Below are 72,089 nucleotides of genomic sequence, written 5' to 3' on the forward strand. Positions count from 1 at the left end.
AGATTTCAGGAAGCACGTTGAGTACTATAGAGTGATTGCTGAAACATTTATATCTTATTTATTCCATTATAAAATTTTAGGTAAGATTTATCATAAGCCCATTCTTAGTACTTAAACTCATCATTTCTCTTAATCTTCTTTATATTCTTTTATAGAAAGTGATAGAACTTTGCAATCTCTATTTTGGAGGACAAAAGTATGAGTTCTCCTACTCAATGAGATTTGTCACTTTATCATGTGACATTCAAAGCTCCTGATGACCACAGATTCTTTGTGGCACAGTTGGGAACCTCTCCAACATAGTAACTCAGAGGTAGAAGCTAAGAGAGCTAGTGCATGGTTGATCCAAAATTTGAGTCCAGCAAGGAAAATGTACTGGCCAGTTGAGAGGTAAGAAAATTGAGGAAACTGGTAAAACAGAGGTGATCCTGGATTATGGGCAGGAAAGGCAGCAAATATGGTCCATATTTTCTAAACTTTTGGGTATTTATAAAATAGTGAGCCATGAAAAGGTTTTAAAAAATGATTTCAAACGACAGCCAGTGCCCACTATAATTTGTCTCAGGTTCAAATGAATCACTAAAATGTTTTAGCTCCCAAGTCCATCTTTAAATGGATTGTGCTACATTCTATTCTGAGCTTTTTGAAATAATATTTCTTTAACTTATTATTTTTGAAAAAAAAATTACTCAATTTATAATTAAGCATGATTTTGCAAAGTTTACAGCAACCATCTTGTGCTTAAGAATGATTTTGGGATCATGCTTCACAAACAGCAATTAAAAGCATTCTGTACCAAGTATTTCTTTGTTCCGAATTTGTGCCATCTAATAAAAACTGAGAAACAATTAGGCCATAATCTTAAATCCCAAGCTTTGCTTTAGTTTAGCATTTGTGGCTATAAGGAATACAAATTAACTGGCATTAGCTAGCTCAAGGAAAGGGAGTTTGCTGTTGAGGGCTCACACTGAAAAAGAAAAGGCAATGATTGGAATTACAATGGGACCTGGCCTTAGGGACCCTGGAGCTAAATGGCTGTTCAGTTTCCAGCAACTAAAATCTAAAATATTCATCCAAAGATCCTGTCAAGTAACACCACTTTTTTCAGTTCCACTATAAGACAGGAGAAGGCAATGGCACCCCACTCCAGTACTCTTGCCTGGAAAATCCCATGGACGGAGGAGCCTGGTGGGCTGCAGTCCATGGGGTCGCTAAGAGTCGGACACAACTGAGCGACTTCACTCTACTTTTCACTTTCATGCATTGGAGAAGGAAATGGCAACCCACTCCAGTGTTCTTGCCTGGAGAATCTCAGGGACGGGGGAGCCCGGTGGGCTGCCGTCTATGAGGTTGCACAGAGTCGGACACGACTGAAGTGACTTAGCAGCAGCAGCGTTAGAAGACTGGGCTTCCCTCTTAGCTGAATCAGTAAGTAATCTGCCTGTAATGCAGGAGATCTGGGTTCGATTCCTGGATGGGAAGATCCCTGGGAGAAGGAAATGGCTACTTACTCCAGTATTCTTGCCTGGAGAATCCCATAGACAGGGGAGCCTGACATGCTATGGTCCATGGGGTCCCAAGAGTTGGACAGACTTAGTAACTAAGCCACCACCATTAGAAGACTTCCTCAGAGTTTCTGCACCCTCCCCTCCCACCAACCATCCTCCCATGGTTTTGCACTGGGCCCGCTAGCAAATTCTTTAAATCTCCAAGAGGAAATACAGTTATCTCAATGTATCTTTTTGTGACAGTCAGAAATGGAGAGTCAATCTATGGGTTGGTTCCCAAAGTCAAGAACCCATCTCTAACTCAAATCAGATATCACCTGGGCAGCAGATCATCTGGGCTTTCCGTGGAGCAGTTCCCTCAGAAGAGGGATAGGTGTGGATGTGACTTTAATTACAATGGCCAACAAGGACCTACTGTACAGCACGGGGAACTATACTCAATATCTTGTAATAATGTATAATGGAAAAGAATCTAAAAATTGAAACTAATACAACATTGTAAATCGACTATACTTCAATGAAAAAAATTAACTAGTTAATTAATTAAAAAAAAAAAAAAAAAACAATTATTGGCAGGTCAGAGCTGAGAAAAAATGGGCCCAAACTTATCCAGGTGCATTTTGGGGTATATTTAAGAAATACAGTAACAACACTATTTAAAAAATTCTCTAGTCATTCTGTTGCCTGTTCAGATTCTGTCAACTATATTCTGACAGATTTGGAGCTAGGGCAGAGCTCTGTACACATACTGTGCTACATAATAGCACACTATGATTTTTATTATTATTATTAAAGTCTTTATTGGATTTGTTACAATAATGCTTCTGTTTTATGTTTTTTGGGTTTTTTTTAGCAGGAAGCAGGAGAAGGCAATGGCAACCCACTCCAGTACTCTTGCCTGGAGAATCCCATGGAAGGAGGGGCCTGGTAGGCTGAAGTCCATGGGGTCGCTAGGAGTCGGACATGACTGAGTGACTTCCCTTTCACTTTTCACTTTCATGCATTGGAGAAGGAAATGGCAACCCACTCCAGTGTTCTTGCCTGGAGAATCCCAGGGACGGGGGAGCCTGGTGGGCTGCCGTCTATGGGGTCACACAGAGTCAGACATGACTGAAGCGACTTAGCAGCAGCAGCAGCAGAAAGCATATGGGATCTTAGCTCCCTAACCAGAGATTGAACCCTTACTGCCTACATAGGAAGGCAAGATTCTAACCACTGGATAGTCAGTGAAGTCCCTATTATTTTTTGCTTCAAACAAAGACCTCCCACAATTGACCTTTGATCCTGACAGTATCATTGTAATGTAAGTGACAAGGCAATCACTTCACTATAAAAAAGCTCCTTAACAACAGACTCTCAATGCCTCAAATTTTTGCTTAATAATCACTGTTAAACTTATGGATAATTTATGCAGGTAAAACAAATCAGTTTAACTCTGATTTATTAAAACAGTTTTTAGTTGTACTAAAACGCACTTATATGCACATGTTATTTAAATGCCTAGAAATGCTATTTTGGCCTTTTGGATGACATTGCATTCAGATGTCTACAGGATTTGCCTTTTATTAAAATATTTTATCCAGAAGTTAGTTGTACTGTAATTCATTTGGAGCTATATTCAGGAAACACATTTATTTTGAACTACATTTAGAACTGGAACAGATTGTGTGAATTAAGTAACTTTAAAACTAAAACTTATGATAGTTTCCTACCACATAATGATTATAGATTATAGCCATCCTGGGGCTACTAAGGTAAGAACATATGTCTGTTTTTTGAGCGCGAGTTGTTCCTTTTTATAAGAGTTACTTGGGCATTATAGAATTTGGACAGTTAAGGGAAATTATTCATTGCTATTTTATTTTCAGTATTAATATGCTTTAAATGATTACCACATAGTTATTGCTCCAATAGGCATTATTAAATACTTCAAATACCTTCAACTATTTTCTCAGTATGAGTTAGGTATTTTTAGGATAAATTTAGTCTTAGATAGCTATGATGCCATTTATTTAAGAAAGTATTATAATGGACATTTGAGTTTGTAAAATTTTGCTTCTGGAATTCTTGGTCAGTTGAGAGGTAGGAGAGACCCCAGAAAATAACTGAAATATTCCTATTATTTTAAAAAATTGGAGGTTTAAGAAATTAATTTGAATTTTAAGAGATGTGACCTCCCAAGCAGTCATATCCAGTTACATATAAATAAATAATATAAAACTAAATAATGGTTTTAAAATATGTAGATTACAAATAATTGTGGTGAGACAGGAAGGAAGGGAGCAGGGCAGAACTGTGGCAAAAAAATGGCATTTGTTCAGTTCAGTTCAGTCACTCAGTCGTGTCCAACTCTTTGCGACCCCATGAATCACATCATGCCAGGCCTCCCTGTCCATCACCAACTCCCGGAGTTCACCCAGACTCACGTCCATCAATTCGGTGATGCCATCCAGCCATCTCATCCTCTGTCGTCCCCTTCTCCTCCTGCCTCCAATCCCTCCCAGCATCAGAGTCTTTTCCAATGAGTCAACTCTTCGCATGAGGTGGCCAAAGTATTGGAGTTTCAGCTTTAGCATCATTCCTTCCAAAGAAATCCCAGGGCTGATCTCCTTCAGAATGGACTGGTTGGATCTCCTTGCAGTCCAAGGGACTCTCAAGGGTCTTCTCCAACACCACAGTGCAAAAGCATCGATTCTTCGGCACTCAGCTTTCTTCACAGTACAACTCTCACATCCATACATGACCACTGGAAAAACCATAGCCTTGACTAGACGAACCTTTGTTGGCAAAGTAATGTCTCTGCTTTTCAATATGCTATCTAGGTTGGTCATAACTTTCCTTCCAAGGAGTAAGCATCTTTTAATTTCATGGCTGCAGTCACCATCTGCAGTGATTTTGGAGCCCCCAAAAATAAAGTCTGACACTGTTTCCACTGTCTCCCCATCTATTTCCCATGAAGTGATAGGACCAGATGCCATGATCTTCTTTTTCTGAATGTTGAGTTTTAAGCCAACTTTTTCACTCTCTTCTTTCACCTTCATCAAGAGGCTTTTTAGTTCCTCTTCACTTTCTGCCATAAGGGTTGTGTCATCTGCATATTTGAGGTTATTGACATTTCTCCCGACAATCTTGATTCCAGCTTGTGCCTCTTCCAGCCCAGCATTTCTCATGATGTACTCTGCATAGAAGTTAAATAAGCAGGGTGACAATATACAAGGAGCCTTGATGTACTCCTTTTCCTATCTGGAACCAGTCTGTTGTTCCATGTCCAGTTCTAACTGTTGCTTCCTGACCTGCATACAAATTTCTCAAGAGGTGGTCTGGTGTTCCCATCTCTTTCAGAATTTTCCACAGTTTATTGTGATCCACACAGTCAAAGGCTTTGGCATAGTCAATAAAGCAGAAATAGATGTTTTTCTGGAACTCTCTTGCTTTTTCCATGATCCAGCAGATGTTGGCAATTTGGTCTCTGGTTCCTCTGCCTTTTCTAAAACCAGTTTGAACATCAGGAAGTTCATGGTTCACATATTGCTGAAGCCTGGCTTGGAGAATTTTGAGCATTACTTTACTAGCGTGTGAGATGAGTGCAACTGTGCGGTAGTTTGAGCATTCTTTGGCATTGCCTTTCTTTGGGATTGGAATGAAAACTGACCTTTTCCAGTCCTGTGGCCACTGCTGAGTTTTCCAAATTTGCTGGCATATTGAGTGCAGTGCTTTCACAGCATCATCTTTCAGGATTTGAAATAGCTCCACTGGAATTCCATCACCTCCACTAGCTTTGTTCATAGTGATGCTTTCTAAGGCCCACTTGACTTCACATTCCAGGATGTCTGGCTCTAGGTCAGTGATCACACCATCATGATTATCTGGGTCATGAAGATCTTTTTTGTACAGTTCTTCTGTGTATTCTTGCCACCTCTTCTTAATAGCTTCTGCTTCTGTTAGGTCCATACCATTTCTGTCCTTTATTGAGCCCATCTTTGCATGAAATGTTCCCTTGGTATCTCTAATTTTCTTGAAGAGAGCTCTAGTCTTTCCCATTCTGTTGTTTTCCTCTATTTCTTTGCATTGATTGCTGAGGAAGGCTTTCTTATCTCTCCTTGCTGTTCTTTGGAACTCTGCATTCAGATGCTTAAATCTTTCCTTTTCTCCTTTGCTTTTCACTTCTCTTCTTTTCACAGCTATTTGTAACGCCTCCCCAGACAGCCATTTTGCTTTTTTATATTAAAAAAATAATTTATTATTTGAAATAACTCCAGAAAGAATGAAGGGATGGAGCCAAAGCAAAACAATACCCAGCTGTGGATGTGACTGGTGATAGAAGCAAGGTCCGATGCTGTAAAGAGCAATATTGCATAGGAACCTGGAATGTCAGGTCCATGAATCAAGGCAAATTGGAAGTGATCAAACAGGAGATGGCAAGAGTTAACATCGACATTCTAGGAATCAGCGAACTAAAGTGAACTGGAATGGGTGAATTTAACTCAGATGACCATTATATCTACTACTGCGGGCAGGAATCCCTCAGAAGAAATGGAGTAGCCATCATGGTCAACAAAAGAGTCTGAAATGCAGTACTTGGATGCAATCTCAAAAATGACAGAATGATCTCTGTTCGTTTCCAAGGCAAACCATTCAATATCACAGTAATCCAAGTCTATGCCCCAACCAGTAACCTTACGCTGAAGAAGCTGAAGTTGAACAGTTCTATGAAGAAGTACAAGACCTTTTAGAACTAACATCCAAAAAAGATGTCCTTTTCATTATAGGGGACTGGAATGCAAAAGTAGGAAGTCAAGAAACACCTGGAGTAACAGGCAAAGTTGGCCTTGGAATATGGAATGAAGCAGGGCAGAGGCTAATAGAGTTTTGCCAAGAGAACGTACTGGTCATAGCAAACACCCTCTTCCAACAACACAAGAGAAGACTCTACACGTGGACATCATCAGATGGTCAACACCGAAATCAGATTGATTGTATTCTTTGCAGCCAAAGATGGAGAAGCTCTATACAGTCAGCAAAAACAAGACCGGGAGCTGACTGTGGCTCAGATCATGAGCTCCTTATTGCCAAATTCAGACTGAAATTGAAGAAAGTAGGGAACACCACTAGACCATTCAGGTATGACCTAAATCAAATCCCTTATGATTATACAGTGGAAGTGAGAAATAGATTTAAGGGCCTAGATCTGATAGATAGAGTGCCTGATGAACTATGGACTGAGGTTCGTGACATTGTACAGGAGACAGGGATCAAGACCATCTCCATGGAAAAGAAATGCAAAAAAAGAATGGTATAGAATACTACAAAAACTGATTAGGCCCAAGATGGTGAAAGATCTGACTTCCTATTGATCTTGAACCTCATTACAGGCTCATTGTAATGCATGGGCAAGCTAAAGGACACCAGTGCCATGACAAGTGCCGTGACAGTTCCTAGGCTGACCGTAAAAGGCCAAAAGTGAGTGGTGGCCCAATTCCTGGAAATCTCTCCTCTTACCCCAAATAGCATATTCCTCCCATTAACCTATGAAATTACCTAGCTGAGATGGTCTGGTTTCTGCCAGTGAAATGTGTAACTCTAAATAAACCTGCTGTCACTTTATTAATACTTCGGCTCTTGAATTCTTTCCTGCTCCAAGTCAAGGACGCTCACTTACTGGCCCATCCCAGGAACTTGCTCCAGACCTAGGACAAGACCTGGAATGTGACTGTTCTCTGTTCCCTCTTCTCTTGCAAAAATGGCAACAGAAATATTAGTAGAAAGTAAAGTAGTGAGGAAAAAGGAAAGAACTATTTCGCCACAATGTTTTACATAATTGATAGTACCTCAGATTTAGTTCTAGGATTCCTGTCAGCCAAACTGAAGAACAAAAATAGTAAATTACAAAAAAGAAATATAAACCATTTCTTCAGTGGAAATAAAGATTTTTTTGCCTTACATTAAAATTTTAAAATATTTTTATTGATAAATATGACTCAGAAAAGTACATAAAATGACATGTTCAACTCAATGAATTATCACAAAATCAACAACTAGAATAAGACAATGAACAAAACCATCAGATACTCTCCTTCCATCTTGGCTTCTAATCACTGCCCTTCTCTCCTCCCCAAAGTAACATTATTCTGACTATTATGGTCATCACTTCCTTGATTGTTCTTTATAATTTTATCATTTAAGCTTACATCTCTATACAATATGGTTTAATTTTGCCTGTTGGAATTTATGTGAATGGAGTTACATATTATTCTTGGGGAGGATGGAGTGGGGAATATGGCTTCTTTTGCTGAAGTTTATAAGATAAGTTTTTCTTGTTACAAGGAGCTATAGTTTTTCATTTTCATTACTATGCAGCATTCTGTTGAGTAAATATAGCTCAATATATTTACCCACTCTACTGTTGAAGGGTATTTGGTTGGCTTCCAGCTTAGGGTAATTTTGAATTTAATTGCTAAAAGCATTCTTATAAAATATATCTGGATACACAAGTATGTGGAGTGGGATTGCTAGATCAAAAACTGTTTTGGAGAAGGCAATGGCACCCTACTCCAGTACTCTTGCCTGGAAAATTCCATGGATGGAGGAGCCTGGTAGGCTGCAGTCCATGGGGTTGCTGAGAGTCGGACACAACTGAGAGACTTCACTTTCACTTTTCCCTTTCATGCACTGGAGAAGGAAATGGCAACCCACTCCAGTGTTCTTGCCCGGAGAATCCCAGGGACCGGGGAGCTTGGTGGGCTGCCAGACGTCTATGGGGTCGCACAGAGTCAGACACGACTGAAGCGACTTAGCAGCAGCAGCAGCAAACCAAGTTATGTCATTACCAGCAGTGCTGTGACAGTTTCCATTGGCTGGGGCCTCTGGCTGTCCATTTTCTCGCATGATGCAATCAAGGTAGTGGCTATGGTCTCATCAGTTTTACTTCCTTGTTACCTCTATTGTCAGTCCTTAATTTTAGCCATTCTGATGGGTGTAGACGAGTATCATGTGCATGCATGCTCAGTAGCTTTAGTGGTGTCCAACTCTTTGTGACCCCAAGGACTGTAGCCCACCAAGCTCCTCTATCCATGGAGATTCTCCAGGCAAGAATACTGAAGTGGGTTGCTGCGCCCTCCTCCTGAGAAGAGTATCATATCCTTGTTGTAATTTTCATCTTCCTCATTACAAATAAGGTTGAGTACCTTTATACAAGTTTGTCAAACATTTTGATTTTCTTTTGCAGAGTCTCCTAAAATATCTGACCCACTTTTCTTAATGGTGGTCAATCATTTCCTTAGAGATTTATATCTGTTCTTGGTATGTTTTATATATGAGCCCTTAATTTTGCATATTGTAAAATCTTCTCCCAATCTGTGACTTGCTTTTCATTGTCTTTAATGTTGTCTTTGGTTAGGCAGAAGTCCTCAAGTTATGAATTTAATGTAGCCATATTTTTAATTATTTTCTTTACAGTTGGTGACCTTTTTTGTTCAATTTAAAATTCACTTTATGTAATGAAGACAATATATATTATAGAATGCTATTTTACCTTTTACAATTCAATATATAATCAAATAGCACTAGATTTGAGGGAATCTCTCTTGTAGCTCAGCTGGTAAAGAATCCGCCTGCAATGCAGGAGACCCCAGTTCAATTCCTGGGTCAGAAAGTTCAGCTGGAGAAGGGATAGGCTATCCACTTCAGTATACCTGGGCTTCCCTGGTGGCTCAGCTGGTAACAGAATCCATCTGCAATGCAGGAGACCTGTGTTGGATCCCTAGGTTGGGAAGATTCCCTGGGGAAGGGAACAGCTACCCACACCAGAATTCCATGGACAGAGTGGCCTGGCAGGCCCCAGTCCAGAGTCCCAAAGAGTTGGACACCACTGAGTGACTTTCAAGAAAAAAATATCTACCAATATTGAGTCTTGCAATCTATGAATGCAATATTTCTCCATTTATTTAGGTCTTCAATTTTTTTTAATATCTCATAATTCTCTCTGTAGGAGGGTTACCATCTGGTTAAATTTATTCCTAATTAACTGATATCTTGTATGCTCTGAATCATCTTTCTTTAAAACGTCAATGTTAACTTTTATTACTAACCCATTGAAACACAATTGATCCTCGAATATTGACTTTGTATCAGCAACTTTGTTAATTTATGAATTTAATAACTTTTCCTACGTGTTTTGATTTTCTATGCACATATCATCTATGGAAGAAGTTTTGTCTTCCTTCAGATTCCTGTACTTCCTCTTTTTCCAAAAATTAAAACCCACAATAATCTGAACCCGAGTAATGTGTTATTCTAGTTGTAAACCCAATAAAAAAGTGCCAGAGGATTCTTTCCACCTCGCATGCTCTAGCTCTGAGCCTCTGTAGCCAGACCAACACCCCTTAAATCATTTCCAATGCGGACGAATCCGAGCAAACAGAGCAGACACGGACGCGGGCTGCGCAGGCACGGACGCGGGCTGCGCAGGCACCCTGGTCGCCCCGCCCCTCGTCCCGACGCAGCCAATCAGCGCCCTCCTCTTACGAGGGTCCCTCCGATCAAAATGGTGGCGGTCGTTGGCTTGCCGTCCCGCTTTTAGTTCCATTGCTCTACTGCTCCCGTTGCAAAATGTGAAAGGAAACGCTGCCAGTGGAGGGGGTCGTGGGCCATGAGTCGGCGAAGGAAACATGGGGACAGCTCTGGCCTGAAGCAAACGCCGCGCAAAGCGATGGCGACTGAAGAAGGCAGTTTGGTGTTCGAATCGGGAAAGAGGCGGCTGAGGGCGGCCCGCGGCTCGGGGCCCCAAGGGCCAGGAGAGAGGCCTCCCCGGCCCTTGCCGCAGCAAGAACAGCCTCCAGTAGCCGCTTCGTGCAGTAAAAGTAATACCGAGGGTGAGACATGGGCAGCGGGGCCTCCCTGGGCCTCAGCGCCTCAGTTTTAGAGCCCCGGGTGGGGGTGGAGTCTGAAATCGTGTTTTCTTTCCCTGGGCTTCTCCCTCAAGAGTTCAAAATTAACCAGAAAATATTCCCCCACGACTTTCATCCCCGAGTATGAGCACTGCCCGGTTAGGCTTGACCACCACTTATCGCCCCTGCCACAGGAATAAGTTGTGGGGTTTACCTCAGGGAGGAGCGCTAATTTCTAGGCTGCTTCTCCAGGCATCTGCAGTGGCATAGCGATGAGAAATAATACCTTTTAAAGCCTTCAGGTTATGCCTAGAGGGGTTATTTCACCTTAAACTGTTTGCCCTGACCAGATTTTAGTGAAGAGGCCATATGAAATACAGTTACCTGTATTCTCAAGATCTCGGTGATGTTTTACCTTACGAATAAACCGGAAGTTCCTTTGTATGAAGTTCCTTTGTATAAAGTTCCTCAAAGTAGGAAACTATGGGCCTCCAAGTATATCATTCTGATCACTTTTAGGTGTTTCATTTTTTTTAAAAAGATTTCTGATGAATCCTGATAGGAATTGAAACTCTTTAAGAGCTGTTTCCTAGAGCATGTTATTAAAATAGAGCTTTTTACCTTGTTTGTAGTTAACTTTCACAAAACAATTGCAGAATAAACAAAAAGTGGTATTTGACAGAACGTAACTAAGAAATGGCTCACTATAGTTTTTTGAAATAATTAGTGTAAATTGGGTAGGGTTGCCCAAAGGAGGCTAAACACAGACTATTTCTGAAGTTGCTGTTGAAATATTTTTCATTTTTGAAATGTGTTTGTAAATTACAGGTGGTTCCAAAAGCCTCCGAGTTCCAGTGGAGTGGCTAGCTTATCTAGTATTGTCCATGTATAGAGCTATTAGATTGTCTTAAAGTAATTATTATTTACAATGTCAAGTTTGTAAAGTACTACTGGGATTTTTATGTGAAACAAACGTTTCAGTTGTGGATAAAGTAATATAGTCATCACTGGGAGAAAATTTTATAATTGGAACATAAAAAGTAATTTAGCTGAGGTATTTAACATTAGTGTGTTATGAAGTAAAGTAATCCTTTAGAATGCAATAATAGTCATTTTCATCTTATTTTGTATAGAAAGATATGAGACACCAAAGAGAATGCTGCAAATGGATTTATTGTCATCTACCTTCAGTTCTCCTAATGATCCAGATGGACAGAATGATATCTTTTGGGATCAGAATTCTCCAATGACAAAACAATTAGGTAATTTGTCATTAATAGTTTTATCTGGGTGAATATTTGATGATTAGGATTTAACCTTAGAATTTCAGTCAGGTATTCACATCAGGAACTTTTATACAGCAGATGTTTTTCCAAAATCTTAAGTGATTTTGTTGCTGTGATAGGCATATGATGTCAGAGAGCTTAGTGATTTAAGTCATGCTAATTGTTTTCTATAAGAAGTGACTGATATTTTTAGAAATTTTTGTTTATAATTTATATGAATTTCTTTGTTTCTTTAGATAAAGGAAGAAAAAAGCAGCTTTACACCACAGATAGTGATGAGATCTCACATATTGTTAATCGTATTGCTCCTCAGGTAAATATAGGTAATTTTATAGTGTATTTTAGAACAGTGAAACAAATGGCAGTAAGTTTTGTTTGTAGTTCATTTATGTGAAAAATATTTTGTCTTATTCAATTCTCTTCTCCAAAAACAGAGCAGCACAGATTACTTTTACCTTTTCTACCTCTGAAATGCATGTTTTGAAAAAAGGAACATAATGTAAAGTTGGAAACATATTTTTCTAAGCATATGTTTTATTTTTTAGAGATGATTTTTAACGAGAGCCTTGTTTTTATTTTGTTTTTAATGTTATTTAATAATACATGGTTATTATTTTTCAGGTTACTAAAAGAATAGAATCAGACAATAAAAATTTAAACTTCAAAATCTTTTTTTATTATTATTATTATTTTAACTGTCTGTAGTAGTGTTTTCCCAGTTGAAACTGCCTTTCTTAATACTTGTGAACTTAAAATATCGTCAGGAAACATTAGAGTGGAAAAAAACTGGATTTGGGTTTAGTACTAAGCCTTCTGTGGCAACCCCTAAGCAAGTCACTTGACTTGCCAGGTGGCACAGCGGTAAAGAATCTGTTTGCCAATGCAAGAGACGCAGGAGACATGGGTTCAGTCCCTGGGTCAGGAAGATCCTCTGGGGTGGAAAATGGCAACCCCCTCCTGTATTTTTGCCTTGGAAATTCGACAGACATAGGAGTCTGGTGGCTATTGTCCATGAGGTCTCAAAAAGTTGGACTTGACTGAGCATACACACACATACAAGAAGTCACTTAAACTATCTGAACTTTAGTTCATTTAGTTACTAAAATAGAATTCTTACTTGTCTTGCTCTCTTTCTTATATTATTGTGATGATTGAATTAGATAAAAATTGTAAAGTAAAGACTACTACAAATACGAGGTATATTAAAATTAAGTATGATAGTTAAATTATTTGCTGCAAAAGAACTGTGTTCAAAAGTTTCTTCTTCATTTCAGCTCTTGTGATGCTTGAGTAAGTCACTCTCTGCTCTGGACCTTTTTCTGTTTTTTCTTATTTAGCAACATTTAAATCCAGAAAACATCCAATTTTTATTTAGTGTCTTCACAGGAAGTATGATATTTTCCTTGATGTGGCCTCAGATAGTGACTGTATGTTGACCATAAACAATACATGGCGTTGGCCCAAACTGTGGGTACAAGGATCACCATCATCCTGGTGGAGGAGACAGGAAATAAAGTTTTTCTTAGTGGCTATAAAACATCCAAAATTACAACTAGCACAGTCAAAAGAGCTCTGTTGCTACTAGCTCTTCCTTTCCATCTTTGGCATGTCATAGAAATACATTTTACATAGAGTTCATTAGTTAAATAGCATTTATGCCATATATTACTTGCTACATAAATTAACAATAGATCTTCATTAAATTGTTGATTTTACACGAAAGAAGCATAATAAAATGTGTTTGGACTGGCCAGCCTAAATAGTGATAAAAAAAAGGTAAGTAAATTATTGAACTCTTTACTTAAGTAGGCTGGAAATAATTGCTCACATAAATGGCAGTATTATGCAAGTGATAACTTGTGTATAAGAAAAAATACAGTTAAATTAGTTGTTTTTACGTAATACCCCTTTCAAGTGAGCACTTTTAAAGCGTATAAATCTTTGGTAATATCAAGGTCTGTTTAGGAACTTGTCATGTTCCAGAATGGCATAGATGAGTTACCCTCCTCAAATAATTATTTAAATCACCTTAATAGTTCCAGAGATATATTTTAAAATTTGTACTTTTAATTGATGGGGCTTTCCTGGTGGCTCAGTGGTAAAGAATCCACCTGCCAATTCAGGAGACGTGGATTCAATCCCTGGGTTGGGAATATCCTGTGGGGTAGGAGATGGCAACTTCAGTTTCCTTGCCTGGGAAATCCCATGGACAGGGGAGCCAGGTGGGCTACAGTCCATGGGGTCACAAAGAGCTGGACACGACTCGGGGACTAAACAACAAACAGCAATAGTTCCAGAGATGACATTTTTTTAAATTTGCATTTTTATTTTAGTTGATCAGTCATTTTACTTTCTTCGGGATACTTTTCATACAGTATTGTTTGTTTGAAGATGGTATATATTTTTCCATCATTTTTATACAACTCTGCACAGTATACTCTAGAATTAAATGAACTAATGTGCTTAGATACATTTTACAGCACCTGGATTGTACTATGTAATTATTAATGAGGAATTTTAAAAAATGTAACATTTACAATAATATAAAAACCATATATAGGACCCATGTATTTATATAACTGGATATATAAAGTTATTATACTTTTATTCTCTAAAAATGGAGTGAATTTAAAACTACTTGGTAAATGGACCAAAAAAAAAATTTGTAATTAAATCATTAAGAATGTTATCTTCCCAAATTCAAGATTGTTGAAACAAAAGGGAAGCTATGTATTGAGTCTAAAATATCAAAATTATTGCTTTTCTTGAGTATTTGCAAAGCTGAAAACTGCTAGATTCAATTGGACATCTAAGGAAACTACTTTTTGATTGATTGATGATTTTGAAGTACCAAGTTGTAGGCAACTTATCACCTAACTTTCTAGTGTATAAACATGAACTGACATCTTTATGCTCAGCATTTTGCTAGATGCTGAGTTATCATAGAAACTGTCCTTGCCTTCAAGTAATCTGTAATCTAGTGATTAGATTATTTTGTGTGACAGTTGCTTGTTTATATTCATTCCAGGTACTATAAAAATAGAGTAGAAAATTATTAACTTGTTTATTTTGTTGGTTTGGTTTGTAACTAATAATAAATTCATTCTCTTAATTTTGTGCATGATCAAGTGACTAAAAGGTATAAAAGAAACATGTAGGACTAAAATGGCTTTTTTCTAGCCTTAATACTACTTAAAACTTCTTTACCCACTTTGTCTACTTAATTTTGTTCTTCTCGCTACCTCATTCACAGCATCAGTTCTAATCTTGCCATTATCTCTAACTTGGTCCTGACTTAATGCTAAATTTTCTTAGTTCTATCTAAGTGTTGTCAATTCACGTCAACATGGATTGTCCAACTTAGATAAATGTTATAATGGCAATAGGGAAAATTTGGAGATTCAGGTAATACAGAAAGAACTCCCTGTTTATTTTTTTATTCCTAATTCTGATAATTCCTGCTGCACAGTTTATTTCTAGTACTAATGTTTATTTTTATCAATATCTTAGGACAACTGAAATAAATTGATCAGTTTTCTTTTGATAAAAATATGTACTTTTATTATTGAATATGTATTTCTATTCTGCAGTGGCTTCCACAGTGGCTCAGATGGTAAAGAATCTGCCCGCAATCAATGCAGGAGACCTGGGTTCGATCCCTGGGTCAGGAAGGTCCCCTGGAGAAGGGAATGGCTATATACTCCAGTGTTTTTGCCTGGAAAATTCCATTGACAGAGGAGTCTGGCAGGCTACAGTCCATGGGGTCGCAAAGAGTCAGACATGACTGAGCAACTAACGTGCATTTCTAATTAAATTCTTAAAAACTTAAAAGTTTTTTGAAAATATGGAAATCCCAATTCTGAGTGTTTTCATTCCCTAAAGCAAGTAGATCACTTCTTGCAACTTGTTATTACCATCCTCCAGCTTTTCATTGTTTTGAAGTTTGTTTAATTGCTGTCACTTTACCAGAATTTATTCCTTTAAGAAAATAATTCTACATAATTAAAGTGGGTTTTTGTTTGGTTAGTTGTTTTTGTACTTTCACATCTCTCTTTTTTTTTTTTTTTGCCCTTCTACCAAAGGATGAGAAACCAACAACAGACTCCATGCTGGGCGTGTGGATTGGTGACACTGCCATTCCTTGCACTCCTAGTGTAGCAAAAGGAAAATCAAGAACAAAACTCAGCTGCACAAAGTAAGTTTAAACTTCTCAGTTTTTCTGACATTCAGTGAAGTGAATATTTTTAGTATTTTGTTTGGGCTTTGTGTGTATGTCAAAATGGTTATAAATTATTATCCTTAACTTTGACATGTAAAGTTTTGAACTTATTTATGTCAGGATATGTTAAAATTTGTGAGTTTTAATATTAAAACATGTTAAATAACGGTTGAGTATTTATGACTTTTAGAATATCTACATAATTTTTGAAATATTTGTTTAATAGGTTAAAATCACAAAATCAAGAGGAAGAACTTATGAAATTAGCTAAGCAATTTGATAAAAATATGGAAGAGCTGGATGTGATTCAAGAGCAAGACAAGAGAAATCATGATCTTATCCAGATGATTTCAGAAGCAGAGACTTCACTTAATTGCAGAGATAATGTACAGATGCAGTTGCTGTGTGATACAGTTCCTGAAATAGATAAGGCTCTACTAAAGAAGCCAGTGAAAGAAAACACCAAGATATCTGTGGTAAATGATCAGACCAGCAGTCAGAAGCCATTTGACCAAAATGCTGAAGCAGCCTTTATTGCCATGTTTGATGGTTCTACTCAGAAATGTAGTGGACAATTAAGCCAAGATTTGTCAGATTCTTTCTTGAAAACCAGTAATACTACCTTTGGAAAGAAAAACACTTTGAAAGAGGAGAAAATCATTACTAATGAATCTGTGGTCACTGAAAATCTGCCAAGTAAAACCCTAGGATCACTTTCTCATCAAGTCGATAATCCTGGAATGACAAAATCATATGTAACTTTCTGTACTAAGGAACCAGGAACTTTTAATAAGCACATTGATACTTTTACTACCAGTGATTTTGAGGATGATTGGGAAAACTTACTAAGTAATGAACCTTTTGTTATGCAGAATATTGAAACGTCTGAGCTGTTCCCTGCTCCTAAAACAATCCAAATTGCTGATCAAAAGGAAATGTGTTCCTTTAACAGTAAAGAGGCTAAAAGTAAGTCAGGAATGAATAAAAGTGTAGATGTCAAGTTAAGAGATTCAAAAATTTTACAAGGTCTTCCTTCAAATACATGGAACAATGAATTAACAGATGCTGAAAAATACAGATTTTCACCAAAGCCAAATGATAAACCAAATAAATTATCAACCATTGGAAATAAAATGAAATTGGAGAAATCTTTTAATATAGTTGTTAATCAAGACAAAATTCAAGACTGTGCAGTTGCATCTAATCTGACAAAAGTAAATGAAGATACTCATACTAAATTTAATTGTAAAGTAAATGCTTCTGAAAAGAAATCTGCTTTGAAACCAGGATGTTCTAATAAGTCCATTTTTAATCAGTCTTTGAAGGTGCCTGCTAATGTCAAGCCTTTCGGCTCAGCAACTTTGGGCAGTACAACCAGTGTTTGTAACCCAGATCAGACTAATGGATCAAAGTTAGGTTCTTTCTTTGATGATTGGAATGATCCATCATTTACCAATGAAATTGTTAAAGCATGTCATCAGTTAGAGAATAGCTGGGAAGCAGATGACGTAGATGATGATATATTATACCAGGCATGTGATGATATTGAAAGACTAACTCAGGAGCAAAATATTAGAGTTGACAGCAAGACATCAGAAAGTGTACTTGAGATCAATAATAGTTCTAAACATGGAGCCAAAAACGTGTTTACTACACCTAAACAAGGAAGTCAGTTGATGCAGTCAAAGCACCTGAATCTGAACAGCATTTCAGCACAGACATCTTCATTGGCAAATAGCTTACAAATAAATAAATCAGTGAAGATGGAGAGAGGGGAAATGTATGGAAATTCTCCAGGATTTTTAGGTGCCACGACAAATTTGAGTATATACTCTAAGAACTCAGACTGTCAGATCAGTAATCTGCATGTCTCTTGCAACAACCCTGATGTACCAAAACAAGTGAATAGTTCTAAGTCAGTTCTTACAGGAAGTTCAAGTTTGAATGTGGGTTCACATCATATGAGTACAGAAATTGCTGCTTCTAAGAACAGATTGAGTACCCTACATCTATCCAAGAGCACCACAAGAGGTAAAGCTCAGAGTGACCTTAACAGAGCAGTTAGATTGTCTGAGTACGTGTTTACAAAGATGAAAAATTGTCCGATGCTTTCCCCATTTAATAACAGTTCCGTAACAGGAAGTATTTCTGATACCAAAATAGCACAGGGTTTGGAGAAGAATAAAACTGTCAACCCGTTACCTGGGAAGGCTGTTCAACAGCAGCCTTTGGTGAAATTTTCTGAACCTTTGAAACAACCTTCAAAAGGTATGTATGAAACAGTGTTCTTTGAAAAATAGCCAGACTAGTTCTTTGTTGTATTGAATTTTCATAACATATATGTTAAAGACTATTCTGCTTTAACTAGAAGTCTTAAAGTGATTCTTACAAATAATGATGCTGGAATATACAAACACTGGGTGGTTTGTGTTTTTAAAAGACTGCATTGAATTCTTGGCCAACATATAATACAGTGACTATTATAGTTGCCAATCAGTAAGTATGTGTTGAGTCTTTTCTGAATTATTTCCTAGAAAATTTTACTTATACATCTATGTATTACTGTCTGAGAGTCCTTGTGTTCACTGAAATACCTCACTGTTTTAAAATTTGAGTAATTGTCTATTTTTAGCAGAACAATATGTGAAGGTTTAGAGCATTCTACTTAAATGCCTTTGCTAGAATACTATCTGATATAAAACTGTTAGCTATTATGGTTAGAGTTGTTATTTAGTACATCTTGTGATCTTTGATTCTTTCCAGTTTTTCTTTTCCCCCAATTTTCCTTTCTATCTCTCAAGTTCCATTGTTTTTACTTCAAAAAATGTATCTCAAAATGGTCCATTTTTCTCACTCTCTGCTGTACCACCCTTATGCAAGGCAACATTGCCTGACTGGACTGCTGCAGTTCTTCTACCTGTTCCCTCTCATTTCTAGTCTCCAAACAGCAAACTCATCTTTTAAAACAAGGTTAAAAAAATAAAAAGCAAGTAGACATATTTGGCATTCCTCTGCTTGAAGACAAGCTTCAGGCACCACTCATCGTATTTCAAATAAAATCTTAATTTACACCCTGATGTGCAAGCCTGGACTGTCTCTATAACCTGCCTGTTCTCTTTTTTCCTTGCCTTACCTACCAGATTTCAGCTACCCCAGCTGTATTTGAGTTCCTCAAACAGAATAGGTTCTTCTCTAGTTCAGGAACTTTGCTATTCTCAGCTAACACTACTGCCTTCAACGGTCTATAAATGCTTTCCTGTTATTTTCAGTCATCTCTCTTTTATTTCCTTAATTTTTTTTGTCACAGTTTGCAATCAGATATTGATTACCATCTCTCTCATCAGTGAATCTAGGCTACCATAGCAGCTGCCATTTAGAAGATGTTTAATAAATATTTGAGTGAACATTATACAATATAATCTGAAAAGTCTGTCATTCACTGATACTGTAATAATTTTTTAAAAGGAATATTTCTGGCATAACTGTGTGTGTTTCTTAATGCCCAGTGCTCTTCAACAGAAACCTGTATCCCCACATGCATACACCAGATCTGCTAGCTGGTTTCCATTTATCTCTTAAACACATTGTGTTTCTAACTACTCAGAATGATTTTGATTCACTGTCTCAGTTATGCCAGTAGCCCGTGCTAACTTGTTTTACACCATTTACTATGCTGGCTTGTAAATATTGACTTTTTACATCAGTCTCCCTCACTTGAGGCTAACATTAGGAATTTTGCCTATTATGTAGATCAATGTTGATATGGTAATGGAGTTTTTAGTTTCTTTTAATAGTAGATTTTCTGTTTAGATTCTAAATGATGCTTTTGTTGGCATTATCACTACAACTTTCCTGTTAAGTGATCCCTCACTTTAAAAAAATTTGCAACAGTAATAGGTTATTGTTTAAAAGTAAAAAGTATAAGTTAATTTGACATAAAAAGGTAAGTCCTCTATTTCTCCTTTTTTCTAATGATTTTTCAGGGAAAGCCCCTGTTAATAGCATTTTCTGCAAGTATAAAAACGTAGGGGTGAAGGATGGTGTGTGTGTACCTATACATTTATTTAAATAGTTGTAATTATATAGCAAAGACTATTTGACAGCTTGATTTTGCTTTCACTTAATATATTGTAACTGTCTTTTTCCTGATAGTAGATAGAGATTTGCTTTAGTCCTTTGAATCTCTACATAGTATGTAGTTGTATGGATGATACCATAATTTATCTGTTTCTCTATTGATGGAGGTTTAGTTTGATTGCAGTTTTTTGCATTATAAGCAGTCCAGTGTGCCAGTGAATATTCTACATAAATTTGCACATGCTCATGAGATTGTATCTGTTTGAAAATTGATACAAGATTCACAATATTTTAAATGTTGATGGAGATCTTTAAATCTTACCCCTAATTACATCAATTTATTACTTTTATCAATACTGACAATGAATACGCTACGTTATCACCCAAACTAGATATTTTGAAACTTTAAAATTGTTGTCAATTGATAGTAGTTTCAGATATTTGTTTATATTTAAGTACAGTTAAGTGAGTCATTCTTCCAGTGTGAATTAACTTAATTATACTTGTAAGTCCATTAAAGACTAAGTCTCTCTGGAATATGTGAGTTTCTCCGAAACTCCTGTCTACTATTTTATCAGCATTGTTTTTTATGGACAGACTCTTTCAGTTTACTTTACAGTTTTTCTGTTAAGTTTATTGATAGTACCTAATATTCTAATTAATATTAACCTTGTTGACATTTTCTATTATTGCCATTTCCTTTTACTTTGGTGTAGCAAGCTGCTCTGCAGCAAATACCTTTGGCAGGGTGGGCGGGGTGGGGGATACTTCTAACTACCTCATTGTTTTAAGTTAGATTTGGCTAATTGTGGCCTGTCCAAATCCAGCCTATATAACCTGTTTTTTGTACAGCCACCATATTAAGGTGATTTTCACTTTTTAGATGGTTGAAAAAAATGAAAAGAATAATAATACTTAATACCTTTTGAAAACTATGTGGAATTCATGTTTCATTGTCCATAAACAAACTTTTATTTAAACATAGCCACATCATTTGTTTATATGTGTTGCCCATGGCTGTTTTCATGCTGCCGTGACAGAGCTGAATAGTTGCCACAGGAAATCCTATGCCTCTTAAAAGTTAACATATTTTTGGGTCTTTTACTGAAAAAAAGGACTTCCCTGGTGGCTCAGTGATAAAGAATCTGCCTGCCAATGCAGGAGACACAGGTTGGATCCCTGAGTTGGGAAGATTCCCTGAAGAAGGAAATGGCAACACGTTCCAGTATTCTTGCCTGGGAAATCCCATTGACAGAGGAGCCTGGAAGATTACAGTCCACAGGGTTGCTAGAATCAGACTCGGCTTAGTGACTAAACAGCAACTGAAAAAAAAAAGTTTTTCACCCCTGCTTCAGGATTAAGATTTGAAAGAGCCATTTTTGTTTTGTTCCTCGCCAGTAGTTGGAGCCCTTGGTATGTATTTTTATCGAAGAAATGAATGGCTCTTCCAAAATCAAATTTTCCCTATGTGACTTTATTGTATCTTTTGAAATTAATTTGTAGAATACCACATAACCAACTGAGGTGCCAGTTTTAGGGAGCTATGTTCTATTCTGCCAGGGATTATTAACCTATTTTCCTTCTAAATTTACAGTCAACTGAATGTAAATTGTGTGTGTGTTCTGAGTTTCTTGTGTTTCTCAGCTTTCAGACTAAAATAATAAATTAGTCAAGCTAATTTAAAAGTATGTTGTATCTTTCTATAAGAAAAAATAGCTGTAGTCTATAAGATAATTGATTTAGAAAGTAAAAGGCAACAGAATCACCTGGGGAATTTGAGATATATATCTCTTACTCTGAGCACCCTCTCCCATTTCTGATTATACTGGGGACAGAAGGAGAGAGTGATGATATATTTTGGGTAAATATCTACGTTGGTTAACAAGAGAAATGTCTTATAACAACTATATTCTGAATCTCTGTAGATGTCACTGTAGATATTATTTCTCTTGTTAACAGTACTACTGATTCTTATTCTTTAAAGGGTAAATTTTACAACATATACAGTTTCACCAATACACAGTCACTTAAATATGTATTTGGATGATGGTCTTGATTTTAGAACATTAAATGAAAAAATGTTGGCTAAAATTTTGAAGTCTAATTCTTAGTAGCATTACATAAATAATCTAATATTTTAGCTCAGTGATTTGGCTTAACTGTGGAATTAAATTCATTTTATTAGAACTCAGAATTTTGGTAGAGGCAGAATTGGTTGTGTTAAATTTAAGACACGTTGTTCATTTCATAGTATGTTTATCTGAAGTATATACTAAGGTATGTTGCATAAAAAAATATCAGAATGCTTCATATTTTTTAAAAAGATTTCATACTGAAAATTTTATGCAGACATCCTGCTCCTTGAAATAATTTTCCAATGTTTATAGAAAATATATCCTCCATCTAAAAATACAGTATTTGACAGTGAATTTTATGTTTATTGACATGATAGGTTTCACTCTATTACTGCAAAATATTTTTCTTAAACAGCTGAAATGAAAATCTCTGAGATCTATAGAGGAAAAAATGTAGGCGTAGGAATATTAACATCAGTTATAGTAAAAATATATATTTGAAGTATTATTAATATATGATTCATTTTATTTTGAGTACATTTCTATTAAAATCTATGTAACATTTAAAATTCCAGTTTGTTTTTAAAATATATTCATTTATTGGTTATATAAATTAGGTGTCATTGTTCATAAGAATTATTTGCTGGGTAGTCAAAATATAGTTTTTAATCAATTTTATCACCCTGTGAGAAGAGTACATCAAAGAGATTGATCAGTTCTTGATTTCATTTTGGCCTGGAGCCGTGTACTGTATCTGCATTTGTAGTCTTATACTTAATAGTTTAGGATGGGCCCCCTTGATGGCTAGGTTGTAAAGAATCCTCCTGCCAATGCTAGAGACATGAGATGCAGGTTCAGTCCCTGGGTCAGGAAGATCCCCTGGAGAAGTAAATAGCAACCCACTCCAGTATTCTTGCCTGATAAACCCCATAGACAGCGCCTGACAGGCTACAGTCCATGGGGTCACAAGAGTCCCACAGGACTTAACAGAACAGTTAAACAGCAACAACATGGTTGAGTAACAAAACCAAAGACATTCTTTACCATCTGAGTCACAGGGAAGCCCAATAACAAAACCAGTGTGGCAGATCTGGGTAATGAAAAAGTAAAAATTAAAACTCATTCAGAATGATTTTATAGTCTTTAAAACTAATATCTATATTTGGTTTCATTTTTAGAAGAAGAAGAGAAAAATAGAAAGTGTTCTCCGGAAGAAATTCAGAGAAAAAGACAAGCAGCGCTGATTAGAAGAATGGCCAAAGCACAGGCATCATCTGTAAAGAAAGGCAGATGATTTATTTAATGAAATGTTACTTGGGAGATAAAGACAGTTGATAACTATCTATGATAGGAAATGTTTTTCTTGATTTCTCCATGAGAAATTTAATGCTGTTATAAAGCGTGGACTTCTGCTATATTTAATAAATCAGTGTTTATGTGGTCGATGAAACTTTTCCTTGGAGATGTATATTGAAGTTAATTGCATGTAAGTTTTGGAAGTTCAGTAAAGTTAGCAGTTAGGTAGTAGAATTATGCAGAGGAAAGTTTTATTTTTAAATACTGTGATTACAGAGGGTCATCCCAAAACTCCTTAATTTTTTATTGTTAATTGTTTTCCAAATACAAAACTTCAACCTACTAAGTTAATAGAATTTTTTGTTGTTATTTTCAGTAACTGTTCCTTAAAGTTTTTATACATTTCTGAAATTTAATTAATACTTTCATATTCTTAGGAACATGGATGGTAGGAAATAAAGGACTTCACTTTATTTGTAAGAAATTACTCTTTTCAATTCCTAGTCTGTAATAGATGTGAATTTAAAATTTTCTAAAATGTAATGCATTTTGGAAACTTCACACCATTTTTAGGGAAGATCCTGATTTAAGAACTTTAGAAAAAAGAATGTGGATTGGCTATATAAGTAGTGTAGCGTCATTAACATTTAGAACTATCAGAAACTTTAGAGATCATCTGGTCTAATTTCATTGTATAGGTGAGAGATGAATACTTATTCTGAAAGTCACAGGCAAGTTCGTGCTTGGATTAGAAAGGTTTATTTCATTCTAATGAATACCTAGTCAAATGGTATCATTTGCTTCAGAGTATTAATTACTACATAAAATAACTTGTTTGTGGGAGCATTAATTGTAGTATAAAATTAAAAGTAAAATACATTAAGAGACTTTCATAATAATGCTGATTGTTTCTTATATTAAAGAATCAGGATATAAAAAGAATCTCTTCAATTTTCCTGTAACTATGTAATTTTCCCTTGATTAATTCACTGACTTTGCTTATTCTTCTCTATTATCTGTTTTTGTCTGAGATTTTCTAAGCCAGAAGTAAAAAGACTCTAAGATGAGGGCATAAGGGTGGTAAGAATGCTTTGTTTATCCCAAATGGCTTTAGGAGATGTGACGAAAGTTATAGATGTGACATACCTATGAGGGTGTTCACCATTATTTTGACCTATACAGAGATACTTCATTTTTAAAATTGTATTTTCATATATAACACATTCTCGGAGGAGGCAATGGCACCCCACTCCAGTACTCTTGCCTGGAAAATCCCATGGATGGAGGAGCTTGGAAGGCTGCAGTCCATGGGGTCGCTGAGGATCAGACACGACTGAGCCACTTCACTTTCACTTTTCACTTTCATGCATTGGAGAAGGAAATGGCAACCCACTCCAGTGTTCTTGCCTGGAGAATCCCAGGGACGGGGAAGCCTGGTGGGCTGCCGTCTATGGGGTCGCACAGAGTCGGACACGACTGAAGTGACTTAGCAATAGCAATATAGCACATTCTAGGTAATGTGTAATTTTTGTCTAAGGCTCTTATTAGAAAGAACATAAATACAGGTAATTGTTGTATGGAAGAGAATGAAGAGCTGAGAATCTTCAGTCGCTCAGTCATGTCCGACCCTTTGCGACCCCATGAATCGTAGCACGCCAGGCCTCCCTGTCTGTCACCAACTCCCGGAGTTCACTCAAACTCACGTCCATCGAGTCGGTGACGCCATCCAGCCATCTCATCCTCTGTCATCCCCTTCTCCTCCTGCCCCCAATCCCTCCCAGCATCAGAGTCTTTTCCAATGAGTCAGCCCTTCGCGTGAGGTGGCCAAAGTCCTGGAGTTTCAGCTTTAGCATCATTCCTTCCAAAGAACACCCTTATCTTTTTCTAAAATAACTTAACTGTGTTCTTACTATCCTTTGGTATCTATCTCTGCTTTTGTTTATTTAAGCTTCTCCCGCCCACCACTTGATTTATCTAGAATGCCTTTAGCCTATTCTGTCCAGTTGTGAAAACAGCCCAGTAAGTTTCCGTTTCTTTGACACTTGTACCCTACCCTCCTTACTTCTTGTGGGTCAGCTGGTAAAGAATCCACCTGCAATGCAGGAGACCTGGATTTGATCCCTGGTTTGGGAAGATCCCTAGAGAAGGGAAAGGCTACCCACTCCAGTATTCTGGCCTAGAGAAGTTTATGGACTGTATAGTCCATAGTGTCTGAAAAGTTCGGACACGACTGAGCGACTTCACTTTCACTTTCATCCTTACTGGAATTGATTTCTCTGATCATTGTGGTACTTATTTCTTGTATCTTTTGTAGAACAATTCTGTAATGCCTTATGTGTTAATTCAGTTGTATATGCATTGTAGTAATATTTGTAAAACTTTTTAGTTTGCATCTCTTCCATAATTTTATCATGTTCTCAATATAGCCTATGCTGCTAATTACTTAACAATTTCTTTAAAGTGACCACTTTTCTCTTTAAAGGCAAACTTACAGTACTTATGGAGTTGTAAGTGTGGCTCACCAAATCCAAGCCTGAGAATGCTCTTCACCCTCTCCCTTTTTATCATACTGATTCGTCTTCTTTAGTTGTTGTTGGAGACGGTAGGAGTTGAGGGGCCCATTACTGAGCATATGGAGGACTGTTTAGATAGTGTCTCTAGCTTGGCTTTTTCCAGTTTTCACACAAGGAAGGGGCAACTGGTAGGCCTGGCAGTTCTAGTCCATCTCAAGCTCTGCTGCTATTTATGTATCTCAGGTTGGCTGCAGAAAAACCAATGCTAAGAATGCCATTATTGTAGGAAAATCTACAGAAGAGAGCCTCTCTGTCATTATTCATTCTTGCTGTAGTCATCTCTGATCCGAGGAAAATTTGGATTGCTTCTTACATACAGTGTTACGCATGCGTGTACCACACCTTGGGAAAAACTACTTATATCGTTATACTCTATTATCACTAAAGTTCTTAAGGACAGAGGCATCTTATTCATCTGTCTATCCACTATTCAGTGGCTGGTATTCAGTGGTATTTATAAAATGTTGAATGAATTTAAATGGATTCTGATGGCAGAGATTCTGTCTTGCCGCATATAAAGCATTTTGACTCTGATTCCTTGAACTTCAGAATTGGAATATGTTTCTAGAAACAGTTTAAATTTAGCCTAACACTGATTCATATAAATGATAATTTATCTGGAGTATGATTGTAGTTTTCAGTTCTTGGTCGGATGTAGTGATCATAATTGCTTGTGAGACAAAAACAAAGCAACAAATTTAGGTCTTTATGCCTTCCCGTAGACTTCATAAACGAGTACATCAGGGGTAGATTTTTATGTTTGCTTTTAAAGTCCATTGACTAAAATCAACAGGATCCAGAAGAAGGCATAATTACTAAATTGATACAACAGTTGCTAAATGTTTTATTTACCATGAATGGTTTTAAGAAATTTACATTTAAAGGCCATTTTACAAATAAGGAAACTGAAATAAGCATAATAAGTGACTTTCTCAAGGTCATACAGTTGGATGTTGGAGCTGGAGTTTGAACTCAAGCAGTGTAATTACAAATAATACGATATTAACCACTGAATATATGGTCATTCATGGAAACTTCACAAAAACCAGTGGTTTATGGAAATTACCTGAATGTATTCTGATGCTGGGAGGGATTGGGGGCAGGAGGAAAAGAGGACGGCAGAGGATGAGATGGCTAGATGGCATCACCGACTCGATGGACGTGGGTTTGTGTGAACGGGAGTTGGTGATGGACAGGGAGGCCTGGCGTGCTGCAATTCATGGGGTCGCAAAGAGTTGGACATGACTGAACTGAACTGATAGGAAATAATTGTAACATTTCAAGCATATGTGCCAGAAAACTCACTAGAATTCTATAGCTTAATTGTATAGCTCAGGAGAATTTTCTTCAAGTCTGAATTGCTATTACAGATGACTCCTGTATTCTATGTGTATGTGAGAGGGTGAGTTGGTATTGATTATATGAATACATATATACATATATGAATATATTTTTTTCATGCAACTATTAAGAGAAATCCATAAAATGTATAGCTATATTAAATATCTTCATTTTACTTCACTATTTTAGTAATTTCTGGGTGTTCTAGTTTTAAATCTACCGGGGAAAACTTGCTTAGTCCAAGATGTAATGGCATACTCCAGCTTTCTAGTAAAACTTTGATCCAGGTAGTAAAATTAGGGTTTCTGGTTAGATGCCCACTGTATAGAATAGTGGTATTCTGCATTTAATTTGTTGTAATACATTGTTATGGTTGAAGTACTGGGTTGACCAAAAAGTTTGTTCGGGTTTTTCTGTATGCTGTACTGTATTTTTGTATTTCTGTACCTGTTTGTATGAGTTTAGAGGAAAACCCAAATGAACTTTTTGGCCAACCCAATATATGAAGAGTCTCATGTCTCACAGATATATAGTTAGACAAAGCAGCACTGAAATAATCTTTTATATAATTGTAGATACTCTTTTGATGTTATTCAAAAAACTCGAGAAGTGGTAGTTTCTTAAAAGTTAGCTGTAATTTCTGTTTCTAGCCATGATGGAAAACAAGGACTGCTTGTTCTTGCTGAAAGAATCAAATAAAAAATAAACTACATGGAGAAGTGGACTTCAAGACCTTAGGCCTCAGACAGTGAGGAAAATTGGGAAACAAATAGAACCCTACAATTTTCCCAGCTTACTGATTTGAGGGAACTTCCAAGCCATGAAGCAAGGAAGGGGAACAGAGGAAGAGCCAGGTAGGCTCCCTGAGTTAAGGAAAGGGAGCTAAGTGTCTTAGGAAGACTAAGATTTCATGAGGCAGAGGACCAGCCAGGAGACAACACAGAACTCCAGATACCTATAGATGGTCGCTTTGAGAATTAAACAGTCCTGATCAGCAAAGTATATGAGGAAGCAGACTGGAGAAAGAGGCATTTGAAAGGATTAGAGGATTCGTGTGGGTCTGGTAACTGCCTATTGTCAGCAACCACAGTTGAATGGGTAGCCCTTGATTCTAATAGGGAATAATTACCCCCAAACTGTACTGCTGTGGCTCCACTCAATAAATTAAATGTGAGATTCAAAAGGATCAAACCATTCTCAAGTAACTGTCCCAGAACAAAGCTCAAAAGTGTTTATTAAAATCAAAAAAATACTCAACATTATGAGGTGAAATTAACAATGGATGTCATCAATTAAAGATCAGTAGACATGCAAAGAAACAAAAAACATGATCCATAAGAAAGAATAATCGAGTGAAACCAACCTAGGTCTTAAACAGATTTTAGAATTAGCAGGTAAGGGTATTAGGTAAAACTTAACGTACTCAGAAGATTTAGAAACATGTAGGATTTTAAGGCCAAAATCAAACTTACAGAGGTGAAAACTGTAATTTCCAAGTTGAAAAATACACTAGATGGGATGAATGACGCATTAGGCATTGCCCAAGAAAAGATTAGTAAACAACATGTTAACAGGAACTACTCAGAATGGAGGAGGGGGAATAAAAGCATGAATGAGTTACAGAACAGCTTCAAGTATCCAGCTGCTGCTGTTGCTGTTAAGTCGCCAAGTTGTGTCTGATTCTATGATCCCATGACTGACGGTGGGATTTCCCAGCAAGAATGCTGGAATGGGGATTGCCATTTACTTCTCCAGGGGATCTGACCCAGGGATTGAACCTGGATCTCCTGCATTGGCAGGCATATTCTTTACCACTGAGCCACCAGGGAAGCCCTATCCAGAATATATAAATTACTCTTAAAACTCAACCTTAAAACAGGAAACAATAAGAAAGAGGAGAGAACAAAGATTTGAACACAGAATTCATCAATATATACAGAGCATGTAAGCACATGAAAAGATCATTAGGAAATGAAAATTGAAACTACAGTGAGATACTACCATATACATATCAGAATGTTTAAAAAGACTATGTCAAGTACTAGTAACATCTGGAGAGATTAGAACTCTCATATGTTGCTGATAGCAATTTAAACTGATCAAAAAACCATTGAGAAAACAATTTTATGATTTATATGAAACTAGAAAAGGGGTTTCCCTGGTGCCTCAAGACGGTGAAGAATTTGCCTGCAATGCAGGAGACTTGTGTTTGATCCCTGAGTCAGAAGAATCCCCTGGAAGAAGTGAATAGCTATTTACTCCAGGATTCTTGCCTGGAAAATTCTATGGACGGGAGCCTGGGGTGCTACAGTCCATACAGTCACAAAGACACGACTGAGAGACCAACACTAGTAAAACTGCTGATTGTGGCAGAAAGCAGGTCAGTAACTGCTTGAGGAGGGAGGATCAAGAAGAATGGATGGAAAGGATTACAAAGGATTACATCATCATTTTTGAGATGATGGATATGTTTACTATTTGATTTTGGTGAAATTTTCATGACTATGTATACTTCAAAACTGATTATATAGATGTATACAATTTAAGTCAATTATACCTCAAAGCTGCCTTATTAAAAATAAAATTATTAATGGATATTCACAAGAACTGAAACATGGAAGTAACCCAAGTGTCCATTGATGGAATATTATTCAGCCTCAAAAAGGAAGGAAATTCTGACACGTTTCCTTCAACATGAATGATCATGAAGGACATTATGCTAAGTTGAAACAAACAAGTTGCAAAAAGACAAATACTGTATGGTTCTACTCGAAAGTATTTCTAATTATGAAATAGTTTTGTCAAAATCAGAGAGTCCTGATTATTGCAAACTATATTATTATATGAAGTTACAGTAATCAAAAAACTATGATACTGCCACAAAAACAGACACATAGATTATTGGAATAGAATTTGGAGCCCCCAAACAAACCCACGCTTAACATGGTCAATCTACAACAAAGGAGGCAAGAATATACAACAGGGAAAAGACCATCTCTTTAGTAAATGGTATTAGAAAGACTGGACAGCTACGTGCAAAAGGATCAAACTACTTCCTCACACTGTGAAAGTGAAGTCGCTAAGTCGAGTCCAGCTCTTTGCAACCCCATGGACTGTAGCCTACCATGCTCCTCCATCCATGGGATTTTCCAGGTAAGAATCCTGGAGTGGGTTGCCATTTCCTTCTCCAGGAGGTCTTCCTGACCCAGGGATTGAACCTGGGTCTCCCGCCTTGGAGGCAGACACTTTACCATCTGAGCCCCCAGATAAGTCCTCACACTATACACAAAAACAAAATAGATTAAAGACTATTGTATTCATAAGACCCGAAATGATAGAATTCTTAAAACATAGGCAGTACACTCTTTGACATCAGTCTTAGCAATATTATTTTTTGAATATGTCTCTGCAAACAAAAGCAAAAGTAAATGAGATGTCAAACTAAAAAGCTTTTGCACGATGAGGAAAACTATCAACATAATGAAAAGTCATCCTTCTAAAAGCAAGAAGATACTTGTAATCTGATAAGGAGTTAATATCCAAAACATACAAAGAACTCATAAAATTCAACATCCAAAAAAGAGATCTGATTTTAAAAATGGGTGGAGGACCTGAATAATCATTTCCCAAAGAAGACATATAAAAAGCCAAGAGACACAAGATGCTCAACACCGCTAATCAGAGAAATGAAAATCAAAACCATGACGAGATACCATCTCACACCTGTCAGAATGGCAGACAAAAAGAGCACAGATAACAAATGTTGGCTAGAATGTGGAGAATAGGAAACCCTCATGCACTGTTGGTGGGAATGTAAATTGGTGCAGCCACTATAAACAGTATGGAGAGACCTCAAAAAATTAAAAATACAACTACCACCCAACTTGGCAATTTCACTCCTGGGTATGTATCTGGAGAAAATGAAAACCCTGTAATTCAAAAAGATATATGCACTGTAGTGTTCATTGCAGCATAATTTACAATAACCAAGATATAGGAGCAACCTAAGTTCCTATAAATAGATGAATAGATAAATAAGATGTGGTATATCTATAAATATAGAATATTATATGCTGCTAAGTCGCTTCAGTCGTGTCCGACTCTGTGCGACCCCATGGACTGCAGCCTACCAGGCTTCTCCGTCCATGGAATTCTCCAGGTGAGAACACTGGAGTGGGTTGCCATTTCCTTCTCCAAGAATATTATATAGACATATAATATTCCATTGTATGGAATAGAATATTACTCAGTCCATAAAAAATAAAATCTTGCCATTTGTGGTAGCTTGTGTGGGTATATAGTACATTAGCTAGTAAAATAAATTAGAAAAAAAAATTGAACTTTCACTCACATATGATTCTGCATCCAATCTAAAAACCAAAACAAAATAAAAATGGACACATAGATACAGAAAACAAGTGGTTGCCAAAAGAGAGAGGGGTAAGGAAGTGGGTGAAATAGGTAAAGGGGATTAGGAGATGCAAACCTTCAGTTACATAATAAATAAGTCATGGGGATGTGGTATACAGCATGAGGAATATGGTCAATAGTATTGTAATAACTTTGTATGGAGATACATGGTCACTAGATTTATCATTGTGATCATTTCATAATGTATGCAGATGTTAAATCATTATGTAGTACACTTGAAACTAATACTGTACATCAACTGTATTTCAATTTTTAACAAAATCATGGAAACAAAGTAGAATGGTGGTTGCCAAGGACTGAAGTAGGAGGGAATAGGTAGTTATTGTTTAATGGGTTTTGGGTTGCAGTTTTACAAGATAATAAGCGTTCTGGAAATAGATGGTTGGTTTTGGTGAGAAAACAGCTACAGTATTTTGAGTCATTGCCTAGGCATTTAACAGTATGATAATTCTGCTCACATCCAAAGTGTGGATAGTTAGAAAAGACCTGAGATTAAAATTCTCACGAGTTCCTGGTTTGCTTTCCCCTGGACAACTTTTAATGTAACCACTAAGAGTTGGTCCATCAAAAGTGACCTTCACCATAGCCACCTTACAGGAATGGTGCTTGCTGTCTGTCTCCTGCTCCTCATGATGGGGGTCAGAGGATTCCCCTCCCCCCACCTGCCTGCACTCTGCCCTCATTTCTGGGATTTGCAAATAAAAAATCTTGTGACCTCACCTCCTTTGTGTGAGTGTGTTGAAACCATGCCTTCCACCAAAGGACCCTGGGGTTTTTACTTCCCCTGTGTACCTGTGTCTCCTCATTCAGCAAGTCATATTTTGCATATATTTAATTCACTGCAAAACATTACAACTGCATTTTATACCATGAAACTTACCTCTTAAAATGGTTAAGATGATAGATTTTAAGTTATGTGTAATTTACATAACTTAAAATATGGAAGTAAGTAAATAAAATGAGTTGCAAGCCAAATCAGTGAATTATCTGTAGTATATTAAAATCAATTGTTTTATATTGTACTTTAAATAGATCTTTTATACATGTGTAGTATCAGTTCAGTTCAGTCACTGAGTCGTCTCCGACTCTTTGCGACCCTATGAACCACAGTATGCCAGGCCTCCCTGTCCATCACCAACTCCCGGAGTTCACCCAAACCTATAACCATTGAGTCGGTGATGCCATCCAACCATCTCATCGTCTGTCATCCCCCTCTCCTCCTGCCCTCAATTTTTCCCAGCATCAGGGTCTTTTCAAATGAGTCAGCTCTCCGCATCAGGTGGCCAAAGTATTGGAGTTTCAGCTTCAACACAGTCCTTCCAATGAACAACCAGGACTGATCTCCTTTAGAATGGACTGGTTGAATCTCCTTGCAGTCCCAGGGACTCTCAAGAGTCTTCTCCAACACCACAGTTCAAAAGCATCAATTCTTCGGCGCTCAGCCTTCTTTATAGTCCAACTCTCACATCCATACATGACCACTGGAAAAACCATGGCCTTGACTAGATGGACCTTTGTTGACAAAGTAGTGTCTCTGCTTTTTAATATGCTGTCTAGGTTGGTCATAACTTTCCTTCCAAGGAGTAAGTGTCTTTTAATTTCATGGCTGCAGTCACCATCTGCAGTGATTTTGGAGCCCCCAAAAAATAAAGTCTGACACTGTTTCCACTGTTTCCCCATCTATTTGCCATGAAGTGATGGGACCGGATGCCATGATCTTAGTTTCCTGAATGTTGAGCTTTAAGCCAACTTTTTCACTCTCCTCTTTCATCAAGAGACTGTTTAGTTCTTCTTCACTTTCTGCTATAAGGGTTGTGTCATCTGCATATCTGAGGTTATTTATATTCTCCTGGAAATCTTGATTCCAGCTTGTGCTTCTTCCAGCCTAGTGTTTCTCATGATGTACTCTGCATATAAGTTAAACAAGCAGGGTGACAATATAAGCCTTCACATACTCCTTTTCCTATTTCGAACCAGTCTATTGTTCCATGTCCAGTTCTAACTGTTGCTTCCTGACCTGCATACAGGTTTCTCAAGAGGCAGGTCAGGTGGTCTGGTATTCCCATCTCCTTCAGAATTTTCCAGTGTATTGTGATCCACACAGTCAAAGGCTTTGGCATAGTCAATAAAGCAGAAATAGATGTTTTTCTGGAACTTCCTTGCTTTTTCGATGATCCAGTGGATGTTGGCAATTTGATCTCTGGTTCCTCTGCCTTTTCTGAAACCAGCTTGAACCTATGGAAGTTCATGGTTAATGTATTGCTAAAGCCTGGCTTGGAGAATTTTGAGCATTACTTTACTAGCGTGTGAGATGAGGGCAATTGTGCAGTAGTTTGAGCATTGTTTGGCATTGTCTTTATTTGGGATTGGAATGAAAATGGACCTTTTCCAGTCCTGTGGCCACTGCTGAGTTTTCCAAATTTGCTGGCATATTGAGTGCAGCACTTTCACAGCATCATCTTTCACAATTTGAAATAGCTCAACTGGAATTCCATCACCTCCACTAGCTTTGTTTGTAGTGATGCTTCCTAAGGCCCACTTGACATCACATTCCAAGATGTCTGGCTCTAGGTGAGTGATCACACCATCATGATTATCTGTGTCGTGAAAATCTTTTATGTATAGTCCTGTGTATTCTTGCCACCTCTTCTTAATATCTTCTGCTTCTGTTAGGTCCCTACCATTTCTGTCCTTTATCGAGCCCATCTTTGCATGAAATGTTCCCTTGGTATCTCTAATTTTCTTGAAGAAATCTCTAGTCTTTCCCATTCTATTGTTTTCCTCTATTTCTTTGTATTGGTCGCTGAGGAAGGCTTTCTTACCTCTCCTTGCTATTCTTTGGAACTCTGCATTCAAATCGGTGTATCATCATGCAATGGTCACTTGGAAAACACTGGTTCACTGAGTTATGCAGATGTTCAAAATGCTGGCACATCGTTCCATAATCACCTTTCTGTACTATTGCCACTAATCTCAAGAAGTGCCTTCCATGTGTCACAACGCTGTTGGCTGATACCAGTTTTCCAAGATTCTAAATTTTGCTTCAAAGCTTAAATTTTATCACTGACAACAAAAATAACGACCATTGTTTTCCTCGAAGTAATGAGCTACCTTTGTTCTTTTTTGAGACAGTGTCTGCTAAATACTTTTGTCTGAATAACCATACTTTGTCATTTGTCCAAGTAAAATGGTAGTCCTTGTAAAAAAGAAACTTATTCAGCTCATATCACTGGTTGAGGCAATGTTACACATGGATATGCAGCCATAGGACTTCTTGTATACTTCCCATTTGGTCCCACAGAATAAAGAAGACATACACTCCAGTTGAACTGTGATACAATTAATAATTGTTACTTCATTACAGGCATTAGGGTTTAGTGTGTGGTGGCTCAGATGGTAAAAGCGTCTGCCTGCAATGCGGGAGACCTGGGTTCAATCCCTGGGTCAGGAAGATCCCCTGGAGAAGGAAATGGAAATCCACTCCAGTACTCTTGCCTGGAAAATTCAATGAATGGAGGAGCCTGGTGGGCTAAGTCCATGGGGTCGCAAATTGTTAGACACAACTGAGCGACTTCACTTTCACTTTCATTTTCACAGGCATTAAGTGAAATGGTTTCTGTTTTGTTTTTAACTGCAAATGTATGGCAGTGACAAATAAGATGAGTACTAGTATATTTTGGTGCTCAGTTCAGTTGCTCAGTTGTGTCTGACTCTTTGTGACCCCATGGACTGCAGCACGCTGGGCTTCCCTGTCCATCACCAACTCCCAGAGCCTACTCAAACTCATGTCCAATGAGTTGGTGATGCCATCCAACCATCTCATCCTCTGTTGTCCCCTTCGTCCCACCTTCAATCTTTCCCAGCATCAGAGTTTTTTCAATTGAGTCAGTTCTTCACATCAGGTAGCCAAAGTATTGGAGTTTCAGCTTCAGCATCAGTTCTTTCAATGAATATTCAGGATTGATTTCCTTAGGATTGACTGGTTGGATCTCCTTGCTGTCCAAGGGACTCTCAAGAGTCTTCTCCACCACAGTTCAAAAGCATCAATTCTTCAGCGCTCAGCTTTCTTTATAGTCCAACTCTCAAATCCATACATGAATACTGGAAAAACCATAGCTTTAACTAGATAGACCTTTGGCAAAGTAATGTCTCTGATTTTTAATATGCTGTCTAGGTTGGTCATAGCCTTTCTTCCAAGGAGCAAGATCTTTTAATTTCATGGCTTCAGTCATCATCTGCAGGATTTTGGAGCCCCCAAAAATAAAGTCTCTCACTGATTCCATTGTCTCTCCATCTATTTGCCATGAAGTGATGGGAGCAGATGTCATGATCTTTGTTTTCTGAATGTTGAGTTTTAAGCCAACTTTTTCACTCTCCTCTTTCACTTTCATAAGAGGCTCTTTAGTTCCTCTTCACTTTCTGCCGTAAGTGTGGTGTCGTCTGCATATCTCAGGTTATTGATATTTCTCCCAGCAATCTTGATACCACCTTGTGCTTCATCCAGTCCAGCATTTCTCGTGATGTACTTGGCATATAAGTTAAATTAGCAGGCTGACAATATACAGCCTTGACGTACTCCTTTCCTGATTTGAAAGCATCTGTTGTTCCTTGTCCAGTTCTAACTGTTTCTTCTTGACCTGCATACAGATTTCTCAAGAGGCAGGTCAGTGGTCTGGTATTCCCATCTCTTGAAGAATTTTCCACACTTTGTTGTGATCCACACAGTTAAAGTCTTTGGCATAGTCAATAAAACAGATGTTTTTCTGGACCTCTCTTGCTTTTTTGATGATCCAGCAGATGTTGGCAATTGGATCTCTGGTTCCTCTGCCTTTTCTAAATCCAGCATCTGGAAGTTCACAGTTCATATACTGTTGCAGCCTGCCTTGGAGAATTTTGAGCATTATTTTACTAGCGTGTGAGATGAGTGCAATTGTGTATAAGTTTGAGCTTTCTTTGGCATTTCCTTTCTTTGGGATTGGAATGAAAACTGACCTTTTCCAGTCCTGTGTCCACTGTTGAATTTTCCAAATTTTCTGGCATACAAATTGAGTGCAACACTTTCACAGCATTATCTTTTAGAATTTGAAGTAACTCAGCTGGAATTCCATCACCTCAACTAGCTTTGTTCATAGTGATGCTCCCTAACACCCACTTGACTTCACATTCCAGGATGTCTAGCTCTAGGTGAGTGATCATACCATCGTGATTATCTGGGTCGTGAAGATCTTTTTTGCATAGTTCTTCTGTGTATTCTTGCCACCTCTTCTTAATACCTTCTGCTTCTGTTAGGTCCATACCATTTGTGTCCTTTATTGTGCCCATCTTTGCATGAAATGTTCCCTTGGTACCTCTAATTTTCTTGAATAGATTTCTAGTCTTTCCCACACTATTGTTTTCCTCTATTTCTTTGCATTGACCACTGAGGAAGGTTTTCGTATCTCTCCTTGCTATTCTTTGGAACTCTGCATTCAAATGGGGATATCTTTTACTCTTTTGATATTTACCGCAGTGCTAGTAGTTTTATCCACTTTTGCTTTCAAATCATTAGTGCAAATGCAAACAGTGAAAATGGATATAACGTCTTACTACTATTATGAAAATAATTTTGACTTCACAGACCCTCTGAAAAGGTCTCTTGGGGACCCCATGGGATCTGAAGACTGCATTTTGAGAACCATTACTACAGAGCATGCCATGCCACAATTAGAAGCAATAGACCAGGTTACATTCAGCAATATGAATAAGTATTAATGGTTCTAGGAGGTGGGATGAGTAGATAAACACCTGTTACATAATACTCTGTGAAAGGGAAGTCTCTCAGTCGGGTCTGACTCTTTGCAACCCTGTGGACTGTAGCCTACCAGGCTCCTCTGTCCATGGGATTTCCCAGGCAAGAGTACTGGAGTGGGTTGCCATTTCCTTCTTCAGGGGATATTCCCGACCCAGGGATTGAACCCAGGTCTCTGACACTCAGGCAGATTCTCTACCAGCTGAGCCACCAGGAAAGCCCATAATATACTATGGGTACATTAAAAATATATGCACATAATACATGTTTTAAAAAACATTAAAGGATGCATAGCAAACCTTAGAATGGCTACTATGGGATTAAGAAACATTGTTTTCAGCAATAGTAATTGCTAGATCAATTTTTAGGTTTTTAGTATATCAGGCCAATTTGGGGTTTTTCCATTACTGTTTAAGGAGAATTGAAATAGTTGTAGTAGTTCCTAAATATTGATGAAAATCTGGCAATGGAAAGGAACACTTAAGAACAAAATAAAAATTAGGAAGAGGTAAGAAATGAGCTATGGGAATGTGAGTCAAAATGCAAAATCCTAAGTATATATTTTTATTCCTCTCGTTGGGTAGCAGCAATAATGAAGTCTAATGGCTTTTATTCTTTTTACTGTTATTGTTACATATTTTCAAATATGAGAGATCTCTGTGCTCAGTTCATTCTTTTTGATTACAGCCCCAGAGTCTACTGCTTTATAGCGCATACCCATACTTCATTTTTGAGGAGAATTTGTCTGTTGCCAGCTTATTTGAACTGTGATCCTTTATCATACAATGAAAGCCTTAGTGGTAGAACTCCAGAACTCTTTACTTGATAACATAGCTTATATTTGGATCAAATGGATTGATGGTGAGTGAAGGATTAGCTCTTCTCACTACTGACTTCAATCTACAGTTAGAGAAAAGGAATGCTCAGAGATCCTGGAGGTTCCTAACAGCTAATACAAAAGCTTTCAAAGAATATGCTTTTTGAAAGCTATCTGATGATTGAATAAATCCTTAGCTCTAATCCTTCCTTAGTATGAAGTCTTAATTCAGTCTTCCCTGATAGCTCAGCTGGTAAAGAATCTGCCTGCAATGCAGGAGACCCTGGTTCAATTCTTGGGTCAGGGAAATCCCCTGGAGGAGGGCATGGCAACCCACTAAAGTATTCTTGCCTGGAGAATCCCCACAGACAAGAGGAGCTTAGCAGCTACAGTCCATGGGGTTGCAAAGAGTTGGACATGCTTGAGTGACTAAATTCAGCAGCTTACTTCGAAAACTTTTTTACCCGTAGATAGTTCCGTTTTCTAATATTTTTGCATCCTTTTTACTTCCCTGAACCCTCTTACAACATTAAGTCCTTCCAGATGGAGCACTCCAGGTTGAAGTATCATAAATCATAATATCATAAATATCAATGTACTAGCTACAGAAGGCAGACTTAGTGCATTGGCAGGAGTGAGCTATATTTGAGTAATTACTATTTCTCAGGTACTTTTGCTATGTGCTTTGCAAGTTTAATGCCATTTAATTGTCACAGTTGCACAGTGGCATTATTCCCAAGTCAGAAATGAGGCAATAAGTGCTCAGTTTTACTTTCTGAGCTATACTTGGTTTTATACTCAGTTTTAAGACCAATTCAGGGCGCTCCAAATCTCATGCTTTTTACACAGTAATTATTTTCTACTTCACTTTTTCCACAGTCACCATTATTATTTTTTTTAATTCATCCATTCTTTTGCTGTTATTTGTTTATGGTGTTGGGCAGGTCTTCTTCTTTTTTTTTTTTTTTTCAATACAGCTGGACTATTATATTAAAAGGATGAAAATTTTAAATGTTTAATAGAAAGCATTTCTTTCTTTGGTATAAAAATTTAGTAATATATTCTAAGTGCAAATATAGACAACACTGTTTAAGTGCTGAAGATATCTTGGACCATTTATTATACCTCTAAGCCTGGGAATATTCCCTGTAGGACAGTGAAACAGATGGAAAAAACTCCTTGACACTGTTTAGTTACCTCAGATTTCTTTGTGATTTAATGCAATTTTAGCTTCCAAAGACATGCAAGAAATAAAGAATTTAAAGGAAGGAACAATGACTATGAACTTTAAAACAGGGTGTGTTCATATGACAAGACATTTAAGAATATTTAAAAATAAAATTTAGTCTTAAAAATACCACCTAATTACTTGCCTAACTCCCTAGCATTGTAATTGCTTTTGTTTTCAGCAAGTAGTATTTAAAACACGTTCAGGGAAAGGAAGTAAGGGACCTAGTAAAATATGTGAAGTATCTGAGTAAAGTATATTAAATTTAGAGAAAATACACATTTTAATATGCATTTTATAGGTTTTAGATATGAGACATGCAAATCATTGTCTCTATATCCCAATACATAGAGAGGGAAATTTAAGCCCTGGGGACACTAGTCCAATAAATTCCTGGGAGGAGAAACTCCCCATCTCTAAGCAGTAATTATTGCCAAAACTGTTGAAATGCCATTTCTAAAAGTTGGCAATGGTTTGTTCAGAAAGAGAGCCATAGTTCCAGGCTCTCTAGACAGTTTCAGCAGTTATGAATATATCCTTCACCGATGAGCTTGTTCAAAAATTCATCAAGCTGTTAATCCTCTGCTTTAAATTACAATTGCAGTGATATTTGTCCACCATGTGTGGTAGTGCACTTAGACACTCAAAGGTTTATGTTAATCATTACATCATTTGGTTCTGCCACTGCACTTTTTCTGATGTTGAAAGTGTTATCATTGACACAGGAAGAAAATAGCACATTTTTGAGGGGTGGAAAGCTGAGCAAGTATAGCTTACTTTTATTTATAACACAGTGTTTGTAGAGAAAAAAATTTTCAGGTAGAAGCACTTGATTAGTTACTTGACTATTAAGTATTTTAAAATAAAAAATAGACAAAAATATGAACTGATTTTTTAATGTGTTAAATTTTACTTTTGTGAATTGTGACCTATACATGAAACAAAATCTAATTTGATATTGTATCTGCTTCCATTACTGACTTATTCTGCTTTCTTCAGTTCAGTTCAGTTCAGTTCAGTTGCTCAGTCATGTCTGACTCTTTGTGACTCCATGAACCGCAGCACACCAGGCCTCCCTGTCCATCACCAACTCCCAGAGTCCACCCAAACCCATATCCCTTGAGTTGGTGATGCCATCCAACCATCTTATCCTCTGTCGTCCACTTCTCCTCCTGCTTTCAATCTGTCCCAGCATCAGGGTCTTTTCAGATGAGTCAGCTCTTTGCATCAGGTGGCCAAAGTATTGGAGTTTCAGCTTCAACATCAGTCCTTCCAATGAACAACCAGGACTGATCTCCTTTAGGATGGACTGGTTGAATCTCCTTGCAGTCCAAGGGACTCTCAAGAGTCTTCTCCAACACCACAGTTCAAAAGCATCAGTTCTTTGGCACTCAGCTTTCTTTATAGTCCAACTCTCACATCTATACATGACCATTGGAAAAACCATAGCCTTGACTAGATAGACCTCTGTTGACAAAGTAATGTCTCTGCTTTTTAATATGCTGTCTAGGTTGGTCATAACTTTGCTTCCAAAGAGCATGCGTCTTTTAATTTCATGGCTGCAGTCACCATTTGCTGTGATTTTGAAGCCCCCCAAAATAAAGTCTGACACTGTTTCCACTGTTTCCCCAACTATTTCCCACGAAGTGATGGGACCAGATGCCATGATCTTAGTTTCCTGAATGTTGAGCTTTAAGCCAGCTTTTTTACTCTCCTCATTCACTTTCATCAAGAGGCTCTTTAGTTCCTCTTCACTTTCTGCCATAAGGGTGGTGTCATCTGCATATCTGAGGTTATTGATATTTCTCCCGGCAATCTTGATTCCAGCCTGTGCTTCCTCCAGCCCAGCGTTTCTCATGATGTACTCTGCATGGAAATTAAATAAGCAGGGTGACAATATACAGCCTTGACGTACTCCTTTTCCTATTTGGAACCAGTCTATTGTTCCATGTCCAGTTCTAACTGTTGCTTCCTGACCTGCATAGAGGTTTCTCAGGAGGCAGGTCAGGTTTTTTTAGGCATACCCTTAGTATTTTCCTGCCTCAGAGTTCTTTATATACACAAAGGGTATTGCATTTATTATCCTCTTAATTAGTACTTTCATTTGTACCTTTTATTGTAGGGTCATTTTTTAAAAACTGCTAATCGCTAGCACTTATTGGGTACTCGCATGTGCATTTTTCATGTATTATTTCATTTAATTCACAGAAGAAGATATCTCTGCATTTTGTACACAAGGAAATACAGAAACCTAAGGAAATATAAAGTGGTTAGCTAGTTAAAGATCACATAGCTTATACATGATAGAGCCAAAATGCAAACCAGTCTGACACATGTGTTCACTCTCTTAATCGTTAGTATGTGATACGCATATCTTATGGACGAGAAAACTGAGACTCAAATGAGCTTAAGGTAATATTCAAGGCTAGAACCAGTGCTAGAACCCAGATCTTCTCAATCTCATCCCAGTAATTCTGCACTGGATCATGCTGTTGGTCTGAAACTCTTTTCTGTTAGAGTTAAGAAATTTAAAAATTACTTACATATCTATAATATTCTCAAATCTTCACCCACTTATCTATTTTTTCAATTGATAAATAACAGATCTTATTTATTTTGTTTCTAAAAATCTTATTCACTGTTCAGAAAGTTAAATACAACTATCTATCATATAACTGCAAAGGAAAAGAGTAAATGGAGCATTTTTAATGTAGCATAGAATAAGATAGAAATAAAATACAGCAAGCAATCAATACAACAAGACAATAGAAAAAAGGTTGCTGCTAAGTCACTTCAGTCGTGTCCGACTCTGTGCGACCCCATAGACGGCAGCCCACCAGTCTCCCGAGTCCCTGGGATTCTCCAGGCAAGAACACTGGAGTGGGTTGCCATTTCCTTTTCCCATGCATGAAAGTGATAAGTGAAGTCGCTCAGTCGTGTCCGACTCTTAGCGACCCCATGGACTGCAGACTAAGTAAAATTTAAAATAATTACATAAACAAGCTGAAGAACATATTTCTCTTTTAAGAGGATAATTCATGGTTGTTCAAGATAATTTTAAAAATATAGAAAAACATTACCACAAAAAAGCCATCAAAAGTATAAAAAATACATTTAGGATATTTTCTTGGGATTTACTGTAAGATTACTATTATGTATTCATACTATATAAACTAAAGTCCATATAAATGTCATTTTAAATTGCAACGTAGTATTCCATGGAGTGAATTATCATTATTTAACACTCCGCTTTTGAACATTCATGTAGATTTGTTTTTTCACTTTTTAAATTTTTTTAAATTTTTCTTTTTTTAAATTCAAATTTTAAGTTTTTAAATTAAATCATTTTTAAAAATTTATTTTTAAGTTTTAATAGATTTTTTTATTTTTATTTTTTTAAATTAAATTATACAATAACACATACAGGAGACTTGGAAAATACAGAATGAGGTTACATATAGTTCCAATATATAATACATTATTTTTTTAAGTGGATAAATCAAGATTTTTAGTTGGAGTTTCATTATCAAATGCTCAACGATTAATAGATGAATACACAGAGAAGTATGAGGATAATGCTGCTGCTGCTGCTTAGTTGCTTCAGTTGTGTTCAAAGAATACAGTAGACCTGAAAAACTGTGAACCAATTCAACACACTTAAAATTTACCCAATTTTCACACAACAGTAGACACAAATTCTACAAGTTCCCATAGACTGTAAACTAGGAGATACTGGAACATATCCAGGGACACAAAAGAAGGTGCCAAAACCTCATGGTTCAAGAGTCTATGTTTAATACATTTGCTTAAAAGATGCAATAAGTAATATAAATTATTTGGCTATATTCAGAATTCTAAAATACAATGTCCATGTTCCTAAACACTATTAAAATAATATTTTATGAATTTCTTTTCACTCTTGATTTTATATTTTAATAAATTATGTTACTTTTAGTAAACCCACAACTAAAATTTTTTCTTTAGTCTTTCATAGCAATTCTATTGGCATAGTTTATTCAATAACATTTCCTATCCATACCTAAAATTGTTCATAAGTACATAATAAAACTCAAGACAATGAAAGTTTCCAGATTTATATTTTCAGCATTATTTTTAAAATCAGCAAACATTATTAAAAACTTTGTGTGATCAAATACTGTTTGGGGTATTTTGATAATGATCTTCAGCAGTTTGACTATGATAGCTCTCAGTTCAGTTCAGTTCAGTCGCTCAGTCGTGTCCGACTCTTTGCGACTCCATGAATCGCAGCACGCCAGGCCTCCCTGTCCATCACCAACTCCCGGAGTTCACTCAGACTCACGTCCATCAAGTCAGTGATGCCATCCAGCCATCTCATCCTCTGGTGTCCCCTTCTCCTCCTGCCCCTAATCCCTTCCAGCATCAGAGTCTTCTCCAATGAATCAACTCTTCGCATGAGGTGGCCAAAGTACTGGAGTTTCAGCTTCAGCATCATTCCCTCCAAAGAAATCCCAGGGCTGATCTCCTTCAGAATGGACTGGTTGGATGATAGCTCTAGGCTTGATTTTATTCATATTTACCCTGTTTCAGATTCACTGAGGTGCTTATATAGTAAACCTGTCTTTAAGGAAAATTGGAAAGGCTTTACTTATTACTTCTTCATATTTTTTTCTTCTTTTTTTCTTTCTTTTTTCGTCTGAAACTCCAACACTCTTGTGATACTGTACTACAAGTACGTGAGGCCCTTTATACTTTGTTTCAACCTTTTTTCCTCTCTTTTCTTCAAATTAAATATTTTTTAACTGATCTGTCTTCAAGGTAACTGAATTATTTTACTGTTATCTTCATATAGCTATTTAATCTATTGTATAAATTTTTAAAATTTCAAATATTGTATTTTTTAGCTTTAAAATTCCCACTTGTTTATTTTTTTAATAATTTTCTGATAACTTTCCTATCATTTTATTCACTGTAAGCACATTTTCATTTATATAACTGAGCTTGGTTTTAGCTGCCACTTTAAAACCCTTGTTGATTATTATAATGTATTGACCATTTTATATTAATAATTGGCCTCTGTGGATTATCTTTTCCCTGGATATTAAGTTTCATATCTTGGGTCTTCATACATCCAAAATTTTAGATTGTATCCTGGAAAATGTGTTGGTTATGTATTTGGTTATATTTCTTTGAATAGTCAAGATGTTTTTGTTTTAGCAGAGAGTCTGTTTCTATAGACTCAGACGGCAACCTCTGCCTTGTCTGGGCTGGGTTGCATCTCAGGTCTGTCTCAGTTTATACTCCTTCAATCAGCTGAGTTCATTCTGTGGTTCTAGGAACAGCCAGAGATTTAGGCAGAGTTTAATGATGCTGTGAAAGTGCTGCACTCAATATGTCAGCAAATTTGGAAAACTCAGCAGTGGCCACAGGACTGGAAAAGGTCAGTTTTCATTCCAATCCCAAAGAAAGGCAATGCCAAAGAAGGCTCAAACTACTTCACAAGTGCACTCATCTCAAACGCTGGTAGAGTAATGCTTAAAATTCTCCAAGCCAGGCTTCAGCAATACGTGAACCATGAACTTCCAGGTATTCAAGCTGGTTTTAGAAAAGGCAGAGGAACCAGAGATCAAATTGCAAACATCTGCTGGATCATTGAAAAAACAAGAGAGTTCCAGAAAGTTCCATGCTTTATTGACTATGCCAAAGCCTTTGACTGTGTGGATCACAATAAACTGTAGAAAATTCTGAAGGAGATGGGAATACCAAACTGCCTAACTTGCTTCTTGAGAAACCTATATGCAGGTCAGGAAGCAACAGTTAGAACTGGACATGGAACAAAAGACTGGTTCCAAATAGGAAAAGGAGTACATCAAGGCTGTATATTGTCACCCTGCTTATTTACCTTATATGCAGAGTACATCATGAGAAACGCTGGGCTGAAAGAAACACAAGCTGAAATCAAGATTGCCGGGAGAAATATTAATAACCTCAGATATGCAGATGACACCACCCTTATGGCAGAAAGTGAAGAACTAAAAGAGCCTCTTGATGAAAGTGAAAGAGAAAAGTGAAAAAGTTGGCTTAAAGCTCAACATTCAGAAAACTAAGATCATGGCATCCGGTCCCATCACTTCATGGCAAATAGATGGGGAAACAGTGGCATCACCAACTCAGTGGACATGGGTTTGGGTGGACTCCGGGAGTTGGTGATGGACAGGGAGGCCTGGCGTGCTGCAGTTCATGGGGTCACAAAGAGTCAGATATGGCTGAGTGACTGAACTTAACTTATACACAAAACTTTGGATTTGCCCTATCTGGCTCTCTCCTTTTTGATATTCTCTTTCTGGAAACTCTTCTTGCCTTGTCTCCTTCCCTTTGTTCCTCTGCACGGAAAAATGACAGACTTTTTTCTCAGAATTTTAACTACTTTTCACTGTGCTACCTCTGTGTATGACCTCAGAGTGAAGTCTCAAATACAGAAAATTAATCTTTTGAAGATTATTGCCTCCAACTATTGGTTTCCCTCTTAAATCTGTCTACTTTTTCCTTTAGAAACTTTAGGTGGTCGAACTTTTAATTTTGTCCAGAGTTTTTAGTTGTTTTACCTATGACGATGAGGGGAAGGGGCGGATCTGTTTGTTAGAAGCTATCTTTGTGTTGGAGGAAGAACTGCCAACTTTAGATATTTTGAATAGAAAGTGATAGTGTATAGATTTTGCTCTGGGTATAATAAATGTGTCATAGATCACAAGACCCCATAAAACACTGACCATCTAGATACAGAAATCCTTATTTTAACATCTAAACTAGTTAGGAGACCAAAGTTCTACTGCTGGTCTTTTCATTACTTAATTGCCTAAATAAATTTCTCTGGACATCTGTCTATTCACTATGAAAAAAAGAGGTTAAGTTAGATATCTAAGATACTCTCAAGGTTCTATGATTCTAAAAGAAGTAGTTTCATTTTAGGTCATATGTTTATGTGTTACTATTTCTAATATATTTTGAAATTATAATGATTCAATTCAACACCAAAGTTTTAATTATATAGCTTCATATAACAGGTGGTTCCTGGAAAGATTATATAAATTAATATTAAATAATATTACCAATACATAATGGATGACAATCATTTATAGGAGTTGTGTGGATTATTTTTTTAAAGATCATTTTTGTTAAAATAATTTAACTTTTGTATTGACATAAATTTAAATTCCCATGGAAACACTGGTTACAGATACATGCTTTATGTTAGAAATATCCACATAATTTATTGCCATGATTTGAGATACCAATGACCTGTAAGCTTTGTTGTATAGAATTATTGGTTTTTACCAGTGGACTATTTTTGTTGAATAAAGTACCTTATAATTTTAATTAATTAACATATATATTTAAAAAACTTTAAAATTTTTAGCTAAAAGGTTATACAGACATTGTTAGTCATTTTAAATACATTTTAAATTAAATTATTACTCATTTCATTATTGCTTAATTTATTAATATTTGCTTATTCTCTCATTTCAATTCTGTACTGATTTTACAATTATTGATATGAACCAAGTAGTCACTGGTTTGCTTCAATATAATGTAATTCATTCTTTATACAAATTCAGTCCATTTCAATATGTAGATTTTATTTATCTCATAGTGGAGGTTTTTGTTTTATTTTGTTGTTCTCAGCTACTCCAATATGTTATCAAATTTGACTTCTTTTTGTTTTTTAGTGAGTAAATGAAACTTATTTTAGTATCAAGATATTCATAGCAGAGTATGAGTGAGTGAAGTCACTCAGTCGTGTCCGACTCTTTGCAACCCTGTGGACTGTAGCCCTCCAGGCTCCTCTGTCCATGGGATTCTCCAGGCAAGAATACTGGAGTGGGTTGCCATTTCCTTCTCCATATATACATATACATATATATATATATATATATATATATATATATATATATACACATATACATATACATATATATATATATACATATACATATAACAGGGTATAGTAGCTGTTAGAAAAAAATTTTTAATGTGTCTCCTTTTTTTGTAATGCCACCTCATGCAAAGAGTTGATTCATTGGAAAAGATCCTGATTCTGGGAGGGATTGGGGGCAGAAGGAGAAGGGGACGACAGAGGATGAGATGGCTGGATGGCATCACTGACTTGATGGACGTTGAGTCTCAGTGAACTCCGGGAGTTGGTGATGGACAGGGAGGCCTGGCGTGCTGCGATTCATGGGGTCGCAAAGAGTCGGACACGAGTGAGCGAGTGATCTGATCTGATCTGATATATAATCTTATTAGGATTATATTCATTGTCTTAACACCACCCTTAATTTTTCCTCATAAAGCATCTAGGAAATATATGTGAAAGTTGAAGTCTAAAAAATTTAACAACCAACTTGCAAAGAGGTTCTGTTTTCAAACTTTAGAGTTATCTAAACCCACTGATAAACTTCTCTGGTGGCTCAGATGGTAAAGAATCTGCCTGCGAGGCAGGAGAAGCATGTTTGATCCCTGGGTGGGGAAGATCCCCTGGAGAAGGGGATGGCTACCGCATTCCAGTGGGTTTCCCAGGTGGTGCTAGTGCTAAATAACCTATCTGCCAATGCAAGAGACGTAAAAGACATGGGTTCAATCCCTGAGTTAGGAAATTTTCTCTGGAGGAGGGCATGACAACCCACTCCAATATTCTTCCCAGGAGAATCCCAAGGACAGAGGAGCCTGGCAGGCTACAGTCTATAGTGTTGCAAAGAGTGGAACACAACTGAAGTGATTTAGCATGCATGCTTAGCACCCACTCCAGTATTCTTGCCTGGAGAATTCCATGGAAAACCCACTAATATTGTCACATTCGTTATTCAATTTTCCAAAATATGGGCACAATATTTTAAAATATCCAAATCACTGCACCAACACCATGTTATAAGCATGGTGATGCTAACAAAACAGAACTGTAAGCTTTTATAAGGTGAAAGTGAAAGTTGCTTTGTTATGTCCGACTTTGCAACCCCATGAACTGTAGCCTGCCAAGCTCCTCTGTCCATGGAATTCTCCAGGTGAGAATACTGGGGTGGGTAACCTATCCCTTCTCCAGGGGATCTTTCTGACTCCTGATCGACCCCTGATTGAATGGGGTCTCCTGCATTGCAGACGGATTCTTTACAAGCTGAGCTACTAGGTAAAGTACATAAATTTAATTCCAATGAATATGGCATACAAAAAAAGATACAAGGACTATTGATGTGTGGTGTTACAAAATTTAGGTTTACAGCTGTATTCTGCAAATAGGTTTGTTTCCAAAATAACTGAATATTAATGAAATCAACCATTTTACCTTATTATGTAATTTCTGTTATTCTTTTCATGCTTTAGGAATAGCTTTATCCAAGTACTTAAATGAGGTCCTGTGGTCAGTCTATTTGTTTGTCACTCTATTTCTGTGTCCCTCTCTGTTGATTTCATCTTCAGCCAAGCTCTCTTTACATAGTGAAAAAAATGGATCGCAACATTTGTACTGTTACATGCCTTTTAATCTCAACCTCTTGGAAGAGACAGCCTCTTCCTCCTCCCCCCACCCCCTGCCCTGCCCAATTTTCATCTCAATCACTGAACAGAAGTTCTGGTTATCCCTGTTTAGTCGCATGCAAACTTTGGGGCAGGGAAGTAGCTCCTAAATTGACAAATTTACCAGAATCATGTGACAGACAAGAGGGTGATTTCCAAAAAGGAGAAATGTGGGGCAGACAAAAAACTAACACAATTTTTTTCCTGAGTTGACCCTTGCCCACCCCTCTAAATTGTTGTTTATCCTTGTAGACTTACTATCCTTTGTTTTCTAAGATAGCAAGAAATAATATAGCTATTTCAACACTTAACAACTATATAATGTTTCAAACACACTTGCCTCTTTTTAAAATGTTGGATGTAGTTTTTATATTTATATTTGAGAGAAGGCAGAATACTGCTGATGAAAATGGTGTATTACTTTTGGAAAGTACTATTGAAATCTCACATAACTCTCATATTTTTGGTTCCAAGTTGGATATATTCCACATCGAAGAGAGCCAAATACTTTAAGCAAGTTATGGGATATAACATAGGAACAATAATATGTGTCTGGAAAAAGGTCTAAAATTCATGAGTTACGCTTAAAATAACAACAAATAATCAATTCAAATGGTGTCATGTAACATTCAGAAAATACTTAAATGTGCCCCCAAACTTCACAATGAATGTTTACCCATAGAACATCTACATTTTTCCTGCCGTGTCAACCCTGGTTATCCATCTATATACCATTTTCATTTCTCTGATGCTGGGCTCCTGGTCAAGCTTCTGCTTCTCTACTGTGTCAGGAACTATAAATGTGTGAGTCATAATACTACTTTGTGAACCAAGCTGAAAAAGTTAATCTAAAACTTAACCACAGAGATCATGGGTTTGAAACATATCCATCAGTTAGGTAAAGAGGACAAGATAAATATTGTTCTTCTTTAGGTAACCATGCTAAAGAGGGAACATGTGAGCAAAATTCTCCAAAGACCTATAGATAAGTTTTACCCATTATTGAAACTGTTTCTCTAAATAAACATTATTTAATATTAGAATCTAATAATAGAATTGTTAACTAATTACATGATTTAAAATATAGACTTTGAATTACTCTAGACAGTGTGCTGTGCTGTGCTTAGTCACTCAGTTGTGTCCAACTCTTTGCCACCCCATGGACTGTAGCCCGCCAGGCTCCTTTGTCCATGGGGATTCTCCAGGCAAGAATACTGAAGTGGGTTGCCATGCCCTCCTCCAGGGGATCTTCCCAACCCAGGGATCCAACCCAGCCTAATCAACCCATAGAATCATGAGAGATAACTGTTTTTAAGTGTGTTGTACACAGCAGTAGATAACTAAAACAATTGATAAGAGCTGACTCTTTGGGAGAGATCCTGATGCTGGAAAACATTAGGGCAGCTGAGGATGAGATGGTTAGATAGCATCACCTACTCAATGGACATGAATTTGAGCAATTTTGGGGAGACAGTGGAAGACAGAAGAGCCTGGCGTGCTGCAGTTCATGGGGTTGCAAAGAGTGGGACATGACTTAGTGACTGAACAACAACAACAACAAATACATGTATTTATTTCTGTATTAAATGTTTGTTAACTTTTAGTGATGTACTTTGATCTGCAATATTAAAGAGGAGGGAATTGGAAAATTTAAATTTCTTCTCTTCTTGCTCCTGCTCTTTCCATCTTTTATTAACTTTATTATACTTACTTTGCTAGGGAATGCAGCATGTATACTCCTTTGTAATTGTAACCCTACATATTTTTAAACTCTTCAATGTTAATAGAATTAATGCTTAATGATCTTTTTTTTTCTTCTGTAGTTTTTATTATTCTAGTAGATTACTTAGGATGAACTCAGGGGAATAATATTTTTAAGTTCTCATTATTTTAGTATTTCCTGAGTTCTTATGCATAGCTTTATTTTTTTAATTATAGTTTAGCTAGATACAAAATTCTTACAGTCCTCTTCATCCTCACAGCTTCCTTTCCTTAACAGTGTGATAGGATTCCTCTGCAATCTGTAGCTTTGAATTTTTCTGTGGAGAAGTCTGGGACCAGCTTGATCCCCCACTCACACCCTGTAGCTTAAAACTTTTTTGCCTGGTTGCTGCTGCTGCTAAGTCGCTTCAGTTGTGTCCGACTCTGTGCAATCCCATAGATGGAAGCCAACCGGGCTCCCCCGTCCCTGGGATTCTCCAGGCAAGATTGGGAGTGGGTTGCCATTTCCTTCTCCTTTGCCTGGTTACCAAATACATTTTTCATTTTCATTGAAATCTTATAAATTTGCTAAGATATGTCTTATTTATTATTTTGAATACATAGTTCTTTCACAGAGTGGATCTTTCACTATTTGAATCCAAATATTTAATCTCAGAGAAATAGACTTGAACTATATTATAAGTTGTTCATTCTTTTTCATTTTTTTTTTTCTTTTAGAACTCTATGCGAGTCTGGAGTCAATTTCCTCTATTCTCTTTTACCTCTTTATTTCAATCTTATTTTTCTTCCTTTTCTTATATCTGTCTTCTATTTATTTATTGTTTTCTGCAATCTTTTATTTATTGTGCTTCTTATTTTGCCTTTATTTTTGTAATGGTTTTGTTATTTTTTTCTTTCACTTCATACACGAACTTATATTTTGTCTCTTCCTCTCATCTTATGATTTCTTCCTTAAGTTATTAAATATATCTTTACAGCCTTTCCTCATAAAGGTATTGCTTGATTGTGCTATTTAAATTGTTTTGGAAAAGTGGTCTCAGTCTACTGGTCTGCTACAGTAGAAAAATTTTCTACCTAATATGCTTTGTTTCTAATATATTCTAACTTGTTTCCTCTTGTTTCTTTTTTTTCCCCCCTTGTAGTATATTTATGTGCCTCTGGTGATGCATCCCTTTTTCACTGCTCATCTTTAAAGCAGATGAGTTTCTCCAGGATCAATCATTTAGGGGAGTTTATGTATAGAAGGGTTCATAGCACTATTCCAGGTTTGCTGGAATTATGATCTTGATGACCCAGAATTTTGTATGTGAGTTTGTCTAGTTTTTAATTTTCCTAAGTCAATGAGGGTAGTCAATACAGAGGTTTTTCACAATGCCAAATCTCTACTCTCATTTTCTTTGAGAAAGACTTTTGCTGCAAAATATAGCTAATTTTTTATGATTCCTTGTTTGTTGTCATCCTTTTGATTTTCAGAAGTAAGCTAGGTCCAGAAGAGTTCCTACCTCCAGCACGTGCATCCTGTTTCCATTGTTGCAAACAAGGCATGTGGATTTTGCATCTCAGCTAGTGGTCCTTATTTTTTATGAAGTGTATTTTTCTGACCCTGAGATCTGAAGCTACAATGTTATTTCTCTTGTTCCTTTTGCAGACATACTTGCTTGACCTCCCTTCTTCTGGGAACCCTACACTTATTTTTTTAGTTTATTACTGTTTTAGTATATGTTTTGCAAAAAAGAAGTTTGTGTTATTATGTCTATTCCTCTGAGTTGCTTTAGGTGATTTCCAGTAAGAAAATGGGAAAATTCTAACATTAGAGCATCATCTTTATCTTTGATGCCATTCGAGACATTGTATTCAATACTATAGAGCTCATCTCCATTGACTTATTCCTTACAGAATCTATTAAAGCATATTTCAGAAAAAAACAACAGTTTTCAGGCACAACTCCATTTGAGTTTCTGTTTGTTTTTGCCTGTTTAAGAAAATCTCAATTGTATCTCTGACTTCTCTAGTTAAGTTGTAATTGTTTCCTTAATGAATCAGATATTTAGACATAAAATATATAATAGACAAATTTAGGAAATGTGGTAGCTATGTTATTGTAGCCAGTTATATTTCAGCTATTTTTTTGAAAGACCTCTTGGGAGGGTGCAGATTTAAAATCTGATTTTTCATATATTTTACATCAGTACTCCTATAACTCTATCAGCTCAGACTTCAATTCATCAATTCAATGGACAATTAAAACATCTGCTTTCTGGACCTGCTTTCCAGATACAGTTTTGTTTTGACTGCATTGTCATTTTATGCAGAAATATTTGGACAATTTTATAAGCAATTTAGTGCATTTTGTTCTATTTTATAAAATTTAGTGGGAAGAAAAGTAATGAAATTGTTAAACTATGATTTTAGAGGAAGTATATAAAGTCCATCTTTAAAAATTAAACTTACTATAATTTGCAACCAAAAAAACCTGGCCTAATATAGGAGGAAAATGAGATCCAGTTTGACATGAAGCCAGGAATAAGGTTAAGATACAAAATGTATGTTGTTAAGTCTGATTCACTTTCAGCCATTGGGTAGAAATTTGGCTTTTAAGCCTTTTAGCATGGAGCAGATTTTCTAGATTTCTTTTTAATAAAGTGGCAGGGGAAAAGGTTCTGGGTCTGTTCTACTTTGAGCTGCTATTAGCACTATTATGCCCTCTGTTCTGCACTGGTTCTGTTCAGTAATTCTGCACTGCTGTTGAGTCGCTAAGTTGTGTATGACTCTTTGAGGCCCCACGGACTACAGCAGGCAGGCCTGGTTCCCCAGTTCTTCACTATCTCCTGAAGTTTGCTCAAATTCATGTCCAGAGTCAGTGATACTATCTAACCATCTCATCCTCTGCCACACTCTTCTCCTTTTGTCTTCAATCTCTCCTAGGATCCGGTCTTTTCCAATGAGTCCGCTCTTCATGTCAGGTGGCCATAGTATTGGAGCTTCAGCTTCAGTACCAGTCCCTCCAATGAATATTCAGGGTTGATTTCCTTTAGAATGGACTGGTTTGATCTCCTTGCAGGCCAAGGGACTCTCAAGAGTCTTCTCCAACACCACAATTCAAAAGCATCAATTCTTTAGTGCTCAGCCTACTTTATGGTCCAACTCTTACACCCATACATCACCACTGGAAAAACCATAGCTTTGACTTTATCAACTTTGTTGGCAAAGCAGTGTCTCTACTTTTTAATGTGCTGTCTAGGTTTGTCATAGCTTTCCTTCTATCTATTAATCAAGAAAACCTTTGATAACCAGAATTTTTATTTTTGTCTTCACATGTTTTAATTTTACCTTCCCTCAGCTTATTTTCAACAGTCATGAACTTTTTATTTGTTAGTCTGATTCAGTTATGTTGGACATGGAGAAAAATTCCAGAAACATCTTTGAATGCCAAGATGTTCATCATGCTTAGTTCTCTCTTGATCTCTTTCAGTGCCCATCAGTACACATTTTAAGCTGTAAAATGCTGATTAGGTCTGGTGTAATCCCAGATAAGCACTTTATAAGAAAAAACAAAAAGAACTGTAAAGGATGTGCATCATGTTTGAAAATCATTGTCCTAAACTTTACCCACGGACTTGAATTAGTTAACCTTTTCAAAAGAGACTTTGCTATCACAGAAGTGTCTTATTTTTAAAAGGTAAATGAGCTCACTACTTATTTCTTAAAATTAGGGGACAGGAATTCAACTGGCAAAAGAACTAAGGTTAACGCCATGAAATAAGCAATGGAAAAGGCTGATATTTCTAGCTAGGCAGTAAAGAATGTCTTTTCCTTGTGACATCTCAAGCCACAGAAGCCATGTCTTTTAAAAAGTCTTTTATATCATAAAGGCTTTTTACTCCATCTTTTTCAGGATTGTAAAATGTGGTTGGGCAAAGGGGGAGGGTAGTGGGGAATGTGGAATTTTTTGAAGCAGAACTGGTAGGGAATTTAAAAACCTCATGGACAATGTGAAAGAGGGGAAGAGATTTCAGATGAAATAACGCTTCCTCCCCTGACAGATCCTAAAGAGCTGTATTGATAGTGATCTTTAAACTATCAAATTTAATTTTGTCTATTGAAAGTAATTTTATGGCCTGTAGTTGTAGCCATTTCAGTTGATTTTCATGACTCTTGGACAATTTTTATTAGTTATATTTTGTGATTTGATCTTTCTGTTAGATCACACAAAAATTGTACATTCTGGAAAAGTAATTATGTCTATTTCTTCTTCTGACAGAGTATGAAGTAAAGACTATATCTATGAAAGAAATAGATTCTCTAATAGGGTTTTGAATACTTAATCGATGTCCTAGTTCTTTTAACAAAGAGAACTGAATCAAAAATACAAATGTTTTGTTTGGTGGAATTATAGGATAGTGAACGACAACAACAAAAAACGTAATTCAAAATAGACGCCTCTTAATCTATGATTGAGGCAGGAAGTACCCTAAGCCACTGACTGCCCACTGGAATCAACCTGAGAAGCATTTAAATAAATGTCAGTATCTATCTGGGGCTATCACCTATGCATCAATATTTTTAAAAGCTCCTCAGGCAGTTTTAATCAGCATTCAGTACTCAAAACCAGTAAGTTATCCTCAATTAGTCTTCTCCCAATATTTACTAAACCCAATGTTGCTATAATTGAGATAGGTATTATGAAATACAATGTATTGAGTCTTAGTTACTGGACTTGAAACTTCATTGCACTGGGAGAATTATTTGGTTCTGAGTGTGCTAAGCTTCAGTCATGTCCGACTCTTTGAGAATTATTTAAAATGTGACAAATAAAAAATTTCAAAAAGTAGCCTTATTAAGAGCCATGTATGGTAAATAACTTGTTCTAAAAGTGTCTTGAGAAGAAAGAAATCATAAAGGAGTAGTGATTAAAGAAATCTTCTGGGAGAAGCTGAGACTCTGTGCAGAGCAGGATCCAATGGGACATTCCCAGAACAGACTCCTCCATATGTCTTCTGCCTGCCTCTAAACTTTGGAGAAAAAGTTTAGCCTCCTAGGCCTTCTCTGAGTTCGAAAGAACAAATTTAATTAGAGAAGTGAGAAAAGGCAGAAACAAAAGAAAACAATCAACAAGGCAAAATAATAATGGTTTAGTCATTAAAGAAAGTCAAGGACCTTTAGTTTCTCCTCAGGTTAGTTGCTCAGTAATGTCTGACTCTTTGCAACCCCAAAGACTGTAGCCCACCAGGCTCCTTTGTCCATGATATTCTCCTGGCAAGAATACTGGGGTGAGTAGCTATTCCCTTCTTCAGAGGATGGTCCTGACCCAGTGATCGAACCCAGGTCTCCTGCAGGGAGTTCAGGTCTTTTGAGCATTAATAGCCCAGACTCCTTGTTTTACACCTGCAATTAATTCTGCACTTTCCTTCACCACAATCCAGTATCAGCAGACCTAAATTTGGTTCAGTAACAAGCCTGGGCTTCAAAGTGTGACACCTGTAGAGGGTAGCCAACCTCCAAAAGGACTCACCGACTCAATGGACATGAGTTTGAGTAAACTCCGGGAGCTGGTGATGGACAGGGAGGCCTGGCGTGCTGCAGTCCATAGGGTTGCAAAGAGTCAGACACGACTGAGCTGAACTGAACTGAACTGAAGAGGACTCCAAGTAATCACCACTCCTGGTATTCACTCCTGGTATACTTCCCTGGTAGCTCAGATGGTAAAGCATCTACCTACAATGTGGGAGACCCGGGTTTGGTCCCTGGGTTGGGAAGACCCTCTGGAGAAGGAAATGGCAACCCACTCCAGTACTCTTGCCTGGAAAATCTCAAGGACGGGGAACCTGGTAGGCTACAGTCCATGGGGTTGCAAAGAGTCGGACATGACTGAGCAACTTCACTTCTTCTGGTATTCACATCCTTGTGACTTTTTTATCTTAGCTCCATTTTCTCCTCTCACAACTTGAGGAAGTCAGCAGTGATGACACTCAAGCAGCTTATGGAGAGGCCTATGTGGGGAGAAGTGGAGGCCTTGACTGTAAGCAACAGCTATGTAAGTGAGCTTTTAAGTGGATTCTTTAATGCCAGCTGTCTTGAGATGACTGCAGCATACATCAGCTGACGCCTGGACTGCCACCTGGTGGGAGACCTTGAGCCAGAACAATTTAAGCCAAGAACCAGACAAGGCATTGGATATAATATAATGAGCAAAGGAATGAAGTGGGACTGAAATGATATTGCTGCAGTATTCTGGCTGGAGACACAGGTATGTCGCCTGTGGGTATGTGTCGAGAGGGGAGGACATAGATTAATAAGGATATTGAAAGATTTACTGAATATTTGATGCTAGAGTAAGAAGCCATTGGGCTTTTGTTTTATTTCTCCTCTCAAAAGTTTGGAAACATATTTTTAAAAACATAAGTCAAATGAAGAGGGGAAAATATTTTGTTGTTAGTAAATTAGCAAAAAAAAAATCAGATCACTGTTTTATATAAAGAAAGATAAGCACCTTTCTTGTAAAATATATTTTTGGGCAAAGGGTTTGAGTAAAATAGGAGAGTTGGTATAAGAGGTAAAAATCATTACTCACTAGTAAACACTGAAACTAACAACAAATATATATATACCAACCTGACCTACCAGATTAGGCCTTTAATCTAAAAGCATTTAACTATGTTTTAGAGAGACAATAAAATCCTTTTCTTCACTAAGACTTGATTTCCAATATTGATTCCAACTGATTTTAAATATATTTACTAAAGGCCATCACATTAACAAACGTTAACTGAGTGTCTTATATATATTTCACACAGTCACCTATTTCCTACAAAGCATATGCATACTAAATTGAAAGTCCAAGGGCAGCAGCTTTTAATTTTTCTGTGATGCTATAACAGGAACAGGAAAGAATTTTATGAATGAAAATTCACCTGGTTTAAGTACAGGCTCACAACCTTCTCTTAGCTGTTGGAATGTTTTCCTAAAGAATTTTGCCTTAGGCAAGTCTGCTTTTAGAATAAATCAGATCAAGTTCAATTTTATCAGTGTTTCACTTTTGGCTCACTGTTTATTTTGCAAGTAAAACTTAAAATCAGTAGTTGGGTTTAGGGTGAACATTAAGGAAATTGTGCCCACACAGCAGGGTCTGTGATCACTTTTGGGGAGTACTTTATTTGCTATTTTCCACATTGCCTCAGAAAAGCAGATAGAACATCTCACTTCCTAAAATAATTTTTTTCCATTTTAAAACAATGCACATTTATTACATGAATTTCTGAAAATCAGAAAAATAGAAGAAATTATTTTTAATGTACATTATATGTACATTGTAATACCATAAGCAGAAGACATCACTATTTTATTTTTCTTCCCTTCTGACATTGTTTTTCTTGTATGTATATTTGGATGGTAGTATATAATTATGGTTATTCAGGATTCATGACTTTTATCTGGTCTCTCCTCCCACTTGGAATTCATCATTTTATTCATTCAACAAGTATCCGCTGAGCAATATAGCACACATTTGTATTTTAATTTTATACACTTAATTTTTTAATGAAGTTCATTTATAGTACAAATTAGGCCTCCCAGGTGGCCCTAGTGGTAAAAGAATCCACCTGCCAATGCAGGAGATGTAACAGAAGTGGGTTCAATCCCTGGTTTGGGAAGATGCATGGAGGAGGACATGGTGATCCACTCCAGCATTCTTGCCTTGTGAATCCCCTTGGACAGAGGAGCCTGGCGGGCCACAGTCCATAGAGTCACAAAGAGTCAGACATGACTGAAGCGACTTCAGTCAGTTAGTCAGTTCAGTCACTCAGTCGTGTCCGACTCTTTGCGACCCCATGGACTGCAGCACACCAGGCCTCCCTGTCCATCACCAACTCCTGGAGTTCACTCAGACTCATGTCCTTTGAGTCAGTGATGCCATCCAACCATCTCATCCTCTGTCGTCCCCTTCTCCTTCTGCCTTCAATCTTTCCCAGCATCAGGGTCTTTTCAAATGAGTCAGCTCTTCGCATCAGGTGGCCAAAGTACTGGAGTTTCAGCTTCAACATCAGTCCTTCCAATGAAAATTCAGTACTGATTTCCTTTAGGATGGACTAGTTGGATCTCCTTGAGTCCAAGGGTTTCTCAAGAGTCTTCTCCAATACCACAGTTCAAAAGCATCAATTCTTCGGTGCTCAGCTTTCTTTTACTTAGCACACACAATTTTTAATAGCTGCGTAAAATTCCATAAAATACTTTGACTATAGCTTATTTATCCAACTTTCTATTATTGGATATTTAGTTTCCATTTACTTTTTGATCTGTAAAGTTTTTTTTCTTTTGACTCTTAGTTTCTTTTAATTGGAAAAATGATACATACAAATCATAAATCCGAACAGTAAAGAAGGGTTTATATAACCTCCTGTCCACACCTCCAGATTCCTAGTCTTTCCCTTATTATCTGTTTCACATGTCCTATTTTCAAAGCAATCTGTGTATATGCAAATTGTCTTTTTTTCTATATGAAAGGAAGCATGCTTTGTACAGTACTTTCAATGCTTTGTACCTTGTTTTTCATTTTTATCTCAATTACATGAAATGAGCCCCTTATCTGCAGATGCCTCTTGGTATTATGTGCTAAGTCGTTTCAGTTGTGTACGACTCTTTGCGACCCCATGGACTGTAACCTGCCAGGCTTCTCTGTCCATGGGATTATCCAGGCATTAATACTGGAGTGGGTTGCCATTTCCTTCTCTACTTGGTATTATAAGGAGAAATAATTAAGTATCATTTACTTAATCACTTCTCTACTGATGTATGTCTGAGTTATTTACAATTTTTTTCTAGTTCTCTAAACTACTGTGTTGTCTAGTCAGTATAGCTTGAACAATGTTAAACTGTTCCTCACTTTTATAGTTATCTATCAAGTTATCTAACATTAAGCAAGAACTTGCTTCGGGGTTCAGGTAGAAAATCTTGTTAAGGAATTACCTACTATTATTTTAATGAGGTATAAAAATCAAGAATGGATGTATTTTTGGTATCTATGGAAATAAATGCAATTGTCTTCATTAATCTGTTAATTGGTGGAAGTATATGAAAGAATTTCTTAGAATCAAGTCATCTCTATATTTCTAGGATAAATTTAGGCAACATATAGAGTTGCAGTCATACTGTGTATATAATCTGAATCATTTGTTTTTACTTGAACAACATAACAAAATCTTTTATAAGTTTATTTTAAATGCTTTATAAATATTATTTTATTAATTGCATAATTTTCTGTCTAGCAGATGTATTATTACTGTTTTCTTGCACTATGTTGAGTATTTAATTTTCCATTTGAAGCTATTCTAAACAATGGGAAGCAGATGAAACAATTTTCTGATGTACACAGTGTAACTCAGATGTAAGCCTCTCAGTATTCTAACCATAAAGGTTTTAATATTTAAATTCAAATAATTGTGGTGTCCATTTCACTACGGTGGAAAAATCTAATGTGTACCCCAGTGTATATCTTAGGATCATCTGGGACCTGTTTCTTACAGTCACATCTACTTTAAATTTTTGGCTTCTGCTGAATTTTTATCTCATTTATCTCTGACTTCTTGTGGAAGGTCCATTTTCTTTCTTTCATTTACTCAACAAATATCAAAACCCTTTTTTCAAAATTCTCCAAAGAGCAATTCAAACAAGACAGTTTTAGAAGACGGTTACTGTAACAGACTTTTATTGTTGATTTGGTGAGTGCTTACACTGAGTTATAGCACAATTGATAAGATTAATATTAGACATTCACTTTCTCAAAAGTTCTCTGGCCATTTGCTATTGAGAACTAGTCCTTTTGTGACTTTTCCTTGAATGTTATTTCCCTCCTTCTCCTTTCATCTCTGCACTGCTCAGAGACGAGCTATCCCTCTCTCATGCCTGTCCTTGAAAATTAAAAATTCTCCCCATTTCTTATGCAGAACAATTTGATGCTGTCTTTATGTACCATTGTCTCACAACCAGCCATATCCTAAGGCCCATCTTTCCACAACTGAAATGACTCTTCAATTTTTTTCATTTTTCCAATCAAAAGACATTTTGCTCCTAAGAAGAATTGCCCCCACCAGATTTTAACCCACTTCCCCACCCCCATCCCAACCTTCTCCAGGACTGCTGATCAGTTGAGAACATAGTCCTGTGTCGTTAGCAGGATGAGTCAGATAATGCTGCACTAGAACTTGTATGGCATTTCCTCCATATTTCTTAAGCCTTCTGTTAATGTGGTAATCACCTGCCTTCTCTGTTGATGGAAGAATTAGATTGTTGGGATCCTAACATGATGTATCTGTCAGCAGCATTGATTCATCATCACTGAATGCCAAGGTTTTCTCTGATTTCAAAAAATGGGAGGATTAATTGATTGGTGTCTTCCACCTCCTCCCTCTTCCCAGTTTTTAATTCCCTCTGCATTCTTGCCTTATGTTTCTTCTGTCTGTTTTATTCACTAAGAGACACATCATGGTACAGGGGGTGGGGATTGGGAGGGTTGGACAGTGTCAAGAATGCATTCATTCTTCCCTTTAGGCACTAATCTAACTTGTATTTTGTTTAGAAATCTTCTGAACAGTGCCTAATGGGTTAGGAATGCTTCCCCCTCTTTTGTCCTATAAACGCTCCAGCCAAGCATTCTTCTGTGGCTTCCACTAGCCTCTCAGAACTGTCTCTGGTTAGATTATGTTTGTCCTGTTTATATATAAGACACTACATTTAGGGAGTTAGATGTAGGAATTATGGTTCCTATGTATTGTGTGTGAATTATATATATTCAGTTGAGCACTATATAGTGACTGCTGTCTATCTACAAATGTAACAGTTCAATGATCAGAATCTGAGTATTGATTTGCCTCAAAGGTCACAGGGCCTGTATGGAAAGTATACGCAAGACTTCCTTAAATGTCTTAAGTAGGACTTTGGATCTGGCTTGCTTCTGCTTATGGCCAGATATTTCATGGTCCTCAGTATCCTCATCACCTCTCACCACTCTGCTTCCTAGAGTGCACTCTCCCTACTCTCTTTTTCCAGCATAGAACTGGTGGACAAGAAATGCCATCCAGTGCTCTAAGAGGGGTCAAGTGCACAGAGGGTGTCAGGAATAGCAGGGTGGTGAAAACTGAAGTCACAAAAGTAGACTGTATTAGGAGTGCGAAGAAAGAAGGATCATGAATCAGGGATGTGTGTAATTGCTCAGTGGGTGGAGGAGAGTTCTACAAGTATCAGAATGGAACAATCCCATTAAGCATGATCCATGCTAACAGTGTGCTCCCAACACTGATTAGTCATTGAGCAAAATACTGTACCCAGAGCAATCCTCTCTGGAGTTGTTCATTTGATATAGATGATTTATATACAACTAAATCTCTTATTATATTAACTGGAGACAAAATAAAGTCAAAAATAATCCTCGAACTTCATTTCCGTTTATAATTCCAGTCCATCTGTACTACCTTTTTCCAGCACAAAGAGACAAATGAATGTCAATAGTTCTCATCCTTGCACGTCTAGAGTGAGGATACAAATTGCAGCGAACCGGTCACCATTTGAGTCAACTTCAGGACCAAAGAGAAGCTGGTAATAAGAATCTTAGCAAGACCAATGCAGAATGAGAATTTCCCAGAGTATGATTTTTTCGAAGTCCCACTGAGGTGGCTCTGGTTCAGCATCCTTGCATTTAATTTCTGATGCCAGCACTTACATACAAGTCCTTAGAAGTGAGGAAGTTAACTTCACTGAGCCTTACTTTCCTCATCTCTCTCTAAGACAGAGATATTGAAAAGAATAAATGAGATTTTACACACACACACACATATACACATATACATACACACACATATATAATACACATACTTGGCACACTGTAAGCCCTAAATAAATATAAGCCATTACTATGATCCAGATGGTGATTAGATAAAGGCTAGTACCACAGTCGGAGAAGGCAATGGCACCCCACTGCAGTACTCTTGCCTGGAAAATCCCATGGACAGAGGAGCCTGGTAGGCTGCAGTCCATGGCGTCGCTAAAAGTCAAACACGACTAAGCGAATTGACTCTCACTTTTCACTTTTATGCATTGGAGAAGGAAATGGAAACCCACTCCAGTGTTCTTGCCTGGAGAATCCCAGGGACAGGGGAGCCTGGTTAGCTGCTGTCTATGGGGTCGCACAGAGCCGGACATGACTGACGCGAGTTAGCAGCAGCAACATCAGTACCGCAGTATTCTCGGGTGCTCAAGCTAAAGACCTGGGAGAACTCCTAACCCTACCCTGTCTCACTGCCTCATCAAATCTTTAACAATGTCCTGCTTTTTTGCTTTCCATGTAAATCTGAAATCCTGCTCTTGTCCCCACTTACACTGTGCCCGCTCATGCCCAAGCCACCTCCATCTCTCTCCTGGTCAACACCATCCACCGTCTCACAGATCCCACGCCTCTACCTTCATCTTCTCCAGTTCATTCCTCGAACGGTAGCCAGAGTCTTAACAGAACTACAGTGGCTAGCCTATTGTAAGTGGGGCCCTTATCAACTGTTACTTCTCTCTGTTCTTAGAATAAACCTAAACTCAGCCCTGTGATCTACAGGGCCTGGCTGACTTTGGCTCCCATCTCTTCTCAGCTGCATCTTGTTCCACTGTCCTCCTTACTCTCTGACATTCAGCCGTGTGACCACATTTCGGTTCCTTGTTGACATCAAGCCCTTTCGTCAGCACTGGCTTTTCTCTCAGCCTGCCCGGCTCTTTCTCCCATCCTCTGAGTGATTAGCTCAGTATCACTCAGGCCTCAGTTCAGGTGTTGTCTTCCAGGGATACTATCTCCATGATATAGTCCAAGGTGGCCGTCTCCAGTAACGGTTAGCTCATCTTGTTCTCTCCGTGGAATTCATCACATCCTGGAATAATAATCTGCATTTTTGTTATCTTATTGTTTTATTAATTTTTACTGGAGTAGAGTTGCTTTACAGTATTGTGTTAGTTTCCACTGTATAGCAAAGGGAATCTGCTTTGCTGTGCTGTGCTGAGTTGCTCAGTCGTGTCTGACTCTTTGCAACTGCATGGACTATAGCCCGCCAGGCTTCTCTGTCCAAGGGGATTCTCCAGGTAAGAATACTGGAGTGGGTTGCCATGCCCTCCTCCAGGGCCTCTTGCCAACCCAGGGATCGAACCCAGGTCTCCTGAATTACAGGCAGATTTTACCGTCTGAGCCAGGGAAGCCCAAGAATACTGGAGTAGGTAGCCTATCCCTTCTCCAGGGGATCTTCCTGACCGAGGAATCAAACCAGGATCTCCTGGATTGCAGGCAGATTCTTTAACAGCTGAGCTACCAGAGAATCCTGAATCTGCTTTATGTGTACATCTATCCCTTCTTTTTTAAAATTTCCTTCCACTTAGAGCACCACAGAGCTTTGAGTAGAGATCCCTGTGCTATACAGTAAGTTCTTATTAGTTATCTACTTTATACATGGTATCGATATTATTTTATTGAGTCTCTTTACCTTCACTAGAATGTCAGCCACATGAGGGCAAAGATGATTCCAGTATTTGTTGTACCTTTAAGGTTTAGCATGTGGTAGATGATTGACAAGGTCAATTCAGTTCAGTTGCTCAGTAGTGTCCAACTCTTTGTGACCCCATTGATTGCAGCACACCAGGCTTCCCTGTCCATCACCAACTCCTGGAGCTTGCTCAAACTCATGTCCATGAAATCAGTGATGCCATCCAATCATTTCATCCTCTGTTGTCTCCTTCTCCTCCTACTTTCAATCTTGCCCAGCATCAGGGTCTTTTCTAACAAGTCAGTTCTTCACATCAGGTGGCCAAAGTATTGGAGTTTCACTTCAGCGTCAGTCCTTCCAATGAATATTCAAGACTGATTTCCTTTAGGATGGACTGGTTTGATCTCCTTGCAGTCCAAGAAACTCTCAAGAGTCTTCTCCAACACCACAGTTCAAAATCATCAATTCTTCAGTGCTCAGGTTTCTGTATAATCCAACTCTTACATCCATACATGACTACTGGAAAAACCATAGCTTTAAACTAGACAGACTTTTGTTGACAAAGTAATGTCTATGCTTTTTAACATGCTGTCTAGGTTGGTCATAGCTTTTCTTCCAAGGAGCAAGCGTCCTTTAACTTCATGGCTGCAGTCATCATCTGCAGTGATTTTGGAGCCCCCCCAAAATAAAGTCTCTCACTGATTCCATTGTCTCGTCTATTTGCCATGAAGTGATGGGACCAGATGCCATGATCTTAGTATTCTGAATGTTGAATTTTAAGCCAACTTTTTCACTCTCCTCTTTCATTTTCAACAAGAGGCTTTTTAGTTCTTATTCTCTTTCTACCATAAGGGTAGTGTCATCTGCATATCTGAGGTTACTGATACTTCTCCCAGCAATCTTGTTAAATCCTATGGAAACTCAAGGCTTTCTCTATTTATTTCCTCTTCCAGGAGACAACCCTGTTTTGCAGGGTTTTACTGGGTAAACGCATGTCTTTCCTGTCTAATGCTCAGGCCATTCCTGCTACCTGTCAAATTTCGGTTTCATCTCTTCATTTGGCTGAGGTCAACTCACCTCTCAGGTCTCAATTCAAATATTTGATCCTCAGAAACTCCATCGCCAATCCCTGATCCCATCTAGGGCATATACCCTCCTTACTTGTTCCCAAGAACCCTGTACCCTACTTTGGATGCACATACACAATCAATTACTTGTGATATTTAGGAATTCACTATTTGTTTCATTCCATAAGCTCCAGGAGTGCAGAAATCTTCCCTTGTTCATTATCACATCCCAACATTTAACATAACATCTGGCATAAATAAGTGCTCAATAAATGCTTATGGAGTCAATAAAAAGGAAAGCTATTTCCTTGTATGCATATATATAACTATATATACATAATTTTAAAATTTAAAATATATTTACCACATATCAACATCTAAGAAATGATTACTTTTTCCAAGGGCATGGCTTGCTTGGTGTGTGACACACACACATAGATATTCAATAAACAGATGTCAATCTATTGAACCTTGAACTCATGCTATCTTGTGTCTATGAACAAGGGGATTTTGATGTCAGACGATCTGATTGGAATCCAAGTTCTGTTGCTTATTAGCTATATGGACCTTGAGAAATTTACATGACCTTTCTGAAGGTCACTTTTCTTCTCTGTAAAATGGAATTTCTAATGGTATCCTCCTCCAAACAACGCTGTAAGAATTAAAGAAAAGAAACACTTTGCATCACACCTGGCACATAATTAGTGCTCAGTAAATACTGAAAAGTGAAATAAGACTACCAGAAATTATCAAACATTTAACATTTCAACATTTTAGTATTCCAGCCTTTTAGATTGGGGTATGTAAAAATAGATTTGTGACCTAATGACGAGTTTCCTTGTTGGCTCAGCAGTATAGAATTCACCTGCAATGCAGGAGACCACCTACAATACAGGAGATGCTGGTTCTGTCCATGGGTTGGGAAGATCCCCTGGAGAATGAAATGACAACCCACTCCAGTATTCTTGCCTGGGAAATCCCATGGACAGGGGAGCCTGGCAGGCTACAGTCCATGGGGTCACAAGAGTCGGATATGACTTAGTGACTAAACCACCACCAACAACCTAATAGTGGGAAAGGATTTCTTAAGCAAAATTCCAAAGTGCAAAAGATGAGGCAGAAAATTAATGCACCTGATTTCATCAGAATTAAGGATTTCTGTTCAATTAAGGTCATCATGGAAAGAGAAAGTGTTTAGATAAATGGCAGAATGCAAGAAGACACTTGTACATTTCTAACTGACAGGGGATTATTAGCTATAAAATAAAAGGAAGTCCTGCAAATCAACAAGAAAAACACAACTGTGCAACTGTGGACAAGGGATATGAGCAAAAAAATTTATAGACAATAAAATTTCCCCCCAAAGGCTAATGAGCATAATAATTGCTTAAATTAATTTTATCGGGGAAATGCAACTAAATAAACAATGAATTTTGCATTTATACCAATTAGTCTCACCAGAATTAGAAGCTGGAAAACGCCAAATGTTGGCAGGGATTGGGCATACAGGGAGTATGAACTGGGGGAACCATCCTGGAGAGCAATATCAGTACTTAATCAAGCTAGATGTATGCATACCAACTTCCCTGCCAGTCTAGTGTTTAAGACTGCCTTCCAGTGTGGTGGGGGGCGGGGGGAAGTGGGGTTTGATCCCTGGTTGGAGAATTAAGATTCCACATGCTGTGAGGTGCAGCCAAAATGTGAGGGAAAAAAAGACATATGCATGCCAATTCTGCTCCTGTGTATATACTCCAGGTAGATTCTCACACAGTGTCTTAGAAGATATATCTATCAGGATAAGCTCAGTTTTTTTGTGAGACATAAACCCTAAAATCTCAATGGTTGAAACAATATAAGTTCATTTTTTGTTCTTATTGTATGTTTATCACACATTGACAGAGGTCTCTTTATTCATCTAGTTTCTTTGAGACCCATTCTGAGGAAGCCATCCTATTTTGAACATCATTAATTCCTGTACCAGAGGGAAAAAGTGCATTTTGGGGGTTCTTGAATGGGCAATTAAATGTTCCGACCCGGAAGTGACACATATCACTCTTCACACAATTCACTGGCCAGAACATTTAAAAATTTTTTATTTATTTGCTAAATTGTCTAGAAATGTTCCAATTTAAAATCTCATCTCCCATTTGCTGCTGCTGCTGCTGCTAAGTCACTTCAGTCGTGTCCGACTCTGTGTGACCCCAGAGACGGCACCCCACCAGGCTCCCCCGTCCCTGGGATTCTCCAGGCAAGAACACTGGAGTGGGTTGCCATTTCCTTCTCCAATGCATGAAAGTGAAAAGTGAAAGTGAAGTCGCTCAGTCATGTCCGACCCTTAGCGACCCCATGGACTGCAGCCCAACTGGCTTCTCCGTCCATGGGATTTTCCAAGCAAGAGTACTGGAGTGGGGTGCCATTGCCTTCTCTGCATCTCCCATTTAAGAGTTCACTATTTCCCCAACACCCTGCTCAGCTATTGATTATTATTAGAGGCAAAACATACTATTTTGCTATTTCATTTTTCATTGCTTTGATATGTACTTGAACATCTGTTTTGTCTATCACTTTTTCATTTTCTCCCCCAATTATCCATCTTTCTTCTTGCTTTGCAAGTGCTTCTATATTTTAAAATTGAGTTTTATATTAAGATAACTTTCTATATAGGTTTAAACTGAATTTTAGCATTTTGTCATTTTTCTCTCAACTGTTAATATTACCTTTGGTTATAGAAAAGTTTAAAAATTTTAGGAAATAGAATATGCATTCTTCTTATTAAGATTTCTGGGTATAATATTGTTTAAGAAAAGCCTCTTTAACTCCAAGAATATTGGCCATTTCTGTTAATGTGACTTTACTCAAAATTACAGAATGGTAAGACTTAAGGGCATTCAGGTTGCATTTGTTATTTTCTAAATAATTCTGGGCTTTCTCAAGGGTTCTTTTTAATAGAATGCAAATCTGCTTCTTGAATGCCAAGGCTAGTGTAGAAATATTCTGAAGAGATGTCCTGATCAACTTTTTATATCAAATGAGTATTTCCTTTAGCTATTGTTCACTTTTATTCTGGGTTTATAAAATTTGAGCACGTTAACCTCTTCTGGTCTCCTTCACTCAAAGCTGAAATCACTGTGATCCAGATAAAAATGACTTAAATAAGAGATGGAGCAGGCACCTGAGGAATCTCACACAGGTCTAATCTCAAGGGTTATATTGGGGCTGATTCTGAGAGATGATTCTGAGAGTCATCAAGTGTCGAGTGTAACAGCCAAAATGTGATGTCTGAACAGCAGCTATAACAAATCACTTAAACCACTTAGGTCTCGTCATTTCATGTAATATTTTGATCCCAAGGATAAACAAAGAAAAATAATTTGCCTACTACTAAAACTTAGCGACAAAATCTACTCAGAGCCTGCATTCACATGCCAGCTGCAGACAATACAGGTATGCATTTTTTTCTTCCTAAGTAAAATGTTGATTCGGGGTCATTCAAAAGTCCAGATAAAGTACAATTTTAAAAGATGCGCCTTCATTAAGTGTTTCTTTTTCTCCCTCTGAATTCTCAATCAGACCCCTATTTGCACTGTTGAAGTTCATCTTAATCACTTCTCAGAACCCTTTCTTTCCAGTGTTAGCAAATATCAGTGTATAGACGAGAAATATCAGTTAAATTTAGCACATGGTTGGCTCTCTTGGTGATTTGATGCTTCCCTTTTTGGTTGTTGTAAATGCAGATCTCTTCAGGGAATCTACCCGTGCAAGGCCTGTCATCATCCTTGCTTCCCTCAATGTCATCACAGGCACACCTGATTTTTGTACTTTTCCTCTGTAATAAATTTCCTTGAATCACTGAATAACTTTATCTACCTTCTGCCATACACTTCTCATTTTCTCTGATATCCTTATTTGGAATACATCAACCAGAATTGAGCACAACATGGCTTTTCCCTTCAATAATGCTGAGATAATTTCTTGTGACTCACGCCCGGTGCATTGAGTGGTGATCGGGCAGTGGTTGTTTGCTTGTTGAAGCACTTGTACGCTGGATTATTTAACTGCTGGTTTAATTGTACCACACTGAGAGTTCTGCTGTTTGTTCAATCTTGTTATCATTTGAGTGCTATTCATGAAATACATTTTTCTCTTAATCCAGGTGGTTCAAGTCAAATATTAACCTTATTTCCTTGATTTTAAGATGCACTGCCCACCTTCTTACCCTCACATTTTCACATGTCTGCAACCAGAATGGGTTCTAAACTTATCATGCATATTAGAGGTAGTGTTTTTCCCTCAAAAGACTAGTACTAAATGTTCCTTTGTACTTTGCCTTTCAAAGAATGGCCTCTTAGAATCCTAGAGGTACAGTGAGTCAAAAGTACATGAGACTTCACTATGAGTTTGAGACACTAATAAATCTCGGGACCCCCCATTTTTTTTTTGACTCTACTCCTCAGATAGTAAAGTTATTTGGGTTAAAATATATATATTCGCCTTTTGTGGATATAGGCCTGAACTTTTCTAGTTTGGTATTAATGACTCTTTCCTCTTTCCTTCTACTGGATCAGTATTGGAAAGAAACATCCTGGAGACCCTCTCTGCCTTGCCTGCATCTGTCATCTCCTTTTCACTTACACACACATTTTTTTTTGTAAACTCCTGGCCATTTGGTTTTTTTTCTGAGTTCTTTGCCCTCAAGTCTATGCACAAAGTCTTACATGTTGTACTTTATCAAAAGCTTTGTTGAGGTCAAGGGTGGATTATGTATAAACACTATTTTCTCTGTCTTGGCTCCTCCTCATAAATTTTCATGGACTTTAACTGCTGAATCCCTTTAACTCCAAAAAGGGAGTGGATGGAATGCCAAGTCTGAACACTGAAGTTCTGTGTTTGTTCAACTTTTAAAAATCTAAAGGCATCTTTAGTAGCTATCATCTTTTAAACACTTTTTTATCAATGCATGTACTGAATGTAAGCATAGTCTCAAATATCAAATGGAAGTTTAATAGGGAAATGGAAAAATAGATATAAGCATACATTTGTAACATAAAAATATGAGTGATTTTTCTTAAAATCTAAATAATTATGAATATATTCGTTTCTATAGATATGCATGCAATTAGATATGTGCCTATGGATTACATAAAATTGACATATATGATTGCATATGTGTATACAGATATGTAAATTTAGGCATATATTTATAAACATAATAGCCCACTTAGTGGGGTAAAATAGAAACAAGGTTTAGATTCTAGTTCTGCCATTTTTTTACTTTGTGAAATTAGGTCATTTAAATATTTTGATCCTTAGCTTTTACATCTATGAGTATAAAACAATAATGCCTGCCCTACATACCAAATATGGCTATACCAAGAATCATTCCAAAAAAATTTTAAACTACAAAATATTTTATAAATATTTATAATATTTGGTGATATTTATACAACTACTTCTCTCTCTAGTCACAAAAATACCATCTTCTTCAAACGGTATATTTTGTCAATAATTCAACATCAACTTTGTCATTTAAAACCAATGTGTAACACAAAAGAATTGAAACTTTTTGTTTTAAAAATAAGCAAACTATTCTCAGATATTTTGTTTATATCAGTATATAATATATATGCATATGATTCATTGTATATGTTTATTATATAATTTTATATGGTTTTAGAGAATACAAATTTACAGCATAAATTTACAACAGATGTCAGCTTATTTTCAATATTTTAGTTCAGAAAAGCCACAGAAAAGGCAAAATTTACTTTTTAAAGTGTCGTTTATTCCCTAAGCTTCTTAGGTTTAGCGTATCCCAAATCTAATTTGTTGAAATAATGGCAAGTTTTAAGTAAATTGACAAATGAAATAATAAGAGGACTCCCATACAAATATCTGTGGCTTAAATTAAATTAAATTAAATAATCAAATAACTGCAAAGACCTAAATGTCTTATAGGTTTTTGCAAAATTAATCTGCAGTCAGTATGGTCTGAGAGACATTATTATACTGGAGTTTCTGGACACCAAAGTTACCCTAGAAATATTTCAGGAGAAGCCTTGGGTAGCACTGAGTCAAATATATAGACCCAACCCCTGTAACACATGATTGTTGAGACTTGAATTTATATTTTCTTTGTTACAGCTTTAAATGTAAAGAAGTTTTCACAGCAGCCATCTCCAAGAATCTTCAAGGACTTAACCTCAAAATCAACTAGATAGAGTCAGTTTAGACAAACTCTTTATCCTGGAGACTCCAGTTTCATGTTAAGATTACATTTTTCTTTTCTATTAGGGTAAAGAGCCTTCTAGTTTATGTCGGCTGCTCTCAGAAAGAGTAGACATGGAGAAGCAACAGCCAATGATATGCAACTAGGTTTACATTTCCCAAGGAAATATTAGCAAGTAAACTACAGTATCTGTTTTCTTTTCAACCCCACACTTATAAATGTACCTGTACCCATCTCTTGAATTTCCCACTCCCCCGTTAAGCACTAGAGTATCATTCCTCTCTCTTGGAGCCTGGGGAAGGCTTGAGAATTGGTTTGTAACCAATTGAATGTGTCAGAAGTGACACTGCATGACTTCTGAGGCTAGGTAATAAAAGGAGACATAGCTTCTGCCTTGTACATTGGGACACTAGCCTTCAGATCTCATAACTGCCATGGAAGAAATCCAATTATTTTGTCATGCTGTGAGAGAGCCTAGCCCATGTGGGGAAGCCACGGGCTG

At 37.3% G+C, this 72,089-nt stretch overlaps 1 protein-coding gene across 5 annotated transcripts; it reads left to right on the forward strand.

Moving 5' to 3' along the window:
- Window positions 1–10,013: 10,013 nt before the first annotated feature.
- On the forward strand, window positions 10,014–23,692 carry ETAA1 (ETAA1 activator of ATR kinase). Of its 5 annotated transcripts, XR_011569320.1 has the most exons (8): window positions 10,014–10,378; window positions 11,527–11,655; window positions 11,916–11,992; window positions 15,762–15,874; window positions 16,125–18,166; window positions 21,091–21,267; window positions 21,358–21,388; window positions 23,229–23,692. XR_011569320.1 is itself a non-coding variant. In XM_019970410.2 (6 exons), the coding sequence occupies exons 1-6, from the start codon at window positions 10,156–10,158 to the stop codon at window positions 23,342–23,344; spliced, it is 2,700 nt and encodes an 899-aa protein (XP_019825969.2). In that variant the 5' UTR covers window positions 10,015–10,155; the 3' UTR covers window positions 23,345–23,692. The 5 variants fall into 5 exon arrangements, 3 of the variants coding, with proteins under 3 accessions (XP_019825969.2, XP_019825970.2, XP_019825971.2); XR_011569319.1 differs by having other exon boundaries at window positions 21,091–21,388; XM_019970410.2 differs by lacking the exons at window positions 21,091–21,267; window positions 21,358–21,388 and having other exon boundaries at window positions 10,015–10,378.
- The last annotated feature ends 48,397 nt before the right edge of the window (window positions 23,693–72,089 follow it).

This window comes from Bos indicus, chromosome 11 (assembly GCF_029378745.1).
Source record: "Bos indicus isolate NIAB-ARS_2022 breed Sahiwal x Tharparkar chromosome 11, NIAB-ARS_B.indTharparkar_mat_pri_1.0, whole genome shotgun sequence".
Lineage (NCBI taxonomy): Eukaryota > Metazoa > Chordata > Mammalia > Artiodactyla > Bovidae > Bos > Bos indicus.

Excerpts from the sequence above, each read along its gene's own strand:
- ETAA1 (XM_019970410.2), top strand. The coding sequence starts at position 10,156 with ATGAGTCGGCGAAGGAAACATGGGGACAGCTCTGGCCTGAAGCAAACG. Across the intron at positions 11,993-15,761 it reads TTAATCGTATTGCTCCTCAG|GATGAGAAACCAACAACAGA; the intron begins GTAAATATAGGT and ends CTTCTACCAAAG. Across the intron at positions 15,875-16,124 it reads ACAAAACTCAGCTGCACAAA|GTTAAAATCACAAAATCAAG; the intron begins GTAAGTTTAAAC and ends TTTGTTTAATAG.